Source organism: Quercus suber, unplaced genomic scaffold (assembly GCF_002906115.3).
Source record: "Quercus suber isolate HL8 unplaced genomic scaffold, Cork oak 2.0 scaffold_194, whole genome shotgun sequence".
In the NCBI taxonomy this organism is placed as follows: domain Eukaryota; kingdom Viridiplantae; phylum Streptophyta; class Magnoliopsida; order Fagales; family Fagaceae; genus Quercus; species Quercus suber.
Window position 1 is genome coordinate 153398 of NW_027069652.1, and position 70987 is coordinate 224384.

The following is a 70987-nucleotide window of genomic DNA, read 5'->3' on the forward strand; positions in this document are numbered from 1 at the left end:
GGATAAGTCAAGGGCAATTAACGTTATGTTTGGAAGCTTGGTATGAGAGAAGAGTAGAGAGAACGAGAGTAAAAGAAAATGGTTATCCTCCCTCCATCTAGTTTGGATATTTTTAAAATTAAGTAAGGGGGAGAGGAATAATTAATTTTTTCATAATTTGTAATTTTGTTAATATGGTTAGGATAAATTTGATAATTCATTTGGTTAAGCATTTTTATACTCTACTTTCCTTCAAATCTCTCAAATTTGGAAGAATTAAAAATAAAGGGTTAGAAATAATTAGAACCCCTCCAAATCCCTCTCCTTCCTCCCTTAAAAAACATCTAAATAAGGTAATTTAACTTACTTTCCCTCCCTCTACTCTACTCCCTTCTACTCTCCATCCATCCAAACAAGCTATAAATTCCCCTAGTCCGATGGCCCCAAGAGAGCAAATGCACGCATGGCTACTCGAACCCAAGACGTTCAAGTTTCACGGCTTATCCCAAAGTACACCTAACCAATGCGCCACACCCCTTGGGGTTAAAGTTGTCTTCATGCACCTCAAATTCCTTTGGTTCCCCTCACTTCAAACACAGCAACGTGAAATTGTGCAAGGCCTTTAATTGTTCAAAGCTTTTTGTTTCTCTCACTTTTTTCTTTAACAAAACTTTTCTCGCTTTTTCAAAAGAATGAAAGGGAGATCTGAAAGAGAAGGTGAAAAAAAAAAAAAAGGAGGAAGAAAAAGAGGGTCTTAAAGCACCCTGAGTTTTCTTATTAGAAAAGTGTCTAAATTTTAAATAGGATACCTAAGATACTGCATCTAAATTTTGCCTAAACAAATTTATTAGTTTGAAGTTTGAACAACTTGCAATATATCTATACACAAATTTTTATATATAATATATATATATATAGAAGGTTTATTCCAAAAAAAAAAAAAATGTCCCCACCCATCATTTTTCTTATTTCAAATTCAAATTTTATAAAAAAATAGTACAATTTTGTGAACTCCATATTTAATAACCGTTATCGGCACAATTTGATTGAATCACTGTTCTAAATAAAGCTTCCCACATCTGTTACTGTCTTAAGTTTTTTATTCTATGTATTCTAATCTCATGACTTCACACCCAAATTTGAAGTGCATTCTCCAATTTCTATTCCAATTCATGAGTTTTTTCTTTTTCTTTTTCTTTTTTTCTTCTTTAAAAATACTTAAGAATATTACTTGATTAGGCAAACAAAGTTTTGGCTGATTGTAGGTCCTAATTTTTTTTTCCTCTTACAAATGTTTTTGATATTATAGGTGTCAATTTTGGGGGTGAAGTTTAGCAGTGTTTGTGGTGATGGAGTAGCAAAGCACAATGGACTTTTTTTTTTTTAATAATTATAATAATTTGTAAAATTTCTCTTTGGGTGCTATTTATTATTCTCACTCTCTAGCATTATTATTATTATTTTTTAGAAATATTTTCAACCTATGGCATTTGCTTTTAATGATAATTTTTTATAATCAGGTCAAGACACCAATCAGTTGTTGGTGTAGGTAGAGATTGAATTTCAAATCTCTTATTCAACTATAAAAAAATTTTACCAGTTGAGCTAACTAAAACTCACAATATTATTAAATTTTTAGATGTTCATGATGATGCATAAGCAATGATGTGTGTTAATGACCTAGCAGCATTGATATATTCTAGTAATTTTTTTATTTCTATTTTTTTTGTTAATGGCCTAGCAACATGCCAAAATGCTCAATTTTTTTGTATCAGCTGAAGCTTCAAGTACATTAGTTATTATTCTATGTTCCATTGACTTCTGAAATACCTTTTTTTTTTTTTTTTAATGTGACACTTGTGTTTCGGGTCTTTATTTATCTTATAAAGTGATTTTGAATCTCCGTGTCACGTTATTGAACAAATGGGCTTCCTTACTATTGGATAAGTTTTTTTTTTTTTTTGTTAACAGGAATATATTATAAAACAACTAAAGTTTACAAACACCAAAGATGGGCTTATCAGCCTACTACAAGACACACCATACATATTTGCATACAAAATAGAGAGTAATTGAACAGAGGGGGCTGATCAAAAATGACAAACTCCTCATGCATACAACAGCCCCTTTAGCCAAAAAGTCTGCACACATATTAGCCTATCTAAACACGTGCACTACTCTGACCTGCTGCAGCTGATTTAACAGCAACCTGCAATCATGCAAAAGAGAAGAATAGCCTCTATTAGCTGTACTGTTAGACTTCAAGAGGTCCACAATCACCCTGGTGTCTAATTCAACCTCTAGTTGCTGGCATCCTAATTGAATAGCTAATGTAAGACCATCCCTTAAAGCCCACCATTCAGCAATAACGCTAGTAGTATATCCTATTGACCTTGAATACCCTTTAATCCAATGGCCATGGCTATTTCTGATGATGCCACCACCCCTGCCTTACCAAGATTTCCACAAGATGCCCGTCGGTATTAAGTTTAAACCACCCTTTAGGTGATTTATTCCCCCAAACCTGAATAGTGATTTTCCTGGCAGAAAATGAAGTAGTTAATTTGGCCTCATCTCTTTTTTTTTTAATAAACAATTTGGCAATCATCTTTACCTGTTTCTCCTACAGTCCTACTTAATTAGTTGCTTGTGTGAAGCACTTCTCAATTATGAAGTTAGTAGTAGACGAAATTTGGTTGCGATTGAGAGTTATGTGAAATCATATTATGTCCAAATCAGTGTATGAGCTATTGAAATGTTAGCAAGGATCTTTTCCCTTGAAGCTGATACCTTTCCAGATCTCTTGGCCACACAACCACATATATTAAAGCTAGTTTGCATATACCAACTAGCGCCAAATCTTGAAGACCAAAGTGAGCAGGCAATTATTGTAGGAAGTTTGTTATTCTAAACAAAGAAAAAGAAATGAATATAATATAATCACAAAAATACTCGTTGCACGCTTACTCGTTCGAGTGGCTGATAAAGCCAGTTGTAGGGGACAAAAATTGATGTTCAGAAATCAGAATGGTGTTACGGCAAAAGTGCAAATGTCTGCGAATAGTTTGTTCCCTATATTTCTAGAAGCAAATAATTGTCCAATTCTGACAACCAATTGCTACACATTTTTTTCTTTAGTAAGCAACCAATTGCATATACCTATAGCATTACAAGCTGCAAGTAGAAAATATAGGGGTGTTTGGTACATGCACTTAAAAACTAAAAACATGTGTTTAAAAATGTGTAAAATACTTTGGGAAAAAAAGTATGTGAAAATACATGTAATGTTATTTAAAACTGAAAACATATGTTTGAGTGAATGTACCAAATGGGGCCTAAATCGCCCCAACAACCCCAGCAGTATGTTGTTCCGAGGGGGCAACAGCATCAGTCCAGTAGAAGAAAAGGCAAAATTACAACCAGTGAACCATAGTAATGAGATAAATGGTGAGGAATTGGTTCAAGATCCATAGTTATGGGATGAATGAGCCATAGTAATGAGCCAAATTCAATATTTCCACACTTTTCATTCAACAAAAATGCAGCAGGATAGCAACACAAAAAGTAGTGTATAGGAGAAAGAAAAGGCAAAGGTATGGAGAAGGAAAGGGAAATATCAAACGACAAAATTCAAACATCTAAGACTCAACTTCAGCACCTTCCCTTGATAAAGGGAAAAAAAAAAAAAAAAAAAAAAAAAAAAAAAGCTCAATAGGACAACATACCAAAAAGTCCTGCTTTTACTGGAGACAGTGCATGGAGATGGAACTGGTCCATTTTGTTTCACGCTGATTGGGCAGTTGTGAATTCATCATCTTAGTGCGACCAAAACAGAAAACACAGCCACTGCGAATTTTACAGTGAATTGGATATGTTGACATTTTTTTTGAAGTCATTAAATTGATCCCACAACAGTAAATTCAGCTGGCTCCAATACCATTGGTACCACTAAGGCATTGCACAAGCAATAATAGAAACAACTACAAAAGCAGAGAGGAAAATAGGATACAAAAATTAGTCTTAACAACAATATCTAACACAAGGATACATATTTACTTTTGAGGAATTGGTGAGAATTGACATCATTCAAGTAATTCTACCCATCAAGAGAAACATAGTTTTCCTTCCACCACACACAGCTTCTATTTTGGGATAAATGAAAAGTGATTCGATTCAAATTAAGGGAACAAAAAGAGCAAGAGGAAAGCCTAAATAAAATGATGAAGTAATTAAAAGGTACGTTATTTACAGAGGTTATGGGATATAATTTTGGATAGGATAGAATGGCAGAGAAGCATTCATATGTCTGTCCACAATTTTTTTGTTGAGATTTTTGAGAATTCATACCATCTTCAAAGTTTTGGAACAGAAGCTTTGTTATTGTTGTTATTTTATCTAGATATACAACTATACAAGCTTGCTAACATAAATACTAATGGTTTAAGTTCCAAATTTGCAAAACCATACAAATCAATGCAATTAAGCCGTTAGTAAAATTAGTCATACTCGATTTGGTTTATTTCAACATGCGTCAAAATATTGGGGATGGTGTCAATGCACTAAGTTTGAAGAAACAACTAAATATATCTAAATTGTGTTTCCACATTTCAGTTGTATTTTAAAACAGTAAAATACACTGGAATGAAGAAAGTTTAAAGTCTCTAATATCTAAAGTGGTTCCTTTTTTTTTAAAAGAAACAATGTGATTTATCTGATTAAAATGTACAAAAAGGGGCATACTCCTAGGACACACAAGTATAGAAAAAGTAGATTAAGAATCATAGCTTTCTTTCCAGGACAAGAAATTGTGATTTGGAACTATACCCAGTTTTTTTTTTTTTTTTCCTTTTTGATGGAGGAACAAGACCTACTTACTCCACAACTCTAATGGTAGTCTAAGAAGTATACCTAAGTATCAAAAATCAGTAACTAATTTCATACCTAAAAATCTCCATCAGACCATAATAGACGTGTTTTTTCCTTTTATATCCTTCACCTGCCAGAGATGCTAGGGTTCTACAAACTAAAGTTGAATTGCCACTAAATGCCACATGAGTCACATGACCTTGACTGACAAACAATCTTCAAATACACCCTTGTCTATACACAATCTTCAGAGCTCATTCTTTTCAGTCATTTGGTCATAACCTGGCTTTCTTCTACTTTGTTCAACAAACATTAAATCTATTTCGAAAACTGACGAAGCATGTGTTTACTCTTCCCCCCCCCCCCCCCCCCCGCTCCAAAAAAAACAGAAGAAGAAAAACTAGGGAAAGATATATTGGTAAGAACTAGAAGAGTCTTCACCTATTGATTTCATTATTTTTCCTTTTTGAGCAACCTATTATGACTATTAGACAGCATGAACTTCTTCTTTTTTTCTTTTTTTGTGATTGGTAACATGAACAAAATATTTATCAAAACTTCAGCTGTAGTATGATATAAATGAGCAGAAACCACCATGTCTAACACCTCCTGTTGTATAACACATCTAGAGGAGTTCCATTGATAAACACCAGACTGTGTCAGACTGATAGACCTATAACCCATGTATTTGCCATAAAACCCGCTTATTAGTGTCTATGCAGTTAATATTGCATTAGTAATTCAAGCCTCTCATAAATCTTCACTTATGGAGGTGCATAGTTACAATAATACCATAACCCTCAATTTACCACATTATCAATGTCAATGCATAAAAAACGCAGTCATGTATAATGCGACCCAAAGTGTAAGATGGCTATATGTGACAGACAATTAAACATGATAAAAAAAAAATTAAAAAAAAAACTACCAATGAATACCAACCAATCAAAGTAAGAATAAGCAGACATAAACAAATCTACAGTTGAAATAAAATCAGAGATCAAATACAGCATTCTCAACTGATATCATCGTGAAAATATTCCTACAATAAAGAATCTGCAGAAGAGCAAATATATTACAGCAGAAAAATGTAATGACATCAATTCCCCCTTCAAGGAAGAAGGTCTTAACAATCAGGTCCCAAAAATCCTATTCCCATCAAAAGATCTATTGCAGTTCCTTACCTGAATCACTAAGTTTCAAATACTAAAAACTGTCATATGGCACAACTGACACGGAGACTTCGCCTAAAAGTGTCTTTCAAACTTCTCAATGGGCAAAAACAGTGTCATTACGTCTTGGTGGTCTATCAGGAACTGAACCTGGCTTGAATTTGGAAGCCTCGTGTCTTGCAAGTTCATTAGGAACGCTACTGTTACTCTGGATAAGCATCTGCTTGAGATCATAAAAGACATCAGAATCTGAAAGAGTCAAGAATGTAGTGGCCACACCCGTCTTGCCTGCACGTCCTGTTCGTCCAATACGATGCGTGTACATGTCAATACTCCCAGGCATATCAAAATTAATGACATGGGCGACATCGGGTATGTCAATACCACGCCCCGCAACATCAGTGGCAACAAGGACATTGTATCTCTTCGTCCTAAAACCCTCTAGACTAATTTCCCTCTGCTCCTGTGACTTTCCACCATGTAAGGTTGTAACACGATAGCCTGCCTTATCCAAGTTCTTGGCAACATTATCTGCATTCTTCTTAGTGTTAACAAACACAATTGCAGTCCTATCACCAAGTTCGTCAAGCAATCTCTGTAACCTAGAGAACTTCTCCGATTCCTTAACCATCATCACATGTTGGGATATCAAGTCGGTGGTCTTTCCAGCAGTGCCTATAGTTACCACAACAGGATTCCTCAAATACTTTCTAGCAAGGCGCTCCACCGCAGGCGGCATGGTGGCACTAAACATATAAGTGGTTCTATAAATCCTCTTCTCATCGAGCTCTTCATCTTCGTTTTCGGGTTTCAAATTGCTAGAAGGCATTGCATCCAACACACCCATAACCTGTGGCTCAAATCCCATATCTATCATACGATCAGCCTCATCAAGAACAACATAATTACACTGATTGAGAACCGCGTAACGCCTCTCCAAACAATCAATCAAACGCCCCGGCGTAGCAATGACAACCTCACACCCTTGCCTAATCCTAAACCCTTGTTCCTCAATGGACTGCCCACCAACAATTGAGACCACTTTGATCCCCAAATGCTTAGCAAACTTATTAGTCTCTTCCTCAATCTGCTGAGCAAGCTCACGAGTGGGTGCCATTACAACGGCATAAGGCCCCTCGGCCTCGTTCTCCTCACTCATCGGAGGTAGCCTAGTAATGTAAGTAAGCATAGGAAGAACAAAAGCAGCAGTCTTACCAGAACCAGTTTCGGCAATCCCAATCACGTCGCGCTGTTGCAGGCCGAGTGGAATGGCCGCCATTTGAATAGGCGAAGGCTTCTTGTACCCGGCTGTCTCGACTGCCTTCAACAGCTCTTGACTCAATTTGCTCTCTTCCCAAGCCCTCATAGGGCGAGGAATCTTCGAACCCTTATAGGAGATATTGAAATCCTCTCTGAAAATCCTCCAATCTCTCTCCGCCATTTCCTCGAGCTTCTTCTCACTCCAGTGTCGATCGACTCTCATGTCGTACGGGTCGTACTTTTCAGCAGCTTGCTCTTTGAGTTTCTGAGCCGCAGCCTCCTCTGGCCTCTCCTCCACCCCATCCTTCCGGCGAATCTCCTCGCGCATCTCCTTCTCGTTCTTGGCGGCGAGCTTCTTCTGCTCGCGGCGATCGACGCCGGCACGGAAGCCTCGTCCGAACAAGAGCTGAGCCTCGTGAGGGTTTTGGTAGAGTGCGTTCATGTCACGAGAAGTGTCCTCCGTGTTCTCCCAATCGAACGAGAATCTGAATTTCTCGCTAGGCTTGATAACTCGCTTCTTAGGCTTCTTCGACCCTAAGTACTGCTCTTTAATGGATTCGAGCTCTTTCTCACGCTCTCGCTCCGCCAATTTCTCCAACCGCGCACGCTCTCGAGACTTAGCATCCTCTTCGCGCTCGCGGTCTCTATCGCGCCGATCTCGGTCTCGTTCCCGGTCTCTGTCACGGTCACGGTCGCGCCTGTCACGTTCACGGTCACGATCACGGTCCCGGTCACGGTCGCGATCGCGATCGCGGTGGCGATCGGAATCGGAGGGTTTGCTGAAATCGTTGCTGTTGTGGTGGTTGTGGTTGTGGCTGTGGTTGTTGGAAGCGGAGGAGAGGAGGCTTTGACGGCCTTTGTTGATTTCGTCGGCTTCTTTTTGACGGCGTTTTAGGGCTAAGGCTTCGCGTTCGGCTCTGGTTAGGAAAACGGGTTTCACGGCGGAGCTTGTAACGTTGACGGAGGCAGCGTCTTCGGTTAAACTACGTTTCATGGTTGAAATGAGAGAGACACACTGTGTGTGTAAGAGAGAGAGAGAGATCGCTTGGTTAAGTGCAGGAGGGGAAAAGATTAGTGGATATAGAGAGTGGCGCAAGTCCTAGAGCCTTCCAGAAACACAGGTCGGTGAGACTGTTGAGTTCCCGAATAGGGCTGTGTTATTTCTAGTGTGTGGCCCAATTTAGGGCCCAATTTAACTTTCCTAATTAAAATCTAAACTTCGGCCCATTTCTGCTTTGGGGTATTTATAAATTACCAAAGAATGTCCTGTAGTATTTTCAACCGATATGGGATTGTCTGAGCCGAAGGCATCTCATTATGTTTTGTTTTGCTCGTGAGCAGTGAGCATGTCACAATGTCTTATCTTAAGGAAAACCATTAGCTAATTGATTAGCGTAGTCTGTACTTTGTAGTGTCCCGCCCCTTTTTTTGAGTACATTTTTGGTCTCATAAAAAATTCACATGATAATTGCATATGCAAAAATGAATGACGCCAATAAAAGTACTTTCTGAGTTTTTATTTTTTATTCTTTTGGTTTAAACCCAATATAAGTTAGTTCAAGTTTGGTAATTTCTTTTGTTCATTGACACAAGTGTCAAATACCTTCAGGGTAGAATCAAAATGGTTGGTGGCACTGGGTTATCTCACTTTGTTAGATTTCCTTCCAGTGAGTGTGCTAGTTTAGATGCATTCGTAAGGAAATCCTGTGAAGAAAGATGCAAACACGGCTTGGATAGGGATCTTTTTTCACCTACATTTTTTATTGACTCCATCCAACTAGTTCCAGCCTCTCTCTCTCTCTCTCTCTCTCTCTCTCTCTCTCTCGGATATATAAACTATTTCAGTTTGCTTTTTAAACCACTGCCAATCATGAGTTCACGACCAGCAGGCCAAAACTTTTTTACCGTCGCAGGAGATGAGGACCAGGGAGAAGAAAAACAACAATATGAAGAAGAATGTACAATAGCAGCAGAGTGGTCTTTATTTACTGAAACTTTGTTACAGTAGCTGAAAATATCCGACTATAAATTGTTATACATACTGGGCTAGATTTTATCACCAAATTAGCAAAAAGAATGAATTCGCTTTTCAAACTGTAAGCCATGTATGGAACAATATTGGCTTGGGCATCACATTCCCTAATCCTGCAATGCACAAAAGCTCAAATAAGTGCAAAAGAAAAACAGCAAAAGGAAGTGCATAGATAAAAAGTAACATATACTGGTAGTCATTTAGAGATTTGGCCAGTGAACCAAATATAAACTGATCCTAGAGGAGATGGTCTACAAAACACGAGAACATCCTTTTAACTAGTTATAGTATTGTCAATTCAAGTACTTAGCTCCTAACCTTAAATCTCTTACGGCGTGCATCATCAGGACTGAAGCGAGTATTTTGTTGTTGACGTCTAGGAGCTTCACTTCTGTAATTTCCTACAGCCATTTCTGGCATTCTACTAGTCCTGTCCTGTGTGCTACTTCTTGAATTTCGGAAAAAGATATCCTTGTCCCAGGTAACTTCATAATCAGCCTTCAAGCGAGCTCCTTGCTGTTCAACAGCAAGCAATATTTAGTAATCAATGAGAAAATAGATTCAAGAATGAACTACTAAATGCAAACAGACAATTTAGTCTAGGTATCTCTTCCCCGGCTTCCTTTCTGTCTGCATCTTCATTTGAATGCATGCAACCTTTTCGAACTAGCAGATTAGGCACACACCTAAAATGTACATTCAAACTGACCAAGCTAATGAATGGCAAACTTGGACAAGTTCCCCCTTAAATTGTCTACAGATGAGGAAGATGATACATAGATATTAAGTGTGAATCTATCGAGGTTAGCCCAATAATGGGTGGCGATGTGTAAGTCAAAATGAGTTAACAATTCAACATATGACACTTGAGTATCTAATGTCAATCTAACATCAATAAGCATCTTATCTTATGCTCATGTGGGTAAGAGATCCACATGGTTTAAACAAAGTATTCAACTAATCTAGGATTATCCAATTTCCATGCTACTCCTTTTAATGAGAAGCACAGGAAAAAGACACATATTGGTGTTCCAAGGACATCCAATGCCCTAATACCTGCCTTTCATGCTTAAAAACTCATCCATCAGGTTTAAGATTGAAATGCACGATGGCAAATAAGTAAAAAACTGGTATTTACTCTCAGTGATTCATTATTATAGATCGAATATGGTAGATAATTTTGACAAAATTTAATGAGACACAAAGGTCCTACCTTCTGTAAGGAGCGGCCACATAACACCTTCAGAGCATTATAGAAGTCACTGTGCTTCTCGAACTGAACTACAATCTTACAATTAAGACCCGAAACTACGCTCACAGTTTCCTCTGCTTCCTTACCTAGATCATTGTCCTCTGAAACATTAAGATCCCTACATAAAGCAAGTTAAAGTATAAACAAGAAGGAAGATGCATAATCAGCTAATTCCATTACATTGCTGGCGCCAAAAAGTATGCTTTATTGGCAATGGGTAATGAAAACTTACCATACAGAATGAAGTTATATAAAAGCCACATACACATATAAGAACATAGGTACACAAAAACAACAAAGTCATATTTACAACTTTTGGAACGTAACCCCCAACACAGGCACTTTAATCTTCTATATTTTCTTTAATCCCTTTTTTTTCTTATAAGCAAGAGAAATATTATTAGGAAGGGTCAAAGGTATTCAACATAAAACCCTATTAGTTTTCAATGTCACCTTTTCCTTAATATGTCTAAAATTCCAACCTGAACTATATCATGTCCATTGTTCTTTTTCACTAGCAAATCTTTCCCACCAAATTATGAAAATTTGAATTAAGAAACTTGGAAGCATCACTCAGGTCTCGGCTAATACTTTGAAGTTCTAACCTTTAAGTAATCTTAGCAAAATCACCAACTAATTTTACACAAATTAGGAAAATTTGAATGAAAGAAACTTTAAAAGCATCACTCAGGTCTCAATGAATATTTTGAAGTTCTAACCTTTCAGTAATCTTAGCAACATCACCAACTAATTTTATACAAATTAGGAAAAATTCAAATGAAAGAAACTTGGAAAGCAACACTCAGGTCTCGGCTAATACTTTGAAGTTCTAACATTTCAGCAATTTTAGCAATATCACAAACTAATTTTATACGACTTCAAGAGGACAATAACAACATAACAAAAGGTTTATGAACCAGTACAAATAAGCATTTATAGGCCGCATAAATAATGATACCTTATATTTCCAAGTCTAGAAAAAATGGAATGTGTAACCAACATGGAAGGCTTCGACGAAACCAATGGCTCCGCAAACCACCGAGACGGAACACCTCTCATTATAATCGTATCCGGCTCTTGCTTCCCACCCCTTGAATACCCTGCCAACCAAAAAAATACATATCAATATTTTTTGTATAAGTAAAGTAAGGGAGTTTTGCCAATTATGCTGTTTTTGCAAACAAATATGTGGCCAAACTCGAAAATTTGACCTCATTTGGAACTCGAGTCTCGAATGTGAAGAACTCAAAGTCTCTAAAACTCGAGTTCCATTGTTTTTCTACATATTCCAATATGTGCTTGCAAAAACAGCATAACGGGCAAAAAAAAATCAAGTAAAGTAAATTCAAAAGACAAACCGCGATTTCGAAAAGCGTAAAAATCCTCCCAAGCTTTCTTCATAGCTTCGAAATCGTCAGAAGCCGGAACAGCGACGTTTAGCTTGTACTTAACACCTTCAAGGTTCAGGTCCAACCCGTCCATTTTTTCCAGCAAGTATTTTCTCCAATCCAAGTACTTCTGCTCCAAAACTTTCACATCTTTTTCTTCTTCTTCTTCGTTGTTTATTCTGGTCTTGCTGAGAAACCCTAGGTCTCGAATTGCGAGAGAACCTTGAGCAACTGGATCGTCGCGCTTCCGCTTCTTGAGGTCTCCGAGCCGTTGGATCTGGAGGTCGTCTTCGGGAACGGTGATTGGGACAGTGACAGAGGACTTGAAGAAGTCAAGTAGAGCTAGCTTTAGCTTCCACTCGTTGATTGGCTTGCTCATTGCCATGGCGGCTGTTGTTGGGTTTGGGTAGATCGTGAAGTTGAGCTTCACGTGCGGCACGAGAGTGAGCCCCTTCTCTAATTCTAGGGGTTTTGTTGGAGGAAGAGAATCTAAGGACTCTGTTTCGCTCATTGCTCTATTTTCTGTGTCTCTCTGTCTTTGCTATTTTCACTCTCTTTTTTTGTCTCTGTAAATTAGGGCTTTTGCTAGTGATTGGGGTTTTCGAAATTGGAGCAGAAAGGAGAAATGGAGGAGGGAAAAAAACAAACAAACACAGTGTCGTGGATTTACTCTAGAGGTAAAACGCCACGTCGTTCTGCATGCTAGCTCCCAAGTCCTATGTGGTTGATTTTTTTTTTTTTTTTTTTTTAAGGTTTTTAAAATTATATACTCCATTTGTTCGATGTTAATGTTTTTCTAAAAACGAGTCAAAAAAAAATATTTTAGAAAATTATCTCATTTTTTTATATTTTTTAATAACCTCAAAATAAAATAAGGTTGTTTTTATTAGTTTCTATATTGTCTTTTAACTTCTTTTATTTTGTTTGATGTGAGATAAAATTATTTTTTGAAAAATTTTTAACAAAAAACAATCTATAAAAAATAAGTAATATTTTTAATAAGGTTTTTCGTGGGCCAAATTTAATTTCCCTTTGACTTTTTTTTATGTTACCAAACATAAGAAACGTGAAAAACTCTCTTCGCAAAATATTTTCCATATTAACAAACGAAGCATAATATGTTGCTGCAGTTCAAACCTCTCTCCCTAAACTAATACTTTACATATGGAGAGGTAACATTCCACTTATAAGGGTGTGTGGTGGTTGATACTTGATACTGTTTACCACACAAGAAGATACTTCATGCCTCTAACATATGCAAACAAAGTTCTCCACAACTTTTGCCATAGCTCCGAAAGGGTGTTTGGTGTTGGTGTTTAGTGTTGGTATTTAACCAATAGATTTCAGTGTTTAAACATCAAAAATACTTTTGACACATATTTCTATAACACTCAAATGCGTATTTTCACAAAACTGAAAAATAAACAACAATACTTGGAAACCACTACCAAACGGTAAGTGGTGAAAAAAAAAAAGTTATGGGTACATGTAAAAGTAAAAGTTCAACAATGGCAATCGTCATCAAGTTGTGACAAATGATGTGGATCATGGCATCCCATACGAATTGTTTTTTGTTTTTTCTTCTTTTCTTTTTCTCACACCATATGGATCCCATACGTGTAAAAGGGTTGACGCCTTGATGAGGAGATAGGAATGGAAGAATGATGGCACCTGGAATGAAATGAACCATAAACATGAAGCGGAAAAAATAAAAATAAAAAATTTGTGAATATAAAGAACTGTGACAATAATTAACAATCACCAAGCAAATCAGGCCCAAATGCATTAACTCAACCTAACTAAGTGTCCGTTTGGCAAAAATTATTTTTGCCAACTTATTTTACTATTTAACTTATATTTGCTACTATTCATGGGTCTCACTGCACTTTTTGGCACTTTTCATGGGTTCCACTGTACTGTTTCAGCTAACTTTTACTATTATCTACAGTATTTTCATCAAAAAAAAAATTTATTTCAGCAAGATAAGCGAATTTCAAACGAACCCTTAAAGAAAAAAATTGGTTCCATATGAGACTTTTGGTTCGGCATGAAAAAGGGGTCAACTTGTATCCAACCCACTAAAATGTCAAGTTAGACAACGACCCAACCCAACCTATTTTAAGTGAACCCTTTTTTTCTAAGGTAATAAGTTGTTGGTGTTGGCTCATTGTTGTATATAGACCATTGAGTTGAGGTCCTTAACTCCTTATGAGCGTTGGGGACCATTGAGTTAAGGTCCTTAACTCCTTATAAGCGTTGGAGATAGGGGTGGCAAATTAAGCCCAAACCCACCCACTCTAATTGAACACAAACCACCTCAATTATTAGTTGGGTTAAATGGGCATCAACCCAATTAGACCCAGTGATTATTGGATTTTAACTAAAAACCTAATGAGACCCATTTAACCCAAAAAAAATTTCACCAAATTCAACCTAGCCCTCCCCCCCCAAAAAAAAAGGACCTCAGACCGAGTCAGACATTTTAGTGTTTCGGATCGTCTTCTTAAACTTTCGATTCTTCCTCTTCTCTCTGTACCTCAAAACCCTCGCTTCTTGATCCGTCGCCGAGATTTGAACCGCTTGATTCGCTAAATCTGTGATTGGCTTATTGTAAGAATCAGATATTTCCGTCACGGTGCTTCCATCTAAAACTAACCGACGTCGAGAGACGAAGAAGACACCTAAAAGAAAATTGCAATATCATATCAAAAAATCGAAGCAACCAAACACAAATCTAAGAAGGAAAATTATTAAGGAACGTACACTCTGGCTGAGGCACCGAGTGTTGTAGCCATATGAGTAGGGTTTGGAGGCTGAGAATTCCATGTCGAAGCAATGGTCGTTAAGCAATGGAGGTTGAACATTCTTGCTCTGTACTGGACTATTCCATCAATACCAGAACTATTTTGCACTATTTGGTTGCCAAGAAAGTGAGAGAAAATAGAAAAGAAAAGAAAATATTTTTTTATTTAGATTTTTAATATAATTATTGATGTTGATGTGCTTATGTGGAATTTTTTAATCCCAAGAATAGAGACTAGAGAGAGTGGAAAAGGGAACTTAAGAAAGTGTTAGGGTTTTTACTTTAATGGCATTTTGGTAATTTTGATAATTAGGTAACTTGTTGAGTTGGGATTTACCCATAATAAATGGGTTGGATTAGATTTGGGTTAGAAGTAATTAGTTAAATGGGTAAATGAGTTTTATATACCCAATCTAATTATGCCCACCCAAACCCACTCAAGCCCGCCCATTTGACACCCCTAGTTGAAGAGTAGAGTTGATTGATTTGGCCAAATTGGATGTCCCCGAAGGGACAAAGACAAAAAAATATTGCATTTAATTTATGAAAAAAGTTACAAGTTTGTAAATCTAATTAAGGGTTTTAATAAATAACTAAATTCTTGATCATTTTGGCCTCATCAGAGATCCAAGATATCATTAAGAAATTTTGATGTAACCAATATATCAATATATTAAAATTTTAACATATTTTACGATATAATTTTAGATCTCAGCTAAGAAAACTAATCACAGCAGAGATATCACTTTTTTAAGAAAATATATAATAAAGCAAATATGTACAGGAAAATTGATACAATTCTTGATATTTTTCACAAGAAACAGTGTTTTATTTTTCACATGAATTTTATATCAAGAATTTGCTGATATGATATCCCTGCTATTTCAGGTGAGATAATTTTTACTGATATTTAAAAAATATATATATATATATATATTTTTGAATTAATCTAATTAATATAAAAGTTTGAGAGCACATGATAAAGAATTATTACTCTAAAAGATAAACTATATACCAGCTACAATTCATCAATCATCATAAGGAGGCAATGGCCCTAATGACCCTGTTTTTACATGCTTACAGAAACTATAATAAACCCCCCTCCTTCTCTATTTTCACTCCTAAACGAGATAGAATCTATGTAGCAATGTTTTCAACGTTCTTTATAATCGAATCAAACTACCATTCTATCTCTATCAGCTCTTTCATAAGCTACAACGTTTGATTGGAATTAGCAAAGAGGTAGAGGTGATGGATAATAATACTCCGTAGACTATATACAATTATTAAGGCATGAAACCAAAGCTAGAAAAATCCAGTACTACAGAAGAGTAAGATACAGCTAAATCGACTTTTAGTTAGGAAAAAATAACTAGCAAATCTTGAAGATCTATATAGGCACATTTCAAAATCTAATCATCAAAGACCAATCCACACATTAAATGAAACATTCTCCTTGAGGTAAAGGATTAAAGCACAAAACAATTAGAAGGGTTTAACATAAAACGAGTTCCAATTCAAGATAGTAACCGAGAAAGCAAATCCGCTAGAGGCTTGTAAAACCTAACAAAAAAAGTATTGAGTGATAACAAAAATCTGAACTGTATTTTCCTTGCAAGAATGGAAGACAATCAAGAACCTATAACAAGGCAATAGGAGGCATCACATCCTTAGGAAGTGGTTTTTGATCTTTTTGGGGCACGGTATTGACCAATAAAACAAGCATGGTAACGCTCATAAGGTTCAAGAGTAATGCTCTCAAATGGCTTGAGTTGATTCTCCTTTAGCTTATCCTTTTCCATAGCAAAAACGGTCTCAGCAGGGACTGTGGAATCTATGCAATTGGCCTGAAATATACAAGATTTTTTAACATGAAAAATAGTAGCACATTAATATTGAATATGCAAAGTATATAATTTTTGGCTATGAGAGTGGGGCTCCAGCTGATTAGGTTACCACAAGATTTGCAAAGTTTAGTGTAAGTAGATAATCAATAACACCAAACACTAGAAAAATGGAAAACAACTTATCAAAAGATAGTTTAAGCTGAAACAAAGGGAGACTTAATACAATAAATTAGAGGGGGGGAAAACTGTTATTGTTCCTGCTAATCATTACACAAGTAAGAACTTCAATAAAATTTTCAGCTCTAATGTTAGAGGATAATGATATATATTTGGAAAGAAACATTAAGCAATTAAACAAATGTACAAACCTTGATAGAAATAACGAACCAACCTCCAGCTTTCAAGAAATAAGAAGCATTCAGTGCTAAAATCCTTGTCTGAAAAATCATGGACAAAGCAAAAAAAATTCAGATAAATCAAAGAATATTAGTAGCCAAAAACCATTCCTACAAAGAAATTGGCCCATTTAATCCCCCTTCCTGTCTCCTATAAGCGCCCCTCTTACAAATGAGCAGTCAAGATGACTCCAATCACATTTGATTTCTGAGAGCAAGGGTATATTCTTGTGTTCTTGTCACACCAATTCCTCGCTTGCAAAACCTAAGATCTCATGAATGGCATTGAAAATTGACAAAACTGACCAAACAAAATGCACACCAATGACCAGGAATTTCAATAACTTGCCCATATGGGGCAGGTAAGAGCTTATGAGTTGAGTTTATTCTCATGGGGAAAAAAGAAAGCAAAAGGAGGGGGGGGGGGTGGTAAAAATCAGGTCAAGAAACACAACCAATCAAAAGGATTTACATTGGAATATCATGTACATGAAGAAGCAACAAGCTTAATAAATTTCATTCTCAATAGCTACAATTCTCCACAAATCAAGGACTGAATGTTCCAGCCGATGACTGTAAATGAACATTTGAGTAATGGCAGTGAGATGATCATGAGTCACAATGAAACAAACTTTATACCTACAAAATTGAAGATATACCTAGGGCAACCCAAAATTTCAAAATTCAAAAGAGTGGGAAAAGAACTACAAAGTAATATGTTAAAAAAAAGGTAACACAAACAGTAAATCCTAATAATTTGTCAAATGTCTACAGTTGCTTGATACAACATTGAAATTATATAATCTAACCAACTCAAAAAGCTACAATTAACCAGTAAAAACTGTGTAACACCAAAAAACAGTGGTCATCAATGAATATACTCATTATTCATGTCTTAAAATGATTCACAAAATAAAAACAGCACTCACAAACAGAGAAAAGAACAAACATATCACAACTAATTTCTAAACAACCCTCTCAGCTTTTCAACATGTCAAATGAGAAGTAAAGAATAAATTAAAAATATTTTAAGATCCTGGAAGTCGACACCAAGAATATGGGAAAAAAAAAAACTCACTTTTATTTTTTCTTGATAATTACACAGGCAGTAGGTGGATTATGAACTTATAATATGACCCTCCCCCTTGCTCTTACTAGAGAAGAAGGTAAGATTTAAGCTAGGAGTTTGTAGGCAAAGCAAGTTTACTTTAGGTAAGATGATTCAGTGTAGTTCCTTAGGTGTAGTACATAAACCCCAATTAAATTCAAATATATAGATTGATTAAAAATAACTGTCGTCAAAAAAGATAACATTGTTTGTATTTTATTGATCAATGCAACCATATGTTTGAATTTAATTGGAAAATCTAACGTACTGCACCTCGGTAATTGTACCAAGTGAAAAACGACTTTACAAGAGTAAGTAAGAACATTAAAGTGACAAATGACTTTATAAGAGCATCAGAAACTTGGGCTCCCCCATTATGTCTTGAAAGGGAACCCGAGTGTTCATCACATGCACCATGATCTAAACAAGATACAAATTTAGAAAAATTTAACGTACAGTCAGCTTAGATTTCTTGAATGCTTATTTAATTTAACTGGGAATGAAGAAAATAAAGTATTACTAATATACCAGTTATGATTTGATCTTCAAAGCCTCCTTCAAAAAGTTAGTAGTATTGATTAAAATCCTTCTTCAGAAAACAAACTTATACAATTTTACAAATGATAAGGCATATTTTTCTCAAAAGACACCAAAAGGGCAGGATCACATCAAGAAACTAAAGTAGTAGTCAGTGATAGCAGTAAGGACCTGAGGCAGAAACAAGGAGAAAAACATTGACTATAAGAAAGACTCTTGTAACACTGCAAACCTTCTATAACACATTTAAGTTTGAAGTATGAAGAAGACCTGATCAGGCTGAGCAACATCAGAAAATATCACATCCACCATGCCAACCAGCATTCGGTACTTAGAAGGATGTCTAGCATCTTCAATGATTGGGATAACATTCGTGCGCTTCTTTGCCATGTTAACCAAATCTCTACCACTTCTATGAGAAAACTCGACTGCATAAACCACTCCAGTCTACAAGCAAAAAGCATCAATTTTTAAGTAACTCCATTAATTAAAACAAGCATGTAAAGGCTATGTTTTCATATAGACTACTTACAGGGCCAACAATGTCAGACACATGAGAGACACTGGTTCCAGAAGCAGCCCCAAGGTAGAGAACCTTAGCACCAGGTTTCTTCATTTTACATATATTAAAATACAAACATAGAAAAGAGTTTGATTATGGACTGATTTTAAAATCTTAAATTATAATGTAAAAAAAAAAAAAAAAACATATGAAGACAAAAAATGAAATGAAATTAAGAAATTAAGGCTAAAACTCACCATCCCTATGTCATCAACACCACCAAGAATGGCGGCAGCCAGCTTTGAACGGAATGGGTTCCAAACCCTGTATTCAACTTTTGTTCCATCTTCATTCTGGATATATTTATATTTAATAAACAATTACCATCTTTGTACACAAAAAAAAATAAATTAATGCTCGGCAAGAAATCATTGTGCTTCTTTATATACAGAAAACACTTTCAATTAGCAAACAAAACCTAGTATTAACAACAGCTAAATAGATAATTAGCAAAATATTTAGAAGAGTAAACAAAGAATAATAAAAAATAAACCTGCGAATTAACTCTTTTCTCGTTGTAGACAGATTGACCAGGAACCATGTTCTTGGTAAGGAGAACGTCGTCTCCTTTAACCTTCATGTAAAAAACTCCTTCATGTCTATGAGCCAAAATCACAGCCTTATTTCCACCTTGAACCCCAGCTCTACCTCCTCCTCTTCCACCACCACCACGGCCTCTTCCTCTACCACCACCAAAGCCTCTTCCTCCACCACCACCACCTCGGCCACCTCTTCCTCCGCGACCTCCACCTCCACCTCTACCTCTTCCTCCTCTCCCTCCATCACTCCTGCCCCTAAAACCGCCACCACCACGACTAAGAGGAGGCCTCATCGCTAAGAAGCAGAGAGAGAAAGTGAAACGCTTGCTCTGGCTGGCTAGGGTTTCTCAAGACTTGTAGAGCAAGTTAGTGGGACACTGTTTCTGAGCTCGCCCAAAGCACGTGCTTATATATCATATTAGAGTAACAATTCAAGGGTTTAAGGTTTTTATTTCGGTTTTTTTAATAAGCCCATTACCAATCCTGTCGGGAGCCACATTTGTTGAAAAGGCCACTACAAACCTAACTCATATAATTTCCAAATTTTTCTTTCCCTGTTAAGTTTTGTTATTTTAGACGATAGGGTCTGTTTGATAGAGTAATTTAAGTAATATTATTTGTATTTTTTTAAAATACGTGTGGGTTGAAAAGTACGTGAAAATACATGTAATATTGTTTAAAAACTAAAAATATATGTTAAAATACTTTACCAAACGAGCACAGGTTGCTTTAGTGTGTTGTTACCACTCTGTCAATAAATCCCTATTGTTAAGGGTTAGTTGTTTAATTGAATTAGTCTTATCACGTTATTAGGATTTGTTAAATGTGGATTGTTATTTTTCTTGTTTTTCAAGTGTTGCCGCAAGAAAGAAGGTCGCATCCACAGAAGGGGGTTCACTCAAGCAGCAATGCCATCTCAAGCTCGTCCCATCGTTAGGATAAGAGGACCAAGAAAGTTTGCCCCTTTACCTTTCTTACAGTCACAGTTGCTTCCAGATTTGATCTCAACAAGACTCATTACTTCAATGCCACCTAAGGCTCCCAAGTCCATTACCGACATGGTATGATCCAAATGCTCAATGTGAATACCATAGCAAGGAAGGGGACATTGACTTATGATTGCTATGACTTTAAACATAAGATTCAGGACCTCATCGACCAAGAACTCCCAATTCCTTATCTTTTCATAAGTTTTTCTGGTTCTTAACCATTCCATTTTGGATTTTTTTTTTTTTTTTTTTTATTTGTGACAAAGGAATATAGAAACATATTGATTAAGGAAAAAAAACAAAGAGTAAATATGGGCAGATAGACAAACAGGGCCACCACACGGCCCAAGCCACCCGAAAAAAAAAAAAAAAAAAAAAAAGAAAAAACACTAAGTATAACTTCTGTAACGTGTAAAACACAAACATTAAATACAAACACAAGCACACTCAAAATGCTCAAAACACCGCTAGGGGAGTTTTATGTATTTATCTCCTTCTTATTATTTTGGGGTCTAGAATTAATTTTTAAATGCTCATAATTATTGCTTTTTAATGCGTTTTTGTACATGTCAAACGATAGGATCTTTGTTTAAAAATAATAATAATAAAAAGTTAAAACTAGTCTCTGAATGGCGTGTTTAGAGCTCTTTTTTATGATTAAAAATTTATTTGTATTTCTATATTCTTGCAGTGTTTAGAGTTTTTTTTTTTTCTTTTTATTAAAAAATTATTTGTATTTCTATATTGCATTAATTGTTCTTCTTTTTTTTTTTTCTTTTTTTTTTCTTTTTTTTTTGTATTTCTATATATAAAATGACCATTTGATATATACACGAATTCTAGTGTAGTAGAGTGTTTCAATTTGAACACTAAAGAGAGTTAAGAAAAATCTCTTTGGAACTACATACAAACATGTGAGAAGAAGATATAAAAAAGATTGAGTATTAAGAAAATTACCTCTCTTATGCCTCAAGAGAAATAGATAAAGAGGAAGAGAAGACATTTATTTATGTTTTGTTTTGAAATTGGGTTGTAGTTCAAGAAAAATAAAGATATATGGTAGTACTTAAATTTATGGATGAGAAGTTTAGTAACAGTTTTATAGTAGAAGTGTTTTTTTTTTTTTTTTAAATTCAAAATAAAGAATAAGAGAATTGAAATAAAAAAAGCAAAAACATGAGATTTGGAGTAAGGAAACCGAATTAAAAAAAAAGGGTTAAGATTTGATAAAGGTTAAAAAAAAATTGAAAGGTGGCTTAGTGATTGAAGTATACGGGGAGTTGGAGCAGTTCAAATCTTTGAATAGATAATGGTCCTATTTTGTAAACAATGTTTTAGTGGAGATAAAGATGTATTTTTACAAGATTGTCTTTTGTTTTTCTTACTTACTGTTATTTTTCTTATGTTTGAATTTTAATTTTTTAACATTTCTCTTTTTAGCTTGACATTTTTATTTACTTGTATTTCTATTATGCTATATTCTGTATATTTAGTTTAGTCGTATAGTGCGTATTGTCTTTGTTGTTAGAACTATTTCTCCTCTCTTTACATCTTTAGTGCATTTTTTTACTTCATATCTAATTGTATTTATTTAGTCAAGTGGTTTTTTGTATTAGAACTATTTTCCCTCTCTCTTAGTGTATATTTTGTTTCTCCAAAAAAAAAAAATTAGCATAACTTTAAGACATTAACTCTAAAACCTACGAACTTGAAATTTAAACTTTGTTTTAGAAGGAAATAAACTCAGATACACACAATATTTAGCTATAATTAGTTTAGACTTTTTAATATTATTGCATAAATTGGTGGTAAATTACATAGATAAAATATCACATTTAGATATTAAATTTTCTTCATGTACAATAGTGGAATATTAGTTGTCAAGCTACCATCAGATCAACCTTCTTTTTTAGTTGTGGTTTGTTTGGGTAAGAAAATTAAATAGAATCATTTGGATTTCGATCTTAATTTAATTGACTTGAATAGAGAACAAATGAAATAAAAATTTTATTGATGAAAATATCATAAATGGAAGAGATCTAAATTTATCTAGACATTTTTCAACCACTCATTAAAACCCTAAATTTTCCAAATTGGTTTTTAAGATTCAAATTTTCAAAATAGATGTCTAAGGAAAGAAACATGATAAGCCAACTAATTCAAGAATGAAATAAAACATAATGAACATTTGTCTTCATAGAACTGGATTTTGATAAATAAATAAAATTGTTTATTAAAAAAAAAGGAGAGAGAGAGAGAGAGAGAGAGAGGGAGAATTGAGTTCAAGTTACACCTGGTTAACTCTAAGTAATGTTACACCACTCAATATTTTTTAATTTGATGCGAATTTTGAAAAATCCACCATTAGATTACATTATCTTCGTATATTCTCATGCTTACAAAATTTCAAGGTAATCAAATATTAATAATCATGTCATTAATCAATTGTTTGAATTAAAGTTTTTGTGGTTTAAAATAATGCATAAAATATGAGTTTATAGATCGAATGGTAAATAACATTCAATTGACATAAAATTGGCATGAATGTTAAGAACATATAGAATATGTAATTCAACAGTGAGATTTTCAAAATATAAATTCTATAATAAATTATTAGTTGGTGTAACATTACTTAGAATTACACCAAGTATAACGTAAACTCAACATATATATATATATATATATATACCCTCCATTAGCGTATTATATTTCTTTAAAGGGAAAATATATAATTCCAAATACAACATAATCACAAGACAACTTACAAATAGAAGAACGAATTTTACACATTGGAGAAATCAGTAGGATGGTGACTGAAAGGTTCTGTAAATACCTAAGGAGTAAAGGATAGATCAACAATGAGTACTAGTCATCGGCCAACATATGCAAAAGGAAGCCTCCAAGCCCGGACAGGCATAATGCTAATTTTGATGGTCCAATCTTTGATGAGCTAAAAAAATGGCAAGTTGGGTGTAGTAAGTTATACAAAATTTCTTTTGCTCAAAAAAAAAAAAAAAAAAAGTTATTCAAAATTTCGAGGGCCAGTTTATAGCTTTGTCATCAAAGCATGTCCCACTACCTCAATCGGTGATCCTAGTAGAGGCTCTGGATGGCCGCATACCAAGCTATTCAGTTTGCATTTGAGCTAGTCTTTAGGAAGGTTGTCTTTGAAGGAGACTCCTTGGAAATTATCAGTTATCACCGAGTTGGGCTAGAAATAATAAAATCATATTATAATGGATATTCAGAGAAAAGCTTGCTTCCTAGAAGTTTGCCAATTTTTTCATGCCTAGAGAACTATTAATGTTGTGGTTAATGGATATTCAGAGAAAAGCTTGCTTATTAGAAATTTGCCAATTTTTTCATGTCTAGAGAACTAGTATTGTTGTGGTTGATGCTCTCACCAGATGAGCCATATGCTCTAGAGTCTAGAGAGTTGTTAATGTGGATGGAGAATGATCCACAAAACATTTTTCATGACAATATTAGGAATGGCAAAATTTCTTACATGAATATTTCTGTTATTGGGTTGGGTTATATTGTTTTTGGTTTGATAATTGAAATTTTTTTTTTTTTGGGTGATGTGAAGTGTGGAAAATGAAAGTATGGGTCTTTGTGATTTGTTACTAGCTTACCATGCATTAATGAAAATGGCTTGCTTGTGATTTGTGATTTTTGATGTGAAGCCTGGAATTTTTTTTTTTTTTTTTTTTAATTGGGTCAAGGTTTAGGGCCTTTAGACTGGGCCCTAAAGGTGGATGGCTGGACAGTGCCCATGGGGCTTGACGGGGTGGGTTTGGGGCCCGAATAAAAAACCCATTTATTAAATGGGTCGGGTCTAGGTAACAGGTATGGGCCTGTGTGGCAGGTTCAAGTATAAAGAAACTCGTTCCGAATCCGACCCATTGCCATTCCTAGACAATATGTTGATTTAACATATGTGTGAAGATGGTTTTCCGTGTTTTTTAGTGTTAGCATAAAAAAAAATGATTTAATGGAAAACTATTTTGTGTCAACATAAAAAGTATGGCTTATTTTTTAGAAATTGTTTTTCACTAATTTATTTTTTATTTTTTGAAAACAACTCTATCTCATAGCAAATTTTTTTTTTTTCCTTTCTTTTGAGAGAGTTTTAACCTATGGCATTTGCTCATAATGATAGTTTTTTATCATTAGACCAAGACACCAATTGATTTCTGGTATAAGCGAAGATTAAATCTTAGATCTCTTATTCAACCATCAAAGACTTTACTAGTTAAGTTAACTGGAACCCACTCTTTCATAGAAAGCTAAGTAAGGGAAGTTTAGGAGATTGTTTTTTAACACATTAAGGTTGCTGTTATTACTAAACATAGGAAAATGAAATAATTTTATAGAAATTTTTTTTTTTTAATGACTCATTTTGTAGAAAAATTTAATGTCGAAAAAAACATAATTTAATAGTTCATTTATGATTCTTAAAAGAGAGAGAGAGAGAGAGAAGTAAATATTATCATAATAAATGCATAATGTCAGAATATATAGTTTCATATACCAAATATGTGTGTGTGTGTGTGGGGGGGGGGGGGGGGGGGGTGAGCTTCATTCAAGGCTGAAGCCTAGATTCTCAGAAAATCATGCTTGAAGAAAAGGGCCAAGCCCATTTCAATGAATAGCAAAGGGAAATCTCCCACTATTACCGCGGAGTCTCAAGCATGCCACCAACCTTAAGATCCTTTTCCAAAATCATAAGCACGAGTGATTCCTCGGTGAAAAAAAGAAGTACCATGGGAGATTGACCCCACCTTTTTTTTTTTTTTTTTTTTTTTCTGGCCGGGGTGACACTACTACCAAGACTAACTCGAAAAACATTCTGAAATGATAAGAATCACAGAGGTCTTCACTTGCGCGTTAATGAGAGGTTCTTTACCTAATCTCTTCCACATTAAGGCTCTGCATGTTTTGACTTCAAACTATTTCAGGAAATGATTTTACACCTAAGTTGTGTGTTTGGTTGTGCATGAAAAATTGCATTTTTCGAAAAACCATTTCCTTTGACCGTAAAAAGATGGCTTTGACCCGGAAATGATTTTACATTTCTATTTTCACTTCAAATCATTTCCGAATTGAGCCTCATACGTGCAGAGAGAGAGAGTGAACGAACCAAACTGAGCTCCGATCCACCACCACAGACCGAGCTCCAATCCGACCACCACAAACCGAGCCTCCACAGTCCAACCACCACAGCCCGAGCTCCGATCCACCCACAGTGAGTAATCTACACTCCGATCCACCCTTATTTCACTCTGATCCACCCCTTATTTCACTCCGATCCACCCTTCATATCAGTCCAATCCACCCTTTATCTCCGATCCGAGCTTCGATCCACCCTCCATTTTACCCTGACAACCTCACCTCACCTCCGGTCCACACACCTCCGACCCACCCTCTACAAAAGCCGATCCACACCCCCTCAAACCCATAAACAACCCATCCTCCAACCCACCCTCTTGGATCCGATCTATATATATATATATATATATTATTTATTTATTTATATAATTATTTATTTATTTACTTTTTTTAATTATCCATTTTTATTTAATTATTGATTTAAGAATTTAATTTCTGCTGGTGTTACAATTATACAGAAATGTAATGTGATTTGTTGGTGTAAATATTGATTGTGATGGTATTATGTTGTGTTAATATTGATTGTGTAATGCAATGTTATACAGAGCATATTGATTTGTTGATGTTATATTGATTGTGTAAAGTTGATGTTATATTGTTACAGTTCTACAGAGCATATAATGCAATGTGATTTGTTGGTGTCAATATTGATTATGTAAAGTTGTATTATGTTGTGAACGTTGTTGATGTTATAGTTATACAGAAGTAGAATGCAATGTGATTTGTTGGTATAAATATTGATTGTGTAAAGTTGTATTATATGGTGTACGTTGTTGATGTTATAATTATTTACAGAAATATATGTGCGTAAATATTTTGGTACTCGTTATCAATGTGGTTTGGATGTTTTCGGTTTGTGGCTGTTTTTATATACTATGTAATCAATAGCATGCTTGTTTACATACCTCTTAGACCACAGTGTTTGTGATTTTGTTAGATGAAGAAAAAAACCAGACAATGGGTATAGTGCTGAGTTTATTGCAAACAATATGGAGAAAGGTGTGGTCGAGAAAGGGAAGAATGCAGTCAAGTCATCCACCACTGGGTTGGGAATTTCCAAGTCCCACAAAAGAGGGCGTGCACCTTCTAATGCTGATGATAATGTGCTGACTGATCTGTCTGGTCAGCTGAAGAAAATAGTTATGGCTCTAAAAGAAATCAATCGGGGTCCGGTGGATTACACAGCTCTTTACAATGAGGTCTTGGCTATGATGGTGGATGGGTATAGCGAAGACATGCTCGCCACTACATTTGACCATCTTTGTGAAAATGAGAAGGCAGCACGGAGATTTCTAGCCAAGAATGCTAGGATGAGAAAGCTGCGGTTTGATTGTTTTTGTTCTCACAACTTTGACTTGTCTGTTTCATGTTGACTATGACGGTAGCTTTAGGAATTAACTTTTGTTGTAGTACTAGTATTAACCTACCATTGTATTATATATGTAATCTTTTATATTATTGGGATGATATAATTGCCCAAATTATGTATTTGTACTGTTCAGATACCACGAGTAGGTATCATTTGTGTACACCATGGAGGTGTAATGCCAATGGTGAACGATTGATGTGGCTGTTTTTATATAAATATTATGGGTATATTCAAATGATTATTTTTTATGTTGAAGTGGATGATTATTTTTGTACTGTTACAGATATGTCTAGGCAATGCAGGTGCTTGAATTTGGATGATTATTTTTGATGTTGAAGTAGATAATTAGTTTTGTATTGTTACAGGTTTGTCTAGATAATGCAGGTGCTTGAATTTGTAAGGCATTTCATATTTTCCGTAAAATGATCCACAAACCAAACATGGGAATTGATTTTTCATAAAAAACGAATTTCATTTTTCATAAAATGTTTGACCGAACCAAACATGGGAATTGATTTTCCGTAGAACGGAAAGCATTTTTCGTAAAATGTTTGAACGAACCAAACACCGGAATTGATTTTCCGTAAAACGAATTCCGAGACAGCCAAACAGCCTGAATACATTTTCCTTTCCTGAAAATAGCATTTCCGGACAATATTTTACATGAACCAAACACGGACTAAATACGCATAGAATAACCTGAACAGTATAAACAACCCCCCCCCCCCCCCAAAAAAAAGTCATGTTTTATGATAAAAAAGAGGGGAGAACCAAGGTAGGATATGCCAATTATCTCCAAAAAAATCAAGCTGGGGGCAGGCTAGCTAGAATGATAAGGAAAGGAAAAATACTTATAAAAGGGTAAAGGCTACCACAGGAAGGGGGATGAGAAATATAAGGAAAAAAAGGCATAGAGAAGAGAGAGATAGTGAGAAAGATAGGATTTTTCTTTTCTTGTTAAATCTTTGTACCTCGGGAAAGAAATTGTATTACTTGTCTTCTCATTATTGTAATCTTGTTTTGCAAAATCAGTTGTTTAAGCTTCCCACTGTGGAATTTCCCTACTATTCTTGTGATAAATGATTTGTGAAAGTCAGTTACCTAAGGATTAAACCGTTCTTAGACTAATTGGTGTTTATTTTATTGAGTTTCTGACGCCCACAATATATAAACACAATTATAATAAATTTATATTAATAATTACCATAATGATCAAAATTTATATTTTGACAAAAAAAAAATTTCATGTACATTAAACTTTCACATGCATTGCATAAGCTATTTATTGGTAATAATACTAATAGTATATAAACCTACTTTAAAATCTTGAAGCCTTACAACTTTACATGTTGATATTATTTTATTAGGTAAAATACAGTCAACACTCTTAAGGTAAGGCTAATGCTAACCAAGTACAATGCATTTTAAAACTGACTAACTTGGTCCATAAACCGTTACTCATTAGTCATTCTTCCCCTTTCTCTCATGGTGATTAAGAACTAAGTAAATTTTGAAATGTCTTGGACCTAACTAGCATTAGTCCAAACCTCAAAGGGGTGTATTTTACCTCGTTTTATTATATATTTTCTAATTTAATTTAAAAATATTCTAAAACTTTTATTAGAAATTGTACTCTATATTTAAACCTAGCATTGAAATTTTGGCACTTCATATCTTCTTTATATATTACAATATTTTGTTTCATATAAACATACAAACACTGTTATAATAAATGTCTATTATTAAGAAATACTATTATTTTCAATTTTATATTTAGACAAAAAAAATCATATTACATTAAACTTTCTCTTGTATTTGCATGAGACACCAACTAATGATATAAATTTGGCATTTGGTACAGGAGACGTTGCATCCAACATCCAGATTCTTGAAAAGATTCTTGAAAATATAATACCCGACAATTTGAATACCTAGAATGCAAGTATTTATATATTTCGTTTGACTTGGAATATAATCACTAAAAACAATCACTTTAAAGATTAATTATTATTATTATTATTTCATTCTCAAAAAATAATAATAATAAATGCAATCATGAGTTTTTTTTTTTTTTTTTTTTCCAAATTCACTTTAGGACCGCGTCATTTCAGATATGGCTAAAGACATTTTAATGTAGACATTAGAAATACGAGATTAGCCCTCAGTTATAACGTGGCTGACAGTGATTTGCACTTCAAAGTTCAATCAACAAACAAGCCTATAATATAAAGTTTTAATACGACCAAACCGTGTGTCGTTTTTTTAAATTAAATTTTTCGATGAAACAAATAAAACCGTGTGTCGTGAAATAGAAGAGAATTACCACTTATCAAAAAAAAAAAAAAAAAAATAGCAAAGTCAAGAGCCTCGAAAACAAATTGCATAACAAAACTGGTGAAATACTGGTAATTGGGTTGGAGGAGAAAAGAAGAAAAGACATTAGAGACATGGGTTGCTTTGCTTGCTTCGACGGAGGCAATAAGAAGCAACAGAGAAGTGAACGCTTCGTCGGAGTCAACAACAATCAACCACAGAGAAAGGTAGGCTTCGCCGGAGGAGGCAACAGCAAGCAACAACAGAGAAAGGAAGCAGAAAGATTGGCCTCTGAAGAAGCTCGAGCTAAAGCCGCCCAAGCTGCCCAGAAAAGGTAATCAATTTCATTTCTTCTTCATGCTTTTAATAAAACAAACCAAACAAAAAAAAAAAAAAAATTGTACCCTTTTGGTTCTTTATTTGATTTGTTTAATTGTTTTATCTCGTCATGATCATCACCATTCAATTACTATCTACGGTTTCAGAAATTAATTACACATGTTTTCTTCGGCAATAATTATAGGACACAAAGTTATTTATGATTAGACACGCGTGTCTGTATCATAACGCGTCGAGTGCACTGATGCACTGGAAACAAGCTAAACCTGTAATAAAATGTGTGAGAGTGGTGTCACGACTTGACACCTTACCAAGTTGTGAAAAAGGTTGTGCAAGTTTCGTTTTTGTTTGGTAGTTTCACCATTGTATATAAAATAGTCACACAGGATGACAAAATGAAAACAATGAAATGCAGAGTAAAAAATAACTATTAGATAGCCCCAACCAAATTCAATAACCAAATCTGGTTTATGAATTCGTAGCTATTTACTTATCAACATAATTAAACTGGAACTCTAATGACACGTATCCTAAATATATACTGTAGTAATTAATGAGAGACTCTAATTGTAATCACTGCAATAAAATTTATATTTTCTTTCAAAATTACATAAAGTTGAATGCATATATGTTATTTCCTAAAGGGCCCAAATATTTTGAATATCTTGGCATTGTTTGTCGTATGACTCATAGCCACTAGTCTTGGTGATGGTCAAATGGCGTCGATGTATTCAATTTTACATCACCCTGAAGCACATTTGAAAGCCACAAAGTAGCGAAGTTTATTTGTTTATTAGGATAATCACGGCTTCATTGAATGATCTAAACTCTAAATGGTGGTTATACTGAAATAGGTGTTTGTTTTAGGAAGTTAAATCTTGAAATTCTATAACTTATAATTTTCAAAGTTCACAAATTTGATGCAACTAGCAAGAGTCATGTGATGATGTGAAATCTCAAAACCGGACAAAGATCTGCTTCTGCTACATGGTTGATGTTCACCCTTGAAATATCAATATCTAGCCCCATAACCTTCGGCATCTTTACTGCCTTCTTCCTTTTGACTAACTAGGATTTGGAGAGTTCTACTTCCATTGGTTGATAAGTCTTTATGGTATCTAATTGATACTTCATAAGTGAAAATATTATATCTTATTTAATACTTGAGCATTTGGTATATGTCAAAAAAAAAAAAAAAAAAAAAAAAAACCTTGAACATTTGGTATATGTCATATGTTATGTAGTGCACAACCTTCCACAACAGACCATGTTACAAGAATGTACATTGGACATGTGAAAAGGCTATGATGATCAAAGTATTCCAATTTGACCAACCCATTCTCTTCACTTTTTTCAAAAAAATTTGTTCAATTATAATTTTTGGTATAAGCAATTCTTTAGAATCACAGAATACATACCAGCAGGGTTCTGAGTACTTGGAACCAAGATTATAACATTATGCACCTTGTTATTATTGCAATTATAAACTTAGTATTAATGAGTGCTAGAATTATTGTTAACATGTGGAAAGGACACGCGTACACATTGAACTAAATGCATGCATGTCTGTACAAGGTGAGGCATATTATATCAGGTGGCATTTGGTAGGGCTAGACTTAGATAGGTAGCTTTTGGCTTATATTAATCTTACTCAGAAAGTAGCATGGCAAACAAATTCAGGTTCTCTTTTAAGTGAATTCAGATTGTTATTGAATGTTTTCTTTAATATATCAATCAAAATTTTATGTGTTGGTCATATTTTCAGGCAAGAGCAATTTGAAAAGTCTGCAGCAGGAAGAGCTGCACGTGCACAGATGCAGGGAATGGCAAAGCAATCTGCAAATTCTAACAAAGGCGAACCAGTTCTAAAGGTTTTACTTTTTAAGATGCTGATTTTTCCTGCTTGTTTGTTCTAACATATGTTGCTCATCTAATACCTTCTATATATCCTTTACCGTTATGGGGTTCCAGTCCATTTGATGAGAATATCCAGGCCTCTTTATATTCCTATTGTTCTGTAATGAATCTTTGTTGATTCTTAGATCAGTGTGCAGGTTTATTTGAATCACAAATAATATACAAGTTTGACCTTGTTGGTTTGTTGTTGTTGGATGCAGTGGCAAATGACTTGAGGTGAAGCTTTTTATGACTTCAAGTAACTGTCCATGTAAGTTGGTGAATACGCTGCCTAGTAAATCTAGTTAACCTTTCATTTCAAATTATGCCAAGATGACATGGACCTCTCTTGAAGTTCAATGAAGTTTTGTTTTCTTGTACATGCATTGTTCCTGTTGAATAAAGTTGCTTTTTGTGACATGTTATTATACTGGGCCAACGCACATCAGATACTATTTATTTTTAGTATGCAGGTGCAAGCAGTTTTCTGAAATTTCATTGAGCTTTACGATTGCATGGAAATTAATCATTTCAATTAGTTACTTGTATGCACAGTGGGAAGAGATGAAATTTTGCTTTATAGTTCAAGACATTAGTTCCCTTCAATTACAACATTTGTTTTCTCCTTTGCAGTGTTTATGATCAGATTCAACTGTATCCTCTCTATTGCCAGTTTCTTTCTTGGGGAGCTGACAGTGACACTCAATGACTCCAGAGCAAATGGTTATTGGGAAAGTTTACATAGGTTTTAATAATGATGTAAAAAGCACCATAATAAACTGAAATGCATCTTTATGTTTGTGTTTGTTCTGTAAGATTTCACCTAGGCTTTTAGTGTTTTTATCCCCCTTAATGTTATCTTTGTGCAGGAAGTTCTTAGCCAATTTAGTTTGTGTACTACTTTCAGCTGTATGTTGTTGAAAATTACTGAAGTAGAAGAGTTGTGTTGTGCTTGGTGACTTGGTCCATTATATATATGATTGAAGTATTTTTTTTTTTTTATTCCAAATAATTTTATGTTTAAGGAGAGTTTTGTTTATACGCGTGGACATAATTATGTCCATTTGCAGTATGGAACAATATTTGCTTAACAAGGTTGTATTTCAAACTATTTAATATAATTAGGCTCTGGAATGATTGAAAGGAGTTCGCCTGTTAATGTCTGAACAGTATAGTCCATTTTACAATTAAGATTTTATTTTTTTGGATTTGACAATGTATAAGGTATCACATCATTTAATTGTTTGTAACATTTAATCTATACCATGAAATTGATTCAAATACTTCGAAAAAGGGTGTTAGTGTTTATTCAGAAATGCTTCTTATCTTTACTCTTTTTAGGTGATAATTCCAGATTGATGGCTCCATCAAATCGCCATACAGCTTTTATATTCTAAGATTTACGAATTTCAACTTCTAAAAAAAAAAATCTAATGGGCAGCTAATATTGTTTCCCTGTTTTTAATGTGGAGAAAATAAGAGCGGAAATTAAAGAAAAATTTTGGCAAAAAATATAAAATAGTTCTATAATTAAAAAATACCACATAAGATTTATAAATTAAGTTTTAGGAGCATAATGAATTAATGATTATATTACAAAAAAGTAATAGATTATATTACAAAAAAGTAATAGATTATTACTATTAAAATTTTATAAACTAAAGAACACTACTTTTACTTTAGTAGCATTTTTTATGCTAATTAAATAGTTCAGAAATACAATACACTTTTATCTCTCTGTCCTTTTTTTTTTCTTTCATTTGTCAGGTTTAAATACTCTACTTTGAATACTTTTTACTGCTTCTTGGACTAGGAAGCAACACAAAGCTATCTATTTGGAATACCATAGTTCCAAAGTACTTAAACCATAGCCCCAACACTGAAGAGAAGTTCTCTTCTTCATGGATTAAAGAAAAAAAAAATCAAAACTTTTGATTGATCATTTCAACGGCTAAACACCTAAACCAATATTTTTACCCTTACTTTGGGAGAATAATAAGTTGCTACTTGATCTTTTGTAATTAAGTAGAAGTGCCAGATGGAATGAGAGAGATAGGCAGGAATTCAGCTAAATATTCCACTGCTTAATTTACCAAGTGTGAATTGCTAGATTAGTAATACAGAGACAAATAGGTATTGGCCCTGAAGAATATAAGTCCCCCCTCCTTCCAAAAATAAACCATCGATCAATCCATGATTCCATAGGAAACCCTGCCCTAAATACATTTTGATTTCAAGTAGCCTGAGTTTCTATGCATTTTAATCAAGGAAATCAATTACTAAACGATGGTGAGTGGAGCAAGCAATAACCATTGAGATGCACTCCATTTTTTGGCCAATCAAACCAGCTGAACTTACTGGCCATTGAATACTGGCAATGAGTAAAAAAAAAAAAAAAAATCTAAAGGGCGGCTAATATTGTTTCCCTGTTTTTAATGTGGAGAAAATAAGAGCGGAAATTAAAGAAAAATTTTGTCAAAAAATATAAAATTGTTCTATAATTAAAAAATACCACATAAGATTTATAAATTAAGTTTTAGGAGCATAATGAATTAATGATTATATTACAAAAAAGTAATAGATTATTACTATTAAATTTTTATAAACTAAAGAACACTACTTTTACTTTAGTAGCATTTTTTATGCTAATTAAAAAGTTCTGAAATACAATACACTTTTATCTCTCTGTCCTTTTTTTTTTTTTCTTTCATTTGTCAGGTTTAAATACTCTACTTTGAATACTTTTTACTGCTTCTTGAACTAGGAAGCAAAACAAAGCTATCTATTTGGAATACCATAGTTCCAAAGTACTTAAACCATAGCCCCAACATTGAAGAGAAGTTCTCTTCTTCATGGATTAAAGAAAAAAAAAATCAAAACTTTTGATTGATCATTTCAACGGCTAAACACCTAAACCAATATTTTTACCCTGACTTTGGGAGAATAATAAGTTGCTACTTGATCTTTTGTAATTAAGGCTGTGTTTGTTTCGTGTAAAATGTTTTCCGGAAAATACATATTTTCCGGAAATGTTATTTTCCGGAAAAGGAAAATATTTTTAAGTGTTTGGTTGAATTATGAAAATTGTTGTAAAAAATATTTTCATGTGTTTGGTTCTATTAGGAAAATGCTATTTTCCGGCAGCAAATTCCGGCAACAACACAACAACAACAACAGCAAATTCCGGCAACAACAACCACAACAATAATCAGTTCATCAAAAAAAAAAACAACAACAACAATCAAATTAAAAAAAAAAAAACAACTGAGAGATCGAGGAAGAGAGAGCTCGAGGTGCGATGGCGCGATCGAGGGTCTGGGTCTGGGTCGAGCGGCGTTGGAGCGATCGGCGCGATGCTGCGATTTCCCTTTGATTGATCGGCGCGGTGCGACGACGAGGTGCGAGACCGGTGCGATGGCGAGGTGCGATGGGCGTTGGGCTTGGCTCGACGATGGCGCTGTTTCGTGGGTTCGTGCTCTCTGTTTCGTGGGTTCGTGCGACTGGGCTTGGTTCGTGGGTTCGTGCTCTCTGTTTCTCAATTTTTCGGAAAATGCCATTTGAAGTGAAAATAAAAGGTGAAATGGATTTCCGCCTGGGGAGGGGTATTTTTCGGTCAAAGGTGAAATTATTTTCAGTTGACCGAATTTTCCTAAGCAGCCAAACACCCAAATTTTACGGAAATGGTTTTCCGGAAGTAGTTTGAAGTCGAAACAAACACAGCTTAAGTAGAAGTGCCAGATGGAATGAGAGAGATAGGCAGGAATTCAGCTAAATATTCCACTGCTTAATTTACCAAGTGTGAATTGCTAGATTAGTAATACAGAGACAAATAGGTATTGGCCCTGAAGAATATAAGTCCCCCCTCCTTCCAAAAGTAAACCATCGATCAATCCATGAATCCATAGGAAACCCTGCCCTAAATACATTTTGATTTCAAGTAGCCTGAGTTTCTATGCATTTTAATCAAGGAAATCGATTACTAAACGATGGTGAGTGGAGCAAGCAATAACCATTGAGATGCACTCCATTTTTTGGCCAATCAAACCAGCTGAACTTACTGGCCATTGAATACTGGCAATGAGAGTGATTTGCAGTGCATATTTGTTAGCATATTTGTTTAATGGTAAGATAAAAATTGACTTTAAGCAAATAAGTTGGCTTCAATTGTTTAAAGTTAACTTATTTACTTAAAATCACTTTTTATTTCACCATTTAATCAAATAGCTAGTAATGAGTAATTAGCCGAACGGTAACATAATGGATCCTATTCTGAGGGTCTTCTGCGTAAAATATTGGAAAACCAATGTCACGCAAAGCTTTGAACAGGAGCTGAAAGCTGTAGCTCATAAGCAGCTTGAAAATAGTCAGCTGCTTGTTGTAAAGAGCCTTCCATTTTCGAGACCAATCCAAGGTTCAACCATGCTTGATGGTTGGTGGGTTCTAATCGTACAGCATTCATTAATAAGCTTCTTGCAATTGGGAGTTGTTGGCTTCCAAGTTTCATCAATACTTCCGCTATAGAAACAATACTCGGAACATGATCGGGTTCTATTGACAGTGAGACAGAGAGGAAATAATGCTTCCTTGTACAATGATTGAGCTTCACACAACATGCCTGCAAAATTTTGGAGAAGAGAAAATTATAAATTTATAAATATGCACTTCTGAAGATTCACTATAGAACTAGGACCCTACATTCTTACAACTATATACCTAAGAATATTCATCATATCAAAGAAGTATGCATTGTTTGTATGCATGTGCGTGTACATTTGGATGAATAGAAGCAAACATGTAACTAATCAGTTAATGCACAAAGCCACAAATTACTGCAGAAGAGACTTGATTCCTACCTGTTGTATGCCAACACCTGGGGAATAAAATTCAATTGACTTGGCTTTGTCCACACAAATTTCTGCATCAAGCCATGAACCAAGTTTGGTATAAATGGAAGCCAAATCCTGCCAGGCTGTCATTTCCAATTTTCTTTCTGCTAATTCCTGCAAAGGGCAATAAATTCTTCAGGAAGAACAATTTTTTTTTTCAATCAAGACATGAAGGGTTGAATTAATTACAATTGGAACATGCATATGTCTTTTAACATTTATGTAAATCGCAAAGATATATGAGGTTCAGTTGCATGCCTTGAAGACAGGATTCGTAAAAGAGAGTTTGGAGCAGTTTCAGGGAATGTCATCCAATGGCCCATTATATATCAAGTGTTTGTGTCTGTGTACATGCAATGGATCCATGAGCGTGTGTGTGTGTGTATTAAATCAACAAGTGGGATGGAAATTCAAGGACTTCAGATAGAGCTTTCTATTTGATCTAAAGAGCAGATGTTACCTGCCTACCCCGAGGGGGGGGGGGATCAAAATTGAAATTATTTGAGATCACAAGATTGAAAATAAATTATTATTAATAATTATAAAAAGAAAATTACATTGCTGTTTCACAAAACACAGCTCAGTATAAACATCCCTAGTTGTAATCATATCATTGGAAGCCATTCTTCTTGAAGCTACTCCAAACACATCCCATATTTACTTGGATCTGATTAAATATAGCAGTATAAGGTTTTAACACATACCTTGGAAACCAAGTACTTTGCTTGATCAAAGTTCTTAGCTTGAACCTCTCTCTGACCTTGAATCATAGCTAGCAAGATTCTGAAGGTTTCTATTGCTTGCTTGGGCTGTTCCTGAGCAATCTGAAGTACAGCTTTCAATCTAAGAAGTTCTAATTGATCCATCATCCCAGCCTCATCCAAAGCAAAATCAACCATGGTTTCAGCATCATTGAACCGCTGCTCTGCAGAAAGCACAAGAGCTAAAAGCTTCCAACCTTTTCCTGAGCTGCCAGCCACCATATCAGAGTACATCATTGTGTTGTCAAAAGCTCTATCCAGATTCCTCTGCAATGCATTTTCTAGCCCAAGGCTAAACATCGCTTCTGGATCCTCCTTCCCATTAAGAGCAGCATGGTTTAGAGAGTTCAGAGAATCTTTCTGATAGAGAATTCGATCAGAATCTAAGGCAGAAACTCTCGCAGCATTCCCATAGCAAGCACCAAGGAATTTATGGGCTTGACCTATGAAATGTTCATTCTGATCATCAGCCAAATCAATAACTTTACTAGCAAAGTTTATGCCTTGGTGAGAATGGTTCGGATCTTGGGAACACAATTTTGCTCCCAGCAGAAAAGAAGGAAAATGGGGTTTTTTATTTTCTTCAGAACAACCTGAAATCTTCCTTAAAAGGTTCAAAGCTGTTTCATTTTGTCCCACGGCACTATAACAAAGAGCAAGAAAGTACCACCTCTCAGCTCGGTTATAGATGCCTGGCAGGACCTGCTCCACATGATCAGCTAATAATTCCAACTGGCCAGTAATTGAGAGTGCATAGGTTAGATGGTCCATGATTTCTGGATCCCACTTTATTTCCAGAAATGCCACCTTTCTCATGAGTATTAACAACAAAAGGATTGCTTCTTCTGTGTTATTTTTAGGGGTTGTTGGATCCCATACTTGTAACGGAGGGGGAAGGCTTGCTTCAACACCACTATAAATTAACGTGGCAGCTAAGTTCTTTTGCACACCAGCCAACATCTGGGGGTCCAAGTTCCATGGCTTAATTAGAGCCCGACGATATGCATTGATAGCTTCATCAAGAAAGCCTGCCTTGGTCCACAAGGAGGGGAGCAACTCCAATGCTTTGTGAAACATGTCTTGCAACTTGCAGTCTTCAACAATGCCCTCGGACATTCCATTGGGTAGTGCTGATTCAACTGTATCTAGAATTACTTTGCACTCCTTTGCAGCCTCTGACGAATGAGATAGCATCAGAACCACAAGAACATTAATCATAAATACCCAAAAATAGAAAGAAAAAAATAATCCATACTCAAGTCAGCGCAATTCCGTTTACTGGACAATTGATGCTCTAGTTAAAATACGAATTTACATTAAAATCCAAACCATCTGATAAACCAATCACATTATCACCCAAGTCATGTTATTTAAACAACATACTCAACAGAAGTACTAATGCATTGTTAACAAAATAATGAGACCCAATATTCCCCAAAATTGAATAATACTTCATTAGAAAACTTCTGGGCATTTACCATATAAATAGATAAACTAAGCTGTTACAAGAAAGAAAAAGACGCATACCTACATATCGCCCTAGCTCCTCCATTGATTTTGCTTTAAGCAAGATTGCTTCAAGAAGTAAGCTCACGGAATGCATTGACATCATGCCCGGAGCTGCATTATCAGCTTTAGCGCGTGTTCTTCGTGGCCGAGTTCTCCAAACAATAGCCCTGGTCATCCTTGGGGTTAAACCTCTTATGTCAATACCTTGAAATACCTGAAGGGCAGCATCATAATTCCCTCTTTGGTACTCAAGCCTCCCTAACAAAGCTCTAGCTTCCTGATCAAACCCATTCATTCAATGAAAAATCTCAATATTACCACAGCTAAAAGAGCAATAAAACTCAATAAGCTAAGTTTAATGAGTATCAAAGAGAGAAAAAATTAAGCTAAGCCCACCTCATAGTTCAAGGAGAGAGCTTCTTTTAGTGTGGATTCAACTTCATCCACTTGGGCATCGTCAAATTTCGATTCCCAGTCAACAGTCCTAGAAGAAAGGCCACTCGCCGAGAAATCCCTGGTGGCCAGTGACTCCGGCGACTGTGGTGGCTCTTCGAACTTGAATTGTTCACCTGAGCAAGCACACAACATCTTCTCCAGCAAAAAGAAACAAAATGTGGATCTTTCTTTCTGAAAAAATGATCACTTCTCAGTGAATTCTTTCATCTGGGTACACCTAAAAAAAGTATATTACAAATGACTTTGTCAAAACCCAATTCATATTATGTGTAAAAATGATGTCACAATCAACTACTACTACTACAAACCCAACAACCCAAAAAATAAATAAATAAAAGGTTCTTTTTAACATACCATTTGAAAAAAAGAGTGATACAAGTTACAACTTAGTTATCAAACAGTGGAGCAAAGTAGCATATAGCAATCCGAAAAACAAAAAGAGCCCAAAAATCAAAGCATTACAACAAAAATAAAAAGAGAGAGTTTTTGGGAAAAAAAAAAAAAAAAAAAAGGAACCAGAAGAAGACAGAACAATGACATTGAACAAGGGCGAGAGAAACGAAAAGAAGCAAGACTTTTTGGTTTTGTTATTTACCCAAAGACAGGTATACTCGTCCTCCAAGCTATGAAAGCTACTTCTCTGCGCAATATTTTGTTTTCTCTCTGGTTTTTTGGGCTTTTATGTTAACATTACAGCATTTAATCTTTCTTTCTTTCTTTTTTTTGGTTCAAAAACGAATCTAGTGGTGGGAAAGCAAAATCTCAAAGGGTCTCCCTCATTTTGAAATTGGGTTTCGTTGTTTTCTGATTCTCTCTCTTTTTTTTTTCTTTTTTTTTTTTTTCTTTTCTGATGTGTTGTGACTTTATTTGTGCACAAAGTTAGGCTTTTGCAATGTGGGTATGGGCCTCTGAAAGTGGGGGCAAAGCGCAAAGGTGGTTGCAGAATCCAGAGTCAGTGACGCTGAGATTCTCCGAGCCTCTTTGCGCTATTTTGGTTCAAATTTTGTTGGGTATGTACTTCTTCTTGTTAAATAGCCTGGAAGTGATTTGGAAACACACTTTCATGACTTGATAAGTCATGATTTGTTAATTACAGCAGCTAGTAAGTACTTAAAAAAAAAAAAAAAGTAATAATTGCTAGCAACCTTTTCATTGGGGATATAGAAAAGCCAAACTGTTCACTATGAAAATTATTGGTGGGCTAAGCTGTTTATGAAGTACAAACAGCTCATATGCATTTCTTTTAACAAACAAGGCAATCTAGTAAAATAATTAGTTAGCTACAATAGTAGAGGAGTGCATGCATCAAAAAAAAAAAAAATAGTAGAGGAGTGCAGATTTCCTCTTTAAAAAGAAGTGGGATTTGAACTATGGTCTTTTTTTTAGAAAATAAGAGCACGTCATGTTATTGAATTAAAAGAAGCTTGATGTTTAAGTTTAATTGATCAAACACAAATGTAATATTTATTTGTAATTTATAAACAATTTCATGAGTTATGAGTACATCGAATACATTCAAAATTTAAATCTTTTCACTCATTTTTTGTAGTTTTTTTTTTTATAGGTTTATTGACTAAAGTAGTTTGTCATTGTTTTTTTCCCCTTAATTAATCATAATTCCAAGAATATAGTGTCGTCTATTCTTGAAATAAGTGCTATTTCTAAATTGACAGTCCTCAAAATGTTAATTATTGGTGGATAGTCAGGGACATAATAATATAGGTAATAGGTTGGCCTTTCGAATTCTATAATAGGGTTAGGAACATCTAATCAAGTTGAACCAAAGGTCTCCATCTACTGAATAGGATCCTGTAATCATATTACACTCTAGTTTGAAATCAAAGTAGAAAGATTATCTTGGAATCTAGATTCGAGTGAAAACAATGAAGATGAAGCCCAAATAATCCACATTATTCATTCTAATTTTCAAACTTGGGGGCACTACCTGCTCGAACGAGATGATCCCACTAAACAAGAAAAAAGTATGTACAGAACTTTAGATAATGAGGCAGCACATGCTGGTCCAACAAAATGGAATTTAAAATCACGTTAGATTCCATGAATATAGTTTTAAGCAGCCCGAAAGAACAACGATACCGGTGGGAGGAACTTACGCAGCAAATTATGATAAAACAGTGCGTCATGGTAACATCATTATTTTTCATTACGGATAAACCTTTTTTGGCACACTTCGTAGACTTTTTCCGCATACTTTTTTGTCCACTCCTGCATCATGGACGCACGGCGCTCAAAAATGCAAATAGGAAACAAAATGACAACGAGATTAGCGGATTATTACTCTTAACTCGGAATCTATTTTTTCACCTTTGAAGATTGTATTAGTTAGATTCACTCAATAAATTCATAATGGGCAGATAAGATCTATAGTGAATGTAAAAAAAAAAAAAAAATGAGTATTATTTTCCCGTGCACTAAGAGTACCTATGAGTTTTTCCCACATTTACTGTGAATTTTATTATAAATTTGAAAAGTGAACACCACGTCACATCGTCATCATATCCTAAGAGCACATGATATACCCTTAAATTATAAGGTCAAACTTCAAATAAATATACTTTCAAAAAAAAAAACTTCAAATAAATATCGGTAATTTGACTTTCATTTTAAACAATTAATGCTTTAGACTATGTGTTGGTTTAGCAAAAATTATTTTTGCTAACTTATTTTACTATTTAACTTATTTTTGCTACTATTCATGAGTCCTATTGCACTTTTTTGTTCTATTTATGGGTCACATTTTACTATTTCAGTTAACTTTTACATTTATTTATAATACTTTTAGCAAAAAGTTTTCAATTTCAGTAAAATAAGTAAATTTCAAATAGACCCTATATGTTAGTGCAAATTAAACCTTCTATTAATATTTTTTTTTCTTAGATTTTAGTAAATTAATTATGTGATGTGCACGTTCTTATAGAGACATTTCAAGAAAATATTTACGATGTGGTCATTGGTGAGGGAAATGGAAAGGCCCCCTAAGAGCATTCTTATCAAAGGTGTTAAAATTGCTAAATGCCATTTTTTAGCATTTTTAGCACTTCAAATTATAAAAATACACCTACATCAAATATGTTATATCTTAAAATTTTTAGCATTGAGCTACAATGAGCTGTTATCAATAACAACTCACTGTAACTGGACTGTAAAAAAAAAATTTGTTTTTAATTCACCCCAACGGCTCTTTCTCATTTGTCTTTCTCTTTCCTCTCTCACTTCTCACTTCTCTCTTCTCTCTCCCATGGTTTGGCAATTGTGGTCTGTCGATGACTCTGATTTTGCGATTTTGGGTCGCCGATGGTTGTGGTCCGACAATTGTGGGCCATCATAGGTTGTGGTCTGATGGTCATAAATCGTGGGTTCGATGACTGTGGTTTTGATTTTGGGTTGTGGGTTGTGGGTCGTGGTCTGATGGTCATGGGTGGTGGCGGCAATGGTCTGATGGTCGGTGATTGTGGTCCAATGGGCATGGGTTGTGGGTCAAGGTGCGGTGTTTTTAATGGAACTATGGGTTTCGGTCTAGGTCCTCGTTGATCTACTGGTGGCGGCAGGATGATGGGCTATGGGTCTGGGTCGTGGTGGGTTTGGGGCGTGGTGGGTCGTGGGGCAGTAGATCGACGTGATGGGTTTGCTTTTGTGGAAGTTTGCCGTGGTGGGTTGAGTACGGGTTAAAGGGTTGTCGTGGGGGGTTGAGCAATAGATCGGCGGCGGAGGGTTACCATGGTGGGTTTGCTGTTGTTGCCGTGGATTTTCATTGTGTGTGTGTTTTGCTTGGTGGTTTGATTGGAAATGGTGGATTGGGATATGGGTTTGCTATGTGTGTGTTTTTTGCTTGGTGGGTTTGTTGGTGGCAGAGAGAGAGAGAGAGAGAGAGAGAGAGAATAAAAAATGAATAAAAAATAATAAAGAAAGAATATTTAAATGAGGTGTTAACAAAAATAGAAGTTTTGATGTAAGAGATACTGTAAAGTGATGTGTTATATGCTATAAAGTTAATTTGTGAGATGCTAAATGCTAAATTTTTTAGAATCTTTGATGAGAATGCTCTAACTTTTGAATATCAATATTCTAAATCTCATCCTGTTTTGATTAGAACAACTATAATTTTCCTTTATGATACTTAAACCAGTACAAAGAAAAGACTATTGTGATTTTTTTGCTTAAGAGGTAGAGCTCATTATTGCATTTACCATCTACAAAAACAAAGTTTTCCTTTAATTTTATGGACAAAGTTTGACTACAAACTTGGTCATAGCCTAAGGTTACAACTCCCACTAATTAGATTAGCATAATTACATATTTTAAAAATCTAATTGTTGAATTGAATGTTCTTTACATTCTTAACACACATATCAAATTTTATGCTAATAGGATATTATTTACTATTCGATCTAACTTATTTTTTATGCATAATTTTAGACTACAAAAACTTGAAATTTTGATTGATACACATAGTAATTGATTTTTTATTTTCTAGAAATTTTGCAAATATGGAGGATATAAGAAAATGTAATCTAATGGTGAATTTTTCAAAATTTACATCCAATAAAGAGATATTGGGTATAGTTGTAGCGTTATGCTATAATCAAGTTTGTTGCCCAAATTTGTCATAATGTTATTACTTATATTGATTTTAATATTTTAAGCATGTAAAAAAAGTTTATTATTTAAATGATGTACACTTAATTAGATTTATATGTTTTTAATTTTTTAAAACTACTATCTCTGTATTCTAATCGTGTAATCTCTAATTTATTTAACAAAAAGTCTTAATCCGAAATATTTGAAGGATCTCAATTATGTTTTAAAAGATTGTTCACAGTTTATAAAATTGACTTGATGAAAAAAATACTAATGTTTTGAGCTATGTAAAGACAAACTTGATAATACTTTTAACATGTATGCTAAACAATTTTACAGATTTTTTAACTTGGCCCCTAAGGAAAAAGCAAACGACTTCATTAGAGGTGGCAGGGTAATGTGCACGTAACGTTATTAAATCCACTAACAAAACAAAAGGCTTGAATCGCTTGATTTGTGACAAATCAAAGTTTAATAAGCTAATCATTCAATTGAAACTGTCATAACCAAAGTGACACTCATTTCATAATTCAAGGGTAGTATTTTGTAAAGGCCCAACAAAACCCTTTTAGTGGATTTGTTTTTGTTTTTGTTTTAATAATCTTCTTATAGTCCTTACACTAGATATGTTGGTAGTGCTTCATAGTCATGTTGGCGATAAAAATGGAGTTATTGACTTATTGGGGGATCAGGCACAAGATATTGGTGGTGAAAAGCTTGATTTTTAATCAAGAGATAATCCTTTTTAATTTTTTAAAGAAAAAAAGCTTGAGAGGGGAATTAGTCTCGTTAGTTATGTTTGGGTGTGATCTTAATAACTCTTCAACTTGGTGAAACATCAATGCCTAACAGATCTTAGTCATATCATAACCTTTGGGGGAAAGGGGAAGAGGGAAAAAAAAAATTCAATACATGTATGTGCTGGACATAAGTGTCTATTGTTGCAACTTAATCTACAAGTTAAGCTAGTTTAGTATCATATATATATATATATATATTTTTTTTTTACAGAGTTTCAATTTATAGCGCCCGTTTCTAATGAATGTGCTCTGAGGTTGAACTTTAAATCTCTTATTTAATCATTTAAAATTTTACTAGTTTTTTTTTTATGAAGAAAAATTTTACTAGTTGAGTTAATTAAAACTCACAAATTTAAAAATATATATATTTATCATAATTATACTATTAAAATTTTTTTTTTCCTTCAATACAACTTTGTCAAATCCAATCTATTTTTTAATCTCAACAAAATTGACCAACTTATAGTAATAAGTTGACCTGTTGCTATTGACTTGTATTTATTCCATAGCAGGGATGGTGAAGCCTTTAAATTAAGGAGTTGGAGAGCTGCCCAGAACGACCATAGCTAGAAATATTAATTTGTTTCACAAATTTTTTTTTTTTTATTCAATTTGTTTTCTTCTTCTTCTTCTTCTTCTTTTTCTTCACGTGATGAATGATTCCTCTTTCTTTCTCTAGTATTTCAATAGGATCTATTCTAGTCTAGGGAAGCAGCACGATCTGTGACTTGCGATGGTTCCTTGGTTTGCAGCTCTTCTGTCCCCATATGCATACCATATTATTATTTTCTCCGATAACTCTGACACATTGGTTTTTACCTGACTCCTCTCTTTACTTTACAGCTTTGAAGGAGTCCCACATTAACAGATATGAAATACCTCTTCTTCTTTTTTTCTTCTTTTTTTTTATTTAATCTTATACTCGCTTTTATAATTATACTTTCATTATCAAACAAAGACGTATAGGTAGAAATTGAATTGAAACTTAAATTTTTTATCCAACCATAAAAAAAAACTTTACGAATTTATCTCTCATTTTTTTTTTTTTTTTGGTTAGTAAGAAACTAATAGAAACTATGAACCTATCCCACTTTTGTCACCTTGAATATTGATAATTCTCCATTCTTTTCTTTTTTTTTTTGGTTAAATTATTCTCCATTCATGTATTGACCAGTACCTTGATATGTTTATCACTTTAATGTTTACCTGTACGGGTACTATATATAGTTGAGCATAAACTCCTACTTCCACCTTGCTTTAAAAAGCCTCAGTAATTACATTGAAGATTCTTCATTGCACTCAACCATCATCTAGAGAAATAAAAGCTATTGCTATTTGATTGCCTATGTTTTCAACGCTGTTATGGCCATCATCAAGTTGGCATTGACATTTTCTGTAAAGCAGTAAAGAGACTCAATTAAAAATCACAACAAAATTTTTTTTTTTAATAACAAAAAATCACACAACCTGGCCTGAGTCGCCTGACTCAATGTCAATCCAATAACACTAGTTTTTGTCAAATCTATGTGCCTCTGTGTTACGGGGCTTAGTGTGTGGGCTTGTACGGTTTTGCCTTTTTGAGGAGTCGGATGAAGATAAAAACTTGAAACTCCTGGCTAAAGCTGAAATTTGGTGACATATTAAAAAAAAAAAAATTTGACAAAAATTTTACTACAATTTTAGTTGGAACTTAAATCTACAACTTTTATTTAAAAAAATAATATGACTATATATTTTTAAAATTTAGCTATTATATTGTATTTTCTTTATATTTTTAATACATATGTAAAATTTTCCTGCATATTGGATTTTATTTATTATTCGATTTATAAACTTATTTTTTATGTATTATCTACTATAAAAACTTGAAATTTAAACATTTAATTGATGATATAGTTATTGATCTTTGATTTTCTGGAAAATTTGCAAAGATGGAGGATATAAGAAGAAAATATAATCCAATGATAGATTTGTCGAAATTCACAGCCAATAAAAAAGATATTAAGTGCAGTTTTAGCCTTAGACTACAACTAAGTTTGTTACCAAACTTTATCTTAAAAAAATCTCTTTAATTTATTATTCATAACCTTTCTATCCCCTAATACAACCTCTTCTAGCTCTCCACAAGGTGTTGGAACCCAAAGGTCGACCAAGATTTGGAATGGGTCTGTGTAAGTTTATTTATAGGCTCAATGAGCCCCACATAATTCATTACCCAAATTTGGAATGGGTATGTGTGAGTCTATTTATAGGCTCCATGGGCCTCACATAATTGATTACCAAAATTAATATGATTGAATAGGCCTTGGAATGGATATGAGTGAGTCTATGTATAGGCTCAATAGGCCTCACAAAATTGATTACTCAAATTAGTTTGATTGAATAGGTCTTGAAGCCCAAAGCTCCACCATAAAGAACACCCTTAAAGCTTCTAATTGTTAGATCTTGAAGCCCAAATCTCTACCAGAAAGAACGCTAATTGTTGCAACTTGGAATGTGTATGAGTGAGTCTATTTATAGGCTAGAACACAAATTGTTGTAACTTGGAGTGAGTCTATGTATAGACTATAAGAATGCTTGTAATTTTTGTAACTTGTAATGGGTATGAGTAAGTGTATTTATAGGCTCAATGGGCCTCACAGTTTTAATTACCCAAATTAATCTAATACGATTGAATAGGTTCATTATTCCGATGTAGTGGGAGTTTCAAAATTAATCGTTGGATGACACCTCCTCCTTTATCTTCCCCTTGCGCATGTATCTAGCCCAATGTTTGTTCCAATACATTTCAACCTATTAATCACCACACTTCTAAATAATAAAAGAGTATTTATTATTTTCAACGTGTAATTAAACATTTAACTAACTTTTTTTTTTTGAGAGATAGTTACAATATGCTGCTAACCCCGCAGCTCGAACCTTTTCTCCTCCTAAACCCCCAAGCACTTTGTACATGGAGAGGTGTCAATTCAACTATAAGGCCCTTGGCTTATAAACTTATAGTTCAATTAACATAATTTGGTGTATCTAACGGAAACATCTAGGATTCAAATTCCATCTCTTTTAATTATTGACTTATAAAAAAAATAAAAAAATAAAAACTAGGAAATATGTTTACCCTTCTTTTATGTTTGTGATGCTTAAATTCTCCACAGTTTGCATTAACCTTGCTTTTTCATTTTAATTATTTGTAATTTGGGATAAATGCCATGTCTGACTAATGAAAAATGGACCAAAAGGAATATAATTAAAATTGTCTAAATGTATCTAAACTAAGTGATGTGATGCATGTGCTATATATTCAAGAGTTAGGTTCTTTTGGATATACACCACTGTAAATTTCTTTAAAAACCTTCTCCTCTCTCCCCGTGTTTGTGTGTGTTAAAAATATTTAGTATTCTTAAAAGAAAAAATAGTGGGTTAATCCCACATTGGAAAATGAGTGTCAGTTAAAGAGGTTTAAATCTTATGTTGTATATTCAAGAGTTAGGCCCTTTTGGATATACACCACTGTAAATTTCTTTAAAAACCTTATCTCCTCTCCTCTTCCCATGTGTGTGTGTATTAAAAATATTTAGTATTCTAAAAAAAAAAATAGTGGGTTAATTCCACATTAGTAGATGAGTGTGAGTTAAAAAGGTTTAAAGCCTGTATATTCAAGAGGTAGACCCTTTTGGATATACACCACTATAAGTTTCTTTAAAAGTCTTCTCTCCTTTCTCCATATGTGTGTGTGTTAAAAATATTTAGTATTCTAACAAGAAAAAGAAAAAGTGATGTGATGCCATACTCAGGGAAAAAATATTTTACTATGTTATGTATTAGTTACATGTAGTATCTCCCTCACATTATGTGAGACCTATCACACAATATGAGAAAGATGCGCATATATAGCAGATACAAAAAATAACAAATAGTTGACATAAGAAAAATAGTCACTTGAGCTTTTTATGCTCATCCTAAATTGAGTTGAAAACCAAATCCATCATTTTTCAGTTAAAACACATGGGATAAGGAAAAAGGAAAAGCAAATTCAAACTCAAAACTCTAAAGGGACCAAACCCTTTTTGATCACAACAAAAACAATGGGTTTTTTTTTTTTTTTTCCCCTACTTTTCCTTTGCTAAAAGGCTAAAGGGTTAGTTTGTTCCCACCCAAGAACCAAAAAAAGGCCCACCTTGTGCAACCCCTGACTGAGCCCAAATAATAAAAAATGAAACAGATAGGGCCCCAGCCCAGTACATAGTCTTTAATCCTTATCCACTAGTCGAAACGACAAAAAAAATAAAATAAAATAAAATAAGTGAATTAATAATTATATCTCTTCAATATATATATATATAAAAATAAAATAAAATAAAATAAGTGAATTAATAATTATATCTCTTCAATATATATATATAAATTTTTTTTTTGATAAGAAATAATTATATAAATTTTGTTTCTTTATTTATCCGATTCGGGATAATAGAAAAATAAGAATCAGATACTAACAGGTAACGTTGAATTTTCAAAAGAAGAGAGAAAAGAGAGAATTAGAATAGAAAAAAAGAAAAAGAGAAAAATTGTATAGAAGAAAAAAAAAAGAGTGAAGAAGAAGAAGAAGGATGCTTGGAGAATGTGGAAGGAGATCGGAGACAGAGAAAGGGGCATACTTAGCCCAAAATCCTTCACTACTCGCATTAAGTCCAATCGAATTCGCACTCTCCAAATTTCTAATCACAAGGATATCGTCTCTCCTCACCGAGCCTCCATCAACTCTCTTCAGGTACCACCGCCACTACTACTACTACAACTTTGCTTGCTCCTTTTTATCAAATTCAGCTGAAACTTTTGTGTTTTTGGGAAGATACGTGGTTATTTTCTGTTGATTTGAGTTAGGACGATAATTTCATGTTTAGAGGAAATAGATTTCACAAATTATTTTGTCTGATAATATGTTAGATTTTGAGGACGAGTATAGAATATGTAGTTCCGGTTGTGATTTTTTTATCAAACTAGTTCAACTCGGTTGTGTCAATTGTACATGGAATTGGAATTTTATTCAAGGAATCGGTTGAATGTTGATGTTATTAGAGTTGTGCTCGTCGTGGTTGTAGTGATCGAGGATAGAAAAATTAAGGAGGAGTAGAGAGTACCTGCTTTTGATGCTGTTTATATTATCGAACCCTAGATTATGTGTTGTATTGGTTATCGGATAAGATAGTCACACATCTGTGTGTGTTTGTTTATTTAATAAGGGAAAAGCTGAGTATACATGCCTCTGAAGAATTACAATCAAATATGGTCAATAAAATCTATAGAACAAGGGAAGGAAGCATTGCCAAAAACATTGGAGCACTCATGCAAAGTTCTTAGATATTAGAATTTTAGCTCAACAATAGATAACCTATTTTTTGCAACAACAAAAAAAGCCTTTTTTTTTTTTTTTTTTTTTTTTTTTTTTGTTTTAATTGAAAAGATTGGGGTGTCGCTTTGAAAAGAAAATAGAATAGAAAAATAAAAAATAAAAAACTGCCGTTGAATGTCAACTTCAGGTGCCTGATCTCAAAAGATATTATTTTAGGTTGCGTTTTACTCTTAAAGTGGGTCTCATTGCACTGTTAAGTGGGTCATATTGTTTCAAAAATCAACTTTTAGCTTTTTTATTTTTATTTTTTTATTTTACATACTTTTAATAAAAAAATTTCAATTTCAGTAAAATAAACGATTTTCAAAACAGACCCTTAGTTTTGCTGAAGTAATAGGAATGTACTTTCAAGTTCCATCTCATTTTGGTTGTCTTTTTCATTGTAAACGGTATACTTATTGTGGTTGTCTTCTCTTCTATTTTAGAATACAGTTTTCTAGCTTAGCTTTACTAATATGCCATTTACTTTATTGAAAAAGTTAATGATTGTCCTTTTTCTTTGTATGAGTTTAAATTAAATTAAGTAATATTGAAAACTTAATACTTTTTATTTGATAGCCAAAGTATTAAATGATGACTCCTTAAAAATTTATGATCTAAGGTGGACAGACAAAACGTAAAAGGGAGTGATAAATGGACATCAAATTCTCGAAGTCTTTTTTTTTTTTTTCTTTTTTCTGAGTTCTCTAAGTCTTTCTCATTCATTGAGAAAAACAAAATTTACATAGCTCATTAAAATATATTCAAGATGCTAGAACAATATTATATTACGGGCACAACACAAGATATCTACTGAGTGCATCATTGAATGGAACTCGGGCCTCAAAGACTCAAATCTTTCTTCTCCTGTATCAATTGAATAACCACTGCTTTGGCTCTCACAGGCTGATATCTTCCTCCTCTTATAGAACTTGGAATAATCTCTGTTGTTGCTACTGCTCGCCTTCTGAAAATTGGCTTCTTCAACCAAACACTCTGAATTGGATTTGCCATGGCTCGCAGCACTATCGACAAGTCCTTGGTCCACAATTTCTGCTTCAGGGTTCTTCATTAAGAATTTCTGACACATGATGGTATCTTGGAAATCCAGGAAAGTATAATCAAGTAACTGTGATCTCTCAAAATGTGTCATCTCTGAGAACCTAAATGAAGTTGTCCATGTCTTCAGCACACCCTGAGCAGCTGGCAAAATTAGCTTCTCCACTCCAAGTACCGCTAGCTGCTTTTCAAGCTCATTCATCAGAGTTTGGCACATTCCACACCTGCGATATTGATACCTGGTGCCAACAAGAGGTACTTCTGCCACCTTCTCTCCATGAATCCTTACAGTAGCCACAGTTATTAGTTCTTCATTTCTCTCTAATAGCACTGTGTAGAATCCTCTGAAGTTCATTCGTTTAAGCTCTGACCTTCTACTGAAAATTAAATCTTCAACAAGGTCTCTGTTGGTAAAAGGGTCTTTGACAGGATCAAAACACTCACGCATCACACTCAGAGCAACACTGAGCTTGCTGTAGGTCTCTGTCGAGGCCTCAATATCAGGAGCATCACTTTCAGAATTAGACTTAAATAGTGTCCAAGTCAAATTATCAACACCCACTGGAATTGGTTTTCCTAAAAGCTTGCTGAGTCCTAAAAATATGTCTTCACACTTTCTGCCACAAAACCAATGATCTTTATCATAACTTTCCAAGTTCACCACCCCTTTACTCCTTAGGCACCCAATGTGAAATTTATGCATGCATTGCTTGCAAGTCATGGAACAATTATCCATGGGATTTCCATTTTCTTCTTGAAATTTTCCGTGACTACAAATTCCACAACAACATGAAGGGCAAAACCAATCACCACTTGGAACATCCTGCAAACCAAGGCAATCCTTGTGGAATGAGGATGGACACTGATCACATAGTATTAAGTCACCCCCATAGTGGCAAACAGAGCATATATCATCATTCACTTGTGAATTTGTTGTGAGACATTTGTTCTCATTACTATTTTTGGCATGATTTTGGCAATCCATAAGAGACCTCCCATCTTCTAGTAGAATATTGGCAGCCGGTCTGTGGTTTGTACTACCAGCATGAGCTTCAAAAGCAGTGAGTTGAAACAACTTAGAGCAACAATCACACTCAATCCCATCACGAGTAATGCACCCCTGTTTCAATGGAGGACCACCATTTTTACCACGGTAATATACTCTTGCCCTTGGCAACACCACATTGTTGTCTATAAACCAAGATAACACTGTTCGAGGATTGCGGTTTGAGGAATTGGGAATTACTGCATTCCTTACTGTTCTGTTTGTTTTGGTCACACGGCTCAACTTAGCAACTCTTGAATGATCTCTTTTTCTCTCCAAATCTGCCAATACCTTTCCCCCTTTTATTTTGTGGTTGCTGGCGGCTAAATCACCTTTATCTTCGTCACCCACACGAATAAATTTCACAGGTTTACAAAAAGAAGCAACCCTTTTTCTTTTGTGGTCGCCGGTCGCAAACTCACCCTGAACTTCACTACCCACATTAATAGATTGCACAGGTTTACAACTATCAGAAGCATCCCTTTCACAAACCGAATCACAAGCAACAGTGTCAGTTATTGAGAGAGGATCAGAAACAACCCTTTGGCAAGAAGAACTAGAAGCAAGAGTCTCAATTGTGGAAAGAGAATTAGAAGCAACAACCGTTTCACAAACAGAACCAGAAGTAAAAGTCTCAGTTTTTGACAGAGAATCAAAAACAACCATTTGGCAAGAAGTGGAAGCAAGACCATCAGTTGTGGCAAGAGAATTAGAAGAAACAATCTGATCAGTCTTCTTTGACCCAACTATAGTACCCTGAGAAACTCCTCCTTGCTGATCAATATAGCCTTTACATGCCATTCGAAGCGAGTAAAAACACTTGCCATTGGGTGAAGTATACCGTAACTCACGCCTTGATCCTTTCTGACCATACCAAAACTTCCAACCCATTGCCAAAAGATGCTTCTTTGCCTTTTCTTTCACATCTGACTTCTTGTAAGTACTGCTGTAACAGTTGTTACCCTCTGCTTCACCAAACATATACCAATCCAAAACAGCCTGGGAGCCTAATTCGGGTTCATCAACAAGAACGTCCGACGGAGAATGGCAAATCCCAGAAACAGTTTTCTCCATTGTAAAAAGTCTCTCTTTGATTCCTTGAGCCACAAGAAAGATCACAAACAAAAAGAAAGATTTCAGAGGCAGGGATAAGAGTCTCACTCTCTCTAAGGTTTCATTGGCAGGGATGAGACTCTCACTAGGCTCTCTACATTGTAAAAAGCCTTTAGAGTCTTTCAGCAAGAAGAAAGAACACCAAAAGGAAAAAAAGGTTTTCCTTGGCAGCGTTGGACTCTCTCTCTCTAGGTTTTATAGGTTTTAATGAGAGTCGGTGTTGTAACACAAAATCGCAGGGGAAAAAAAGAAAAGGAAAAAAAAAGGCCTTTATATGCGTGATACGAATGGTTCGGCGTGGAAACATCAAGCAATTGACCCGTTAAAAGTTAAAAATTAAAATTCAAGAAGTTCTTATTCTCGACCTAATTCTAATTTATTTTTCACTCAAAAAAAATAATTCTTATTTATTTATTTCTTTCTAAAAAAATTATTTTATTTTGATTTGAATTTGTGGTTGGTCTTTCAGTTTATTGATATAAAAATGAAAAAAAAAAAAAAAAACATTTGTACATCCCCTCCCCCTCTTGTCTCTATTTTAAGAATATGATTAGAAAATTCAGTAATAGCTATTTTAAAATAGTAATTATACTTTATTTAAAATTGTAATTATTCTTTATTTGTTTAGACCTACTCACTGTTTGCTGCCATCAGCAAACAGTGAGGAGTAGAGTATCTTTAAAATAGTACTAGTAATGTTTATCACAGTATCCTTATCCTTATAATAGTATTATCTCTTAAAAATGAAAGCATATATTTTAACTAATTTTTCCTTATAGGCGATCTCTGAGTATTTTTACAACAAATTCTAAGAGAAAAATTTTCATTANATGATTGAATAGGCCTTGGAATGGATATGAGTGAGTCTATGTATAGGCTCAATAGGCCTCACAAAATTGATTACTCAAATTAGTTTGATTGAATAGGTCTTGAAGCCCAAAGCTCCACCATAAAGAACACCCTTAAAGCTTCTAATTGTTAGATCTTGAAGCCCAAATCTCTACCAGAAAGAACGCTAATTGTTGCAACTTGGAATGTGTATGAGTGAGTCTATTTATAGGCTAGAACACAAATTGTTGTAACTTGGAGTGAGTCTATGTATAGACTATAAGAATGCTTGTAATTTTTGTAACTTGTAATGGGTATGAGTAAGTGTATTTATAGGCTCAATGGGCCTCACAGTTTTAATTACCCAAATTAATCTAATACGATTGAATAGGTTCATTATTCCGATGTAGTGGGAGTTTCAAAATTAATCGTTGGATGACACCTCCTCCTTTATCTTCCCCTTGCGCATGTATCTAGCCCAATGTTTGTTCCAATACATTTCAACCTATTAATCACCACACTTCTAAATAATAAAAGAGTATTTATTATTTTCAACGTGTAATTAAACATTTAACTAACTTTTTTTTTTTGAGAGATAGTTACAATATGCTGCTAACCCCGCAGCTCGAACCTTTTCTCCTCCTAAACCCCCAAGCACTTTGTACATGGAGAGGTGTCAATTCAACTATAAGGCCCTTGGCTTATAAACTTATAGTTCAATTAACATAATTTGGTGTATCTAACGGAAACATCTAGGATTCAAATTCCATCTCTTTTAATTATTGACTTATAAAAAAAATAAAAAAATAAAAACTAGGAAATATGTTTACCCTTCTTTTATGTTTGTGATGCTTAAATTCTCCACAGTTTGCATTAACCTTGCTTTTTCATTTTAATTATTTGTAATTTGGGATAAATGCCATGTCTGACTAATGAAAAATGGACCAAAAGGAATATAATTAAAATTGTCTAAATGTATCTAAACTAAGTGATGTGATGCATGTGCTATATATTCAAGAGTTAGGTTCTTTTGGATATACACCACTGTAAATTTCTTTAAAAACCTTCTCCTCTCTCCCCGTGTTTGTGTGTGTTAAAAATATTTAGTATTCTTAAAAGAAAAAATAGTGGGTTAATCCCACATTGGAAAATGAGTGTCAGTTAAAGAGGTTTAAATCTTATGTTGTATATTCAAGAGTTAGGCCCTTTTGGATATACACCACTGTAAATTTCTTTAAAAACCTTATCTCCTCTCCTCTTCCCATGTGTGTGTGTATTAAAAATATTTAGTATTCTAAAAAAAAAAATAGTGGGTTAATTCCACATTAGTAGATGAGTGTGAGTTAAAAAGGTTTAAAGCCTGTATATTCAAGAGGTAGACCCTTTTGGATATACACCACTATAAGTTTCTTTAAAAGTCTTCTCTCCTTTCTCCATATGTGTGTGTGTTAAAAATATTTAGTATTCTAACAAGAAAAAGAAAAAGTGATGTGATGCCATACTCAGGGAAAAAATATTTTACTATGTTATGTATTAGTTACATGTAGTATCTCCCTCACATTATGTGAGACCTATCACACAATATGAGAAAGATGCGCATATATAGCAGATACAAAAAATAACAAATAGTTGACATAAGAAAAATAGTCACTTGAGCTTTTTATGCTCATCCTAAATTGAGTTGAAAACCAAATCCATCATTTTTCAGTTAAAACACATGGGATAAGGAAAAAGGAAAAGCAAATTCAAACTCAAAACTCTAAAGGGACCAAACCCTTTTTGATCACAACAAAAACAATGGGTTTTTTTTTTTTTTTTCCCCTACTTTTCCTTTGCTAAAAGGCTAAAGGGTTAGTTTGTTCCCACCCAAGAACCAAAAAAAGGCCCACCTTGTGCAACCCCTGACTGAGCCCAAATAATAAAAAATGAAACAGATAGGGCCCCAGCCCAGTACATAGTCTTTAATCCTTATCCACTAGTCGAAACGACAAAAAAAATAAAATAAAATAAAATAAGTGAATTAATAATTATATCTCTTCAATATATATATATAAATTTTTTTTTTGATAAGAAATAATTATATAAATTTTGTTTCTTTATTTATCCGATTCGGGATAATAGAAAAATAAGAATCAGATACTAACAGGTAACGTTGAATTTTCAAAAGAAGAGAGAAAAGAGAGAATTAGAATAGAAAAAAAGAAAAAGAGAAAAATTGTATAGAAGAAAAAAAAAAGAGTGAAGAAGAAGAAGAAGGATGCTTGGAGAATGTGGAAGGAGATCGGAGACAGAGAAAGGGGCATACTTAGCCCAAAATCCTTCACTACTCGCATTAAGTCCAATCGAATTCGCACTCTCCAAATTTCTAATCACAAGGATATCGTCTCTCCTCACCGAGCCTCCATCAACTCTCTTCAGGTACCACCGCCACTACTACTACTACAACTTTGCTTGCTCCTTTTTATCAAATTCAGCTGAAACTTTTGTGTTTTTGGGAAGATACGTGGTTATTTTCTGTTGATTTGAGTTAGGACGATAATTTCATGTTTAGAGGAAATAGATTTCACAAATTATTTTGTCTGATAATATGTTAGATTTTGAGGACGAGTATAGAATATGTAGTTCCGGTTGTGATTTTTTTATCAAACTAGTTCAACTCGGTTGTGTCAATTGTACATGGAATTGGAATTTTATTCAAGGAATCGGTTGAATGTTGATGTTATTAGAGTTGTGCTCGTCGTGGTTGTAGTGATCGAGGATAGAAAAATTAAGGAGGAGTAGAGAGTACCTGCTTTTGATGCTGTTTATATTATCGAACCCTAGATTATGTGTTGTATTGGTTATCGGATAAGATAGTCACACATCTGTGTGTGTTTGTTTATTTAATAAGGGAAAAGCTGAGTATACATGCCTCTGAAGAATTACAATCAAATATGGTCAATAAAATCTATAGAACAAGGGAAGGAAGCATTGCCAAAAACATTGGAGCACTCATGCAAAGTTCTTAGATATTAGAATTTTAGCTCAACAATAGATAACCTATTTTTTGCAACAACAAAAAAAGCTTTTTTTTTTTTTTTTTTTTTTTTTTTTTCTCTGAAGGAGCTTTTAGAGGCCTACGTGTTTTAATGATGAATTCAGGTTGATTTGACAGAGGGACGATATTTGTTATCCGGAGCGGCAGATGCTTCAGCAGCTGTTTATGATGTTCAACGAGCCACGGATTACGAGGGTGGGGGTCTCATAGCAAAGCACAAGTGCCTGTTTGTTGTTGACAAGCAACATGAACACGGGCATAAATATGCCATATCCTCGGCCATATGGTATCCTGTTGACACTGGCCTATTCATCACAGGTTCGCATGATCATCACATAAATGTCTGGGATACAAATACCACACAGGTAGGCATCCTCCTTGATCTTTCTTCTTATGCTCATTGGTCCTGCATGCATGTTTGATGCTTGGTTCATGAACTCTGTTTTGATTTCTATAATTCCTTTATGTTATTTTGTAGGTGGTGATGAATTTTAAAATGCCTGGAAAGGTTTATAGGACTGCCATGTCCTCATTGGCAACAACTCACATGCTAATTGCTGCTGGAACTGAAGATGTTCAAGTTCGCCTTTGTGATATCGCTTCAGGGGCATTCTCTCATACACTATCTGGTCACCGTGGTATGTCAATGGTTCATATGTAAATTTGTAATGCTTTTTTATTCATGTGTATGTTCCATGAGGTTCTCGTTTGCAAATACCTGTCACTTCAGGCATTTTGCATTTTCCTTTTTGATAGGTAATAAGAAATTTATTAAGAACAACCAAAGTTACAGGATGCTCCCCATGTATACTGGATGATCCCCATGTACTACGAATTTAACAAAAAGTACATAAATCTAAAAATTCCTCATGAGGAAACCGAAAGACCATTCTTCCCAGCCATTATATAAGGAGAGCACTAAAAACTGTTTTAGATCCAGTAGAGAATGTTGTTCACCCTCAAAACGTTTGAAAATTCCTCTCACTCCAAATAGTCCACAACTAGCACAAAGGAATGCCCCTTCCCACCCACCGACCCCCCACACACATTATAACCACTGACTGGTGATGACCAAAATCCCTTTCCAACACGCCAACTGCTCTGCCACATGCTTGGGCAGCACCCAAGAGACACCCAAAAAAAAAAAAAAAAAAACACAAAGGTCCTTAATTTGCAAGCATATGAGGAATGAATAAGCAAATGATCCACAGATTCCCGACAACATTGACATTGGACAAGTGCTGACCTCTTCCTAGAACAACATAGGGTGGCAGAGATACAGATGGCATAGATAATTGACTCTTAAATGGGACATAGAATGCCACTTGTCAAGAGAGGTCCATATGCGCAAGAAATATCTCTCAGTCCAATAAACTTAACTTTTAGGTTACACGCACTCCTGAAAATTAGAACGTGGAGGGTTACATTGTGCCTGCCCACCAAAAAAAGAGAGTAATCGCTATATCTTATGTACAATTTTTCTTATTCTACTGCAGTGCAAATTTTGCTGCCATTTTATATGATATTTTCACTTAGGATTAGACTTCTGTCCTGTAGCTTGAGTTCACTGTTGTTAATATTCTATTTAGAAAATATATTTACTTTTATGGGAATACATTTGTTGTATAATCTGTTACAATTGTATTATTCTGTATTTGGCTTCCAGTTATAACATAGAAGAAAGCTGCCTAGCATTTAAGTATAATATAGCATTTTTTATGTTAGATGGTGTGATGACGGTGGAGTGGTCAACTTCTAGTGAGTGGGTTTTGGTTACTGGGGATGAAATAAAAAAAAAAAAAGGTGGAAAGTTGTTATTGACTAATATAGGTAAGCAAAAAAGTAATTCTAATAGTAAGTTTAAATTAGAACAAAAAAAAAAAAAAAAAAACTTACCACCTACGATTTTTTCTTTTTTAAGAGTTTCAACTTATGGTGTCCGCTCTTGATAATAGTTTTTTATTATCAGACCAAGCCACCAATCAGTTTTTGGTGTATGCAGGAATTGAATCACAGGTCTCTTATTCAACCATCCGAGACTTTACCAATTGAGCTAATTAGAACCCACTACGATTTGTTGTTTGATAGCTACATCTTTACTATTAAGTATTATGTATAACATTAATAGAAGTAATAAATAAATAAAATGATAATTAAGGACATAACATAGGGTATAATTTTAAATAGAATAGAATGGAGAAAAAAAAAATACATGTGGTGTAAGGTTAGACAATTAATGCGATAATAGTAAAATAGGTTAATGTGAACTTTTGGGTAACGATAAAAAAAAGGCTAAATGAAAAATTAGAGCACCATTTGGTAGGATTTCATGCACTCTTACATGAGATCTCTGCTTTTATATATACTAGCTTGTAACCCCATGCATATGCATAGATATACTTAAAGATATACTGTAGGTATAAGGGCCCAAAAATCGTATATTGGGCCTTGGCTAAGGACGTTGATGGTCCAAGGATGGATAAACAGTAGTGGGGTGTTAAGCTCAGAACCCCATGATTAATATACAAGTAGAAGGGCTGGGACGGTGGTCCAAGGAGCCAGTATCTCCTCGGATGAACAGAGCATAGATCAAAGGTATATCATGACAATCAGAGTAACCTTCGAGGAAGTTCTATTGATAGGGATGTGTATTGTAAACGTACAAGAGGTGAGGAGGATCAGAGGTATCTAAGAAAAAATTGCTGCCACCGCATTGAATGCTTTGCAGCTAACTTTCTAGCCACATTTATGTGGAGAAGATCTCTGAACAGTGATGTCTAGGCTATCCCAACTCACAAAAGGTCAGAGGGGATGTCCGATGGGACACACACTTGAGTAATAACCTAGATGATCAACAAATGAATGGCCAAGATTGATCAAGGGGGGATATATAATGTAAGGAACCCCTAAGGAAAGGGGGATCGAAAAATCAAGAAAGAAACAATGTAGCAATTTAGAACCAAACTTGTAACCATATTTAAGAGCATTATATAAGAACCAGCCTTCTCGGACTTTGCCAATGATGTTTTTCTTAAGCTTAAACTTGTTTATTTTCATTTTGTTGTCATCAAACCTACCTAATTTGTTGTTCGATTAACTAAAACCCAGTTTTCTAACCCATTCTCTATAAATTTATTGTTTTAGGCCTAGGTCCATTAATATTTTGGGCTAAGAATTCAAATCTGGTCCTTACATATACAATAAGATGTATAATATAATTCCTATATATATATAATTTAAATACTATTGATAGTCATTTTTATATTTTGTTAACTCTTTAAAAAATTTTGTAAGGATATTATTAGGTATAAAATGTAAATTGTCCATATTTTTTTTTAAATTATTGTGAAGCCCTTTTTTTTTTAAAGATTAATTTATTTTAGACTCTTTAGTTTTTGTATTTAATAACTCACTTCGATAAATATTTATGATGTGGTCCCACATTTGATTCTAAAATTAAGAAATAAAACCTTTTAAGAATAAATAATTTAGGACACATGGCACAAAATTAGAATTCTAATTCGAAATTTTAATTTGAGTTTCTCTTAACTTCACCTATTATTATATATATATAGATATAGATATTGGTTGGTGCAAATGCAATCCCACATGGCCATGTGAATATATGTCATTGCGGGGATTTAGTAAGCTTCTTTTTTTCTTTTTTCTCTCCCTAGGGTTCTCTAGATTATTGTATTCCATAAAATAATTATAAAAAAAAGGAACACCAACATGTTTTCAATAATAAAGGGTCCATCTATAACTGTTGTTTAAACAACAGTTTTCAGTGTTTAAACAATATTACATATATTTTTACACACTTTTTCGCCCATATGTATTTTCAAAAAATACAAACAATGTTACTAGAACAATATTACCAAATGGGCCCAAAATAATATGAATTCAACAATAGAAGTGGAGTTTTCTAATTAGATTAGAGTAAATATGAGTGTGATAAGTGAAAGCATAATCAACAGATTATGACCTGATGCAATAGCTTTGAATGGAGGAGATTAAAAGTTAAAAATAAAAAAAATAAAAAATAAAAAAGAAAAAAAGAAAAAAAAAATGTAACTTTTAGTCTCAATTATTAAATTAAAAAAAAAGTTAGGGTATTGCTCTAAAGTGCAATTACGTCTGTTAATCTCACATAAATTTTTTACTACTCTCACTTTTTAACTGTAACTTTATTCAAATTCCTGTATGAGCATACAATGGGATTCAGTTGTAATATAGTGTCACTTAGACAATTAATGTAGCCGAAAAAAAAAAAAGCGCTTGACAAATAGGATTTGCTCGTCTTTAGCTTTCAATCCTCACATTTTTGAAGTCATCTGAAAGGAGGTAGTGTAGTGTAGGACAATAGGTTGTAGGCAAGGAGAGTTGAGCTCTTTTTTTACTTCTTTATTCTTTTTTTTCTTTTTTTTTTCTTGTTTAAAAAAAAAGGTGAAGAAGACCTTTTAAAAAGAGGAAGAAAGAGAGGGAAAAGTTAATTGACTAATGTGTAAAGGGAGAAGAGTTTAGGCTTTTTGGTAATGGTCCCAAAAAGAGTTTAAAAAAAAAAAAAAAAAACTATCCTACTACTAAATTGAGGGTTTGAGATTTGAAAGTGACATTTTAATGTCAATTAAACAAAATAAAATCGTGACTCGTGACTCGTGAGATCCAACTTCAATGAGATCATCTCTGTTGGGTTACACGTGTGAGTGAAGTCCCACATTGAATAAAGATAAAAAGAATGAGTGGTTAATATAACATAATTGAGCACATACCCATTGGGGCTTAGGCCTTTTGGGTTAAAGTGTGTCTCTATATGTTATATTAATTACTCAAGGAAGCCCCCCAAGGTGTTTATCTCCCTAACTAGTGGTATCAGAGCCTATGGTGGTGTGCGGCGAAGGTGGTGAGGTGTTCATGGTCCCTACCCAGCGGGGACAGAGAAAGCCTAGACGGCCCACACACAAAAATCCTGGAGAAGAAAAAAGAAAAAAAAAAAGCCCAACAAATGAATATTGCTAATGGTGCTAAATAATGGTGTGATGCGAGGTTCCCATGGACATGGTCGTGCGGGGTTTCCCATGGATGTGCGTGCAGGGTTGACACGTGGTTCCCATGGATGGCGTACGAGAGACTCATGGATGACGCATTGATTGGAACACAGGCAAAACTCACTCACACCTAATTCTAGATTCTGATAAGCTCTTGAAACATATGAACAAGTAACTCCTGAAACACAACAACAAAATATTATCATTGTATGCAGAAAACTTGAAAATCATATGGAGCAATAAGCACATGATCAAGCAGAATGAAATAGAAACACTAAATCATGGCAAGATCAAACGAGTAATCACTATACACAAGCAATTACTATGCTCATTCACACAAGGAATGAACATCCGGATATGCAAGATGATAAGCTCATATGAAGAGTACCATTTGCACATCCAACACTCAACCAATGCAAAATACTTGAAGAATTTGCATCTAGGAACAATCCTACTAGGGCACAAGAGTGTTCATCACTCAACCAATGCATAGAACGAATATGCATCTAGGAATAATCCTACACGGGCACAAGAGTGATGTAGTGAAGTAAATGTATGACATTAAACTTCAATATCACAAGCATAAAGGCTGCATAAGCAAAGTATTGCAAATACATGGCACAAACCATAAAAGCCTACAAATCATGCAATGAAACAAAACAACCCTTAAAGCTTACAAAAGTAACATGAGTACATGCAAAGAGTGCTACAAAGCATAGAGAATATCACAAAAGAAACATCTGAAAATAAATACTTAAATAAAGCATAGTATCAAAGCTTTAAACACAAAACAAGTAAACATAGGAACTGTTGACTTCTTCTCCCCCTATCTCCATACTCCCCCTATCAATGACATCATCTCCCCCTTTTTGTTATGGAATAGCTAGTCATCCCCTTCTAGCTTCCGTTGAATTTCGTCCATCTGAGTTTGGAGAGATGTGAGCTGTGAATCAAGATGTCGGTGGTGAGTGTACATGATAGTCACAAAACACACAGGAGACAAGAGCACAACCCATAGACCACAGAACACAGAACTTGATTAGAGTCAAGTTAGGTCAAAGCAGAAGTAACACTGCTGAATGCATAGACACAATGCATGGAACAAAGCAAATGTGCATGTGTATGTATGTGTGAGCAAGTGCAAGGTGCATGAGACACACTATCAATGACCAAATTGAGTGAAATAAGGTCAAACATGTGAAAGTCCATGGATTGAAATCACTTGATACCAATTGAAAGCTCGAAAACGTGTCGAAAAAACACAAGAGCTGTTTAGACCCCCGATTAAAATTACGGCTCGATAAATTTTACACAACTTTAATATAAAGTGTGGAATAGTGTAAAAGTGAGCGGATGAACAAAATAGCTACTCTGATCCATAAACTAAACAACACAGCAGTGTAATGAAATATAAAAGAGTAGGGAAGAGAGATGCAAACACAGAAAACACCAAGACATGTTTTCGAAGAGGAAACCGAAGAACTCGGTGAAAAACCTCTCCGACGCCCTCCAAGCGGAAATCGATCCACTAGACAATCAGTTGGGATACATGAGTAAGCAAGAGACCCTCCAAGCCTAATCTACCCGATGTACCTAAGCCCTCCAAGCTCCTACTCCAACAAGGCTTCTCGGAACCGTGTCTTGTCTTAGTTATCCGGATCCCGCAACAAGCTCTATGTTGCATCTGCCATTTTAGGCTTCTTCCAATGCTTCCCAGCAGCACCAAAACGTCACTCAACACTCTCAAAAGGTGTGGTAAGTGTTTTGGGCTATCAACCTCTCAATGGTATGGAAATGGGGAGGGAAGGGTTGAGGAGATACCACAAGCAAGTGTATAAAGAAAGGTGGGGATGACAATCTCTAATTACAAATGTGTTTGGCTAGGGTTTTCTCTCTGAAGCATTTCACAACATTTGTGAGTAATGGGGGTTTATATAGGATAGGTGCAAAATGTGTGAGTCAATCAGTACAGGCTGGCAGAACAGCATGTCTCGCGGGTGTCTCGCGGGAAGGCCTTACCCGCGAGATACTCGCGAGAGACAGCTGTCTCCATCTATCATGACTCTTCGCATTCCAGCATGTGCAGGGCACATGCTTCACTTCTCGGGAAGCTTAGTCGCGAGATACCCGCGAGATTCCATCAGCTTCCAAATTGCTTGAGTCTTCACACACTCTCTATCACACACCCCTTACAACAATTCCTACAACAAATACAGGGTATAAACAATTGATAGTAATTACAATCAAATTTGGCACGGAATAAAAGCCAACAAAACACATAGTTGTAAATCACAACTTTACATCAATGAAATAAAAAGCCTCAATGTTTGCAACTACCTCACTGACTACATGCCCATGGGAAAAGGAAATGCAAGCCAAAGTCATTGTAGCCTTGCCCAAAGGTGGTGAGGAAGACCATGCATGTTCAAGTCGCCTTGACCTATAAGTAGGGAAAACTTAAAAGTAAAAATATTGGGATTGATTTAGATTTTAGAAAAAAGATGATTTTATTTTGTAGGAGAAAAATCAAACAAGGTTTCTTTAGATCAGACATAGATCAAACTAGGTTTGTTTAGAATAGACACAGGAAAAAGATGGTTTGTTAAGATGCCTATAAATGTAATAATAACTTTTTTTTATCTCCCTAAATGTTAAGATGCTTATAAATGTAATGAATAAGAGAGAGAAAGAAATGCTAGTATTAATTATATAAAACTGAGTTGGAAAGCAATAAATACTAATATTTTTCCTACCATTATATTTGTGAGAAATTAATGGTTTAATATAGGTATAACTTCATAAGAGTTACACCAAATATAACTTGAACCCATCTCATTCATATATATATATATATATATATAGCATCATATATTTGTTATTGACGGATGTCAATGTGGAGATCGTCTAGATGAAAGACAATCTTATCCACATTTAAGTCCAGAACGAGAGTAAGGGCAAAACCCCATCGTCATATGTCACCCTTATAGACAAGGCAAGCCATCATTCATTGAAGTACAAATAACTGCCAATAGGACAGCTGACAAGCAATGAGTGCGCCGGAACAGTTACAAAAGCAATGATGACCCAACGGTCATCTGTTACACCTTAAAGGGAATCATCATTGTCAATTAATGCTACGTTTCTCTCAGGAGAAAAACGTTCAGAGCAGCATTAACAGACATAACTGCACCTATCCAAAGCAAGCTATAAAAAGGAAAGTAGAACCCAGGTAAAGGACATGAAAAACTTTGGATATAGACCTGTAAGAGAATTCCTTTAGAGAGCCATTTTCGCTGACTTAATCATCGAAGTGTTCTCAATTAGCACTTTGCTGGAGAAACCCCCCTTTGCCTTTGCTTTTCTTGATAACAGGTATCGAAGATCGTCCATCAACATTAACGAGGAGCATACTGACAAGGTCATTATCCAGCTTCATCAGTTTGGTGCTGTCTGTGGGAAACGACAAGCCACTGTGTTCCTACTGATAAAGCTCCTACTGCACGATGGACACCACACCAATGCCACCCCCAGACCCTGCAATCATGGCTTAGTAGATTTAGGCCCTGACAGCAAATGTACAAGAGCTAATGAAAAAAAACGAAGAATTAAAGCGACGAGCCCGTCCAAAGGGTAGTAATGCTTCGCATCATCGACGCAGCAGTAGCAGACATGATGAAGAAGCTAGCAATCTTGAAAATAGCAAGGGAAAAGATACAACAGAGTATACTAGGCAGTCCATGCATGATAACGACCATATGATTAAGAGCTTGCGGAGGGAGCTAGACGAAGTGAAAAATGCCATGAAGGGGTAGACAGCGATGAACCTTGACGACATGCTTAAAAGAATAGATTCACCTTTCACAGCTAGTGTTTTGGAGTGCCACTTGCCTCCGAAGTTTCGTTTATTGCAGCTGGAATTTTATGATGTCACGAAGGATCCCCTCGATGACATAGGGGCCTTCAAGACTATCTTAAACCTCCAACAAACCCTAGACGAAGTTATCTACAAATCTTTTCCTGCCACTCTCAGAGGAGCTACTAGGGTATGGTTTAGTAAGCTGCCAGCATCTTTAATAGCGAATTTTGAATAGCTTAGCGATTCATTTGTCTACCATTTCATTAGGGGGCAGCATCACAAGAGACCAACCTCTTACTTACTAACAGTGAGGCAACAAGAAGGCGAAAGTCTAAGGGATTATGTGAAACATTTAAACAAGGCTGTGCTAGAAATTGACAAAGCTGATGATCAACTAATAATGATGACCTTTCAGGCTGGACTCAACAACCCTGACTTCATCTTTTTGTTGGGGAAGATGTCGTCGACCTCTATGACGAATCTCTTGTTCAAAGCTCAAAAGTACATGAACAGAGAAGATGCCCTTACTGCGAAAGGGGTTAATGGGAAAGCGAAAGAAGTAAGAACTTGGTGATTCTCAAGGCAAGAAGAAATATCGCAAAGATTCATATTCGTAGACTAAGACAAACAAGAGCAATGACGCCCCGAAGAAGAATATGAACTTCACCCCCATTAGTGATGTCCGCATACAAAATCTTGGTATAGATTAAGGACGAGCCAAGCTTAAAATGGCCTAAACTGCTAAGTACGTCCTCCAGGAAGTGTGACCTGAAGAAATACTATCGCTTCCACAAGGATCGTGGCCATTACACTGACGAATGTCGTGATCTGAAATAACAGATAAAAGAATTTATTCAACGGGAGAAACTCCGTAAATTCATTAAAAGGGACCACCATCCTCGGGTAAGGACTGACGACAAGCCTCATGACGATGCCAAAGATGATGGACGAGATCAGCCAAGGCAGGCTGTATGTGAAATACGAACGATAACAGGGGGACCCGTATCAGGAGGGTCATACAAGTCTTTGAAGAAGATATATCATAGGCAAATTAACAGCATTCACATCAATCATCCATCTCTGATGTACCGACGATCAGAGAGTGACGACATCACTTTCTCCGAACGAGATGCAAGAGGAATTAAGCAACCTCATGAAGAACCACTCGTCATTTTGTTAGAAATTGAAGGTTTCAACACTGACAAGGAGCATACTGATGAGGTCATTATCCAGCTTCATTAGTTATATTACATTGCTTTTAAAATTTATTTACAGTAAAGTTTATTTTATCACGTGACCAGTTTTCTGAGGGGAAAAAAAAAGCATTAATTTATGATTGATATCAATCTATTAAAGATGATGAACTTACTAGAAGGCTCACCGAATTAGAAAACTTGTTATTTTTAGCAAAAAATAAAAAATAAAAACTTGTTTTTTTTTTCCCCAACATACTAAACTATGTGACAAATATTTGTTATGGATCCATTCGGTAAAAGATTTCTAATAACGTTGTTTGTATTTTTTGGAAAGAGTAATGCTATAGACAAACTATTTTAACATTTTTACAAATTGCTAATATGGCTTTAGTAATTTTCAAATAATCATTAATAAACATAAATGTGATGTTAGTGGTGGACTCATATTAGAACTAATAAGAATTTACCACATCAATAGTTTGTAAAAATATTATAAAATAGTTTGTAGATGTAGCATTACTCTTTTGGAAATATGTATAGGTAAAAAAATGTATGAAAATACGTGTAATATTATTTAAACATTGAAAATTGTTGTTTAAATGACAGTAACAAATGGGCCCTATATTGCATTGCTTTTAAAATTTATTTATAGTAAAGTTTATTTTATCACGTAACTGGCTTTCTTAGAAAAAAAGAAAAAGAAAAGAAAAAAAAAAAAGCATCAATTTATGATTGATATCAATGTATTAAAGATGATGAACTTACTAGAAGGCTCGCCGAATTAGAAAACTTGTTATTTTTAGCAAAAATAACAATAATAATAAAAAATAAAAACTTTGTTTCTCCTACATTTAGAGAAATTATAGAGTCATCTGATGAATAAGTGATGTGGTCTATCATTCCACTAAAAAACTTCTACTTGTTTAAAATTGCTGAGTCAGTAATTAATTTCTGTTTTAAAAAATTTTTAACTAACAATTTTAAACAGGTAAAAGTTTTTTAATGGAATGGTGAACCACATCACTTATCTACCATGTGGATCTTATAATTTCTCCCACATTCGAAACAATGTGACAAATATGGAAAGAGGTTGGTCTTGTGAGAAAGAGAGGTGTGTGTGGGGGAACGGCAGTGAGAATAAGAGAGTGGGAATAAAAGCTGGCGGCTTAAAAAGGAGAGAGGAACAATTTCTTTTTATTTAATACTATATAGATAAGTTAGTGGGCTAGGGTTTTATAAACAAAGTCCAATCTCTTAATTAATTTTTTTTTTCAGCCCAAAGTTGCCACTCTCAATGCAAACCATTTATAAAAATTTTAATCTCCTTTTTATGTTGTGTAAAATACGTAATTAATAAAATAATAATCAATATGTTAATATTTGCAGGGTATTACACAAGTGTTGGATGGATTCCATTTTACTGTTTTTGCAATATTTTGCTTGTTTCAAGTCTTATTTCGACTTATGAGCTATCGTTTTTAAAGAGAATTCAATTATTCATAATGTGAGTCCAAATTTATCAAGACTGAACGGTCAAATCTTGGTCAAACATTGGTTAGACCCGTGTTAGCCGTGACCAAACTTGGGAAAAGTAATAGAAAATGTCAATTTTAATGCAAAATGATGGATTTTAGTAGTTGAATAAAATTTTGAAGTTGTTTGACCCTCGGTTAATTCGATTAAAACTTGATCAACAAAGGATACTTTCGTCATTTTGCCCTTGGCATTTAAAATTGATAATTCCAACATTTGCTTGGGATAAGTGACATCAAATCTAACATCCTCCTGGGATGAAAATTGTACTTCTTTTTTCTTTTTTTATTGGCTCAAGTTGAGATTTTACAGGCAAAACAAAGGTGAAGAAAATATAGTATCGATTACCACCTTTGAGCTACTCTAGCTTCTTTGGCTTTTGATTAACATGTATGCTCCTTAGATCACTAGTACACCAGTTGACTGTGACAATTGCAGTACCATTTAAATCACCCATAATGGTGTCTTTCATTAACAAACACATGGAGATCGATTATGATTTCATCTGTCAACACTTCTAACAAGGCAGTTTTCACTTACTCTTAGTTTCCTCTTAAGACTAACTGTTGACTTGTTGACCAAGTCTCACCCATTTTTCCGCCTTCAGGATCTCGTCTCAAAAGTCAAGATGGATTCCTCCTTCATTAATTAAGACCTCGAGTTTGAGAGGGTTGCTTAGTGTATACAGTACTACATTTTAGATGTCTATTCAATATCTATCAGATCCATGATTGAGCTAAAGTTAAGGAGCATTAATATAATCTTTATTTTAGTCTCACTCAAGGGATTTTGTGTTTGATATATATCAACTCTATTGCGTATATAATCAACCCCTCACAATTTATTTGAATGTACAAAAACCATACAAATTATTTTCAATTTATACAAGCATAGTCTCATTCAACCTCTGCTCAACGTTACCGAGCATATCAAATTAATGTCGAAATTGATTTCACAAACCAACTTAATTCTCATCAGAAGATCGGCCATACGTCTTGAATCCGAGGCGATTTCGAGCATTCACGCCCTCCCCACTTGCCACCAGGTAGTGCACTTAATTTTATTTATTTAAAAAAAAAAAAAAAAAATCTCTCCATTCAAATGAAATTAATGAAATCCATTTCATAGTGTATATTTTATTTCTTGTCATTATTGGTGTACATGCTACTATGTCATTCAAAATATAAATGACGTTATATTGGAAATACATTTAAATTTATAATATAAATTTATTTTAGTGATTTGAATACAAATTAGGTCAAATTCAGATACCTATGAGGTAAAATCCAATTTCTCCTCAAAAATAGCAGATTTAAATATTTGAACCCAAAAATAAATTTTAAAATTCACGAACTGTACTATTAGAGTCAGGTTAAGTCCGAAAACTTACTAAACTAGATTAATTCCCATTCCTACATTGAAAACTTATAAATATAAATTCTGACATCCTGATGAGTGACACAAGCAGCTCTTTTAAGCAAATTCTTCACAAAAATGCAAATCCTACACTTAGTTATCCTTAATGAGTAGGTACACTTATGCAGTTATGCTGATCATCCACGCAATCAAAACTAAAATGTTTGTGATCTTGCTTAATAAAATTTAAAATCTAATCAGCAAAATTAAAAGAAACGAATAATAAAACTTCAGTTATAAAACAAAAAATGAAAAATAATTACAGGTCTGCTATATTGTGATATTAGTAGGGATCGAGCTACAGAATTAATAGCATATTCTAATTATTTAAAAAAAAAAAAAAGTTCTTGTCTGAGGCCCTGTACAGCATCAAATCCTAATGCAAAATATATACATTTCACAACCCCCACCCATGATACAGAATAAAGATAAGTAAAATACTCAGACATGAACTCGAAGGCAAAAAGTGATAGACTAACAAACTTGAGTCACATACATCTTAGAACGCACCCATAACCTTTTTTCTTTCATTAAGCTCCTTATCAGAGCTTGATCCTCGAACTAAATACGTATAAGATACCTTAAGTTGTAGCTTTGGAGTTATTCGTGAAGATGTCCCGACTTGTGCCAGTCACACT

General features: G+C 34.6%; 8 protein-coding genes, 1 long non-coding RNA gene and 1 other non-coding gene across 11 annotated transcripts in view; 2 read left to right on the plus strand and 8 right to left on the minus strand.

The window, feature by feature from the left end:
• Positions 1-2008: 2008 nt before the first annotated feature.
• LOC136069869 (uncharacterized) lies at positions 2009-5205 on the minus strand. Of its 2 annotated transcripts, none has more exons than XR_010631069.1 (2): positions 3705-5205; positions 2009-2188 (listed from the first exon to the last, which is right to left on the minus strand). It is a non-coding gene; the product is annotated as an uncharacterized LOC136069869 (long non-coding RNA). The 2 variants fall into 2 exon arrangements; XR_010631070.1 differs by having other exon boundaries at positions 2009-2519.
• A 607-nt stretch (positions 5206-5812) lies between these two features.
• LOC112035094 (DEAD-box ATP-dependent RNA helicase 21) lies at positions 5813-8496 on the minus strand. Its single transcript, XM_024067935.2, has one exon. The coding sequence runs from the start codon at positions 8269-8271 to the stop codon at positions 6115-6117; it is 2157 nt and encodes a 718-aa protein (XP_023923703.2). The 5' UTR covers positions 8272-8496; the 3' UTR covers positions 5813-6114.
• A 728-nt stretch (positions 8497-9224) lies between these two features.
• Positions 9225-12577, minus strand: LOC112035096 (uncharacterized). Its single transcript, XM_024067937.2, has 5 exons — positions 11920-12577; positions 11520-11661; positions 10523-10679; positions 9628-9825; positions 9225-9422 (listed from the first exon to the last, which is right to left on the minus strand). Exons 1-5 carry the CDS (start codon positions 12458-12460, stop codon positions 9417-9419), a joined length of 1044 nt encoding a protein of 347 aa, XP_023923705.2. The 5' UTR covers positions 12461-12577; the 3' UTR covers positions 9225-9416.
• A 3572-nt stretch (positions 12578-16149) lies between these two features.
• On the minus strand, positions 16150-20148 carry LOC112035099 (rRNA 2'-O-methyltransferase fibrillarin 2). Its single transcript, XM_024067940.2, has 6 exons — positions 19695-20148; positions 19399-19494; positions 19172-19249; positions 18910-19086; positions 16968-17036; positions 16150-16599 (listed from the first exon to the last, which is right to left on the minus strand). The coding sequence occupies exons 1-6, from the start codon at positions 20031-20033 to the stop codon at positions 16423-16425; spliced, it is 936 nt and encodes a 311-aa protein (XP_023923708.2). The 5' UTR covers positions 20034-20148; the 3' UTR covers positions 16150-16422.
• On the minus strand, positions 18452-18516 carry LOC112035101 (small nucleolar RNA snoR60). Its single transcript, XR_002885452.2, has one exon. It is a non-coding gene; the product is annotated as a small nucleolar RNA snoR60 (small nucleolar RNA).
• A 9448-nt stretch (positions 20149-29596) lies between the features above and the next one.
• LOC112035097 (uncharacterized) lies at positions 29597-32815 on the plus strand. Its single transcript, XM_024067938.2, has 4 exons — positions 29597-29917; positions 31688-31793; positions 32040-32089; positions 32452-32815. Exons 1-3 carry the CDS (start codon positions 29718-29720, stop codon positions 32052-32054), a joined length of 321 nt encoding a protein of 106 aa, XP_023923706.1. The 5' UTR covers positions 29597-29717; the 3' UTR covers positions 32055-32089; positions 32452-32815.
• Positions 32816-36033: 3218 nt separating this feature from the next.
• LOC112035093 (protein NPGR1) lies at positions 36034-40541 on the minus strand. Its single transcript, XM_024067933.2, is given in 8 exon segments — positions 36034-36389; positions 36391-36433; positions 36672-36686; positions 36689-36818; positions 37409-38640; positions 38993-39251; positions 39371-39647; positions 40026-40541. Coding segments are annotated over 7 exon segments (2136 nt in total). The 5' UTR covers positions 39563-39647; positions 40026-40541; the 3' UTR covers positions 36034-36124.
• Positions 40542-50990: 10449 nt separating this feature from the next.
• On the minus strand, positions 50991-53736 carry LOC112030964 (increased DNA methylation 1). The gene has a single exon (XM_024063631.2). The coding sequence runs from the start codon at positions 53394-53396 to the stop codon at positions 50991-50993; it is 2406 nt and encodes an 801-aa protein (XP_023919399.1). The 5' UTR covers positions 53397-53736.
• Positions 53737-56357: 2621 nt separating this feature from the next.
• Positions 56358-59352, plus strand: LOC111992122 (WD repeat-containing protein ATCSA-1-like). The gene is made up of 5 exons (XM_065778962.1): positions 56358-56681; positions 57405-57665; positions 57779-57938; positions 59026-59130; positions 59270-59352. Exons 1-5 carry the CDS (start codon positions 56532-56534, stop codon positions 59350-59352), a joined length of 759 nt encoding a protein of 252 aa, XP_065635034.1. The 5' UTR covers positions 56358-56531.
• An 11578-nt stretch (positions 59353-70930) lies between these two features.
• Positions 70931-70987, minus strand: part of LOC112029417 (receptor-like protein kinase FERONIA) — a 726-nt gene continuing 669 nt past the window's right edge. Inside the window, exon 1 of the mRNA XM_024062098.1 lies at positions 70931-70987. This exon is cut by the window's right edge and continues 669 nt beyond it. Within this exon, the coding sequence (XP_023917866.1) occupies positions 70931-70987 (57 nt within the window).

What these genes read in the sequence shown, in the direction of transcription:
- LOC112035096 (XM_024067937.2), bottom strand. Translation starts at nt 12,460, where the DNA reads ATGAGCGAAACAGAGTCCTTAGATTCTCTTCCTCCAACAAAACCCCTA. An exon ending in TTACGCTTTTCGAAATCGCG is followed by an intron (nt 11,662 to 11,919) that starts GTTTGTCTTTTG and finishes TTTGGTTGGCAG; the next exon opens with GGTATTCAAGGGGTGGGAAG. An exon ending in GTGGCCGCTCCTTACAGAAG is followed by an intron (nt 9,826 to 10,522) that starts GTAGGACCTTTG and finishes GCTGTTGAACAG; the next exon opens with CAAGGAGCTCGCTTGAAGGC.
- LOC112030964 (XM_024063631.2), bottom strand. Translation starts at nt 53,396, where the DNA reads ATGGAGAAAACTGTTTCTGGGATTTGCCATTCTCCGTCGGACGTTCTT.
- LOC112035094 (XM_024067935.2), bottom strand. Translation starts at nt 8,271, where the DNA reads ATGAAACGTAGTTTAACCGAAGACGCTGCCTCCGTCAACGTTACAAGC.
- LOC112035099 (XM_024067940.2), bottom strand. Translation starts at nt 20,033, where the DNA reads ATGAGGCCTCCTCTTAGTCGTGGTGGTGGCGGTTTTAGGGGCAGGAGT. An exon ending in AGAAAAGAGTTAATTCGCAG is followed by an intron (nt 19,495 to 19,694) that starts GTTTATTTTTTA and finishes AAATATATCCAG; the next exon opens with AATGAAGATGGAACAAAAGT. An exon ending in GTGTTGATGACATAGGGATG is followed by an intron (nt 19,250 to 19,398) that starts GTGAGTTTTAGC and finishes TGTAAAATGAAG; the next exon opens with AAACCTGGTGCTAAGGTTCT.
- LOC111992122 (XM_065778962.1), top strand. Translation starts at nt 56,532, where the DNA reads ATGTGGAAGGAGATCGGAGACAGAGAAAGGGGCATACTTAGCCCAAAA. An exon ending in CCTCCATCAACTCTCTTCAG is followed by an intron (nt 56,682 to 57,404) that starts GTACCACCGCCA and finishes TGATGAATTCAG; the next exon opens with GTTGATTTGACAGAGGGACG. An exon ending in GGGATACAAATACCACACAG is followed by an intron (nt 57,666 to 57,778) that starts GTAGGCATCCTC and finishes GTTATTTTGTAG; the next exon opens with GTGGTGATGAATTTTAAAAT.
- LOC112035097 (XM_024067938.2), top strand. Translation starts at nt 29,718, where the DNA reads ATGGGTTGCTTTGCTTGCTTCGACGGAGGCAATAAGAAGCAACAGAGA. An exon ending in GCCCAAGCTGCCCAGAAAAG is followed by an intron (nt 29,918 to 31,687) that starts GTAATCAATTTC and finishes TCATATTTTCAG; the next exon opens with GCAAGAGCAATTTGAAAAGT.